General features: G+C 43.1%; 2 protein-coding genes across 5 annotated transcripts; one reads left to right on the top strand and one right to left on the bottom strand.

Moving 5' to 3' along the window:
- Window positions 1-16,767: 16,767 nt before the first annotated feature.
- LOC133368039 (uncharacterized) lies at window positions 16,768-19,049 on the top strand. The gene is made up of 2 exons (XM_061592121.1): window positions 16,768-17,907; window positions 18,876-19,049. The coding sequence occupies exons 1-2, from the start codon at window positions 16,768-16,770 to the stop codon at window positions 19,047-19,049; spliced, it is 1,314 nt and encodes a 437-aa protein (XP_061448105.1).
- A 17,631-nt stretch (window positions 19,050-36,680) lies between these two features.
- Window positions 36,681-71,645, bottom strand: KIF18B (kinesin family member 18B). 4 transcript variants are annotated; one of them, XM_061589917.1, is made up of 16 exons: window positions 71,305-71,645; window positions 68,148-68,484; window positions 66,860-67,017; window positions 64,735-64,839; window positions 48,275-48,385; window positions 46,707-46,904; window positions 46,256-46,432; window positions 45,178-45,252; window positions 44,314-44,429; window positions 43,018-43,129; window positions 42,505-42,614; window positions 41,998-42,224; window positions 41,310-41,871; window positions 39,433-39,531; window positions 38,362-38,453; window positions 36,681-36,962 (listed from the first exon to the last, which is right to left on the bottom strand). In XM_061589917.1, exons 2-16 carry the CDS (start codon window positions 68,470-68,472, stop codon window positions 36,925-36,927), a joined length of 2,505 nt encoding a protein of 834 aa, XP_061445901.1. In that variant the 5' UTR covers window positions 68,473-68,484; window positions 71,305-71,645; the 3' UTR covers window positions 36,681-36,924. The 4 variants fall into 4 exon arrangements, with proteins under 4 accessions (XP_061445901.1, XP_061445902.1, XP_061445900.1 ...); XM_061589918.1 differs by lacking the exon at window positions 71,305-71,645 and adding an exon at window positions 70,760-71,210; XM_061589916.1 differs by lacking the exon at window positions 71,305-71,645 and adding an exon at window positions 69,096-69,369.
- Between the last annotated feature and the right edge of the window lie 444 nt (window positions 71,646-72,089).

Below are 72,089 nucleotides of genomic sequence, written 5' to 3'. Positions count from 1 at the left end.
CTGAGAATTTTACAACCCTACAACTCTGGGGATGAGTGGGATCCCACTTATCCCTGGCTCACCTCCAGCCTTAATCCCGTCACAGTCGCTCCCTGCACATGGAGGCCAAAGCACTTGCGTGCCAGCTCTGAGTCTTTTAAGCCGTGTCGTCGATTGGAATAGAATGAAAAGGTTGTTGTTTGGCTGCTGGGCAAGAGTTCGGGGCAGTGAATAGGATGGCAGGAGGGGAATGAGCCTCCAGTGCATAGCAATGAAGGCTTCTTTATCCCACATGTCTGGGGAGCTGGCACACCACAGGGAAAGCACTTACAACAACTCAGTCTGGTGCTTCGAACCAGCTCTGTTTGGTTCTGGGAAACAATGGGACTTGAGCCATAGATAGAAAGAGGCCAACTTAGGAGCACTGGCAACTCCCTTGCAGTTGCTCAGGTACAATGCAGCCAACAAAATAGGTCCATCAGGTAAGGATCAGCAATGGCAGGGGAATAACTGAAATGCCAAAGGAGCCAAAATCACCACCATTTGGATGTAGTTGGAACTATAATACTTTTGTACTATATATGCGGGGTGCGGGGTCAGAATTCTCTACCCCGTAACTCAAATGCTGCATCCAAAACAGCAGGTTTCTGTGGCCTGAATCAATTGTGCAAATTTGTACATATTGGCATAGTCTGCATAATTTATTCTCCTTCCACAAGCCACAAGCAATCTTCTCCTTGGAAGTGCATGCATTTGTGAAAAGCCATGGTTTGGCTTAGCATGCTGTGCAAATTCAGCCATGATTTCTAGCTGAGCATCTGGGTTAGTGTTTCCAACATTGTAGAAATCCTAGCTTCTTTCAATAATCTCTCACCTCCTGACCACTACGGGTCCTGCTCAGACCACCCTATAGCTTCTGAGATTTCACCAGGCACTGCCCTCCTACTTTTTCAAGCTAATCTTCATAGCCACAAGGTCAAGAAACTGGTGGGATTCCCTGCATGCTCTAAAAAGCTGGACCAGACACTGAAATATACATTAACCAGATGTGTAAAGCACATAAAATTTGGTGTTGTGCACCAAAGATAGCATTGGAACATCCACACTAATGGCCACAGTAATAATTCACTCTCTTCCTGTTCCCCAGCACCCAATACTGTGTGGCTATTATATTGATACAGCGCAGTTTTATAGAAAACACTTAAAAGTTGCTGTTCAAATTTCTGTTGTCTCTGCAGTGACATCATACTACTCCACATTATGCATATTCAGAAATTACCTTTTTGTGCCTCTTGTTTCCTGCACTCTTCAGGTGCTCTCTAGCATTCATCTCTCTTCAGAGGGGCATAGGTTGGTTTCACAGTAATGTCCTGTAGTGCTTCTGGGGCATTACTTTTCTGCAATTCACATAATGTAAATGTTTGTTCTAAAGGACACATAGTATTATCTAGCAATGCCTTCCTCTTGGCCAAGATCATTCTATAATGTTTGTGTACAATTAAATGCAGTTCAGCAAAACTCCTTTCCAATGTTAGTTAAAAGCTTCCTGTTTGCAGATTCAACCTGTTTATTGATTTCTACTGGGAGTAGCTGGGAGATTTTGATGAAAAAGTAGCCTTATAGTTTTCACTTGAATAGCTTTTCTTTGGCCACATTCACACCATACATTTATTTCACTATTATTCCACTTTAAACAGTCATAGTTTCTGCCAAAGAATCCTAGGAAGTAAAGTTTGTGAAGGGTGCTGAGAGTTGTTAGGAGACCCCTATTCCCTCCACAGAACTACAATTCCCAGTGTTCTCTGGGAAGAGGGACTGACTGTTAAACCACTCTGGCAATTGTAGCTCTGTGAGGGGAATATGGCTCTCCTAACAGCTCTTAGCACCCTTCACAAACTACACTCCCCAGGATTCTTTGGGGGAAGCCATGGCTGTTTAAAGTGGAGTAATAGTGGAATAAATGATTCATGTGAATGTGGCCTTCATTGCCATCAGTTCCTGTTCCATGAGGTGTTGGGCTATAACTACTTATTTCTTCTCATTTTTTCTTTTATGTAGTGAAATTGTGCAATGCTGCTTTTTAAAGACAAGAAGAAAAATGGGAGGAAATCACTAATAAAAACCCACCTTCTACAGGACACAAACTATGAATGGGTTATTCAAGATTCATATAGGAGGTTGTGATCACTAATCCCTCAGCTAAATTCAACAGGAATCAATAAAACAGGCTGACTCTGCAAACAGAAAACTTTGAATTAAAGGCAGAGGAGTCGTGTGCGATTTTATTGTAGCCGCCCTGAGTGCCCTGTTGTAGGGTAGAAGGGCGGGATAGAAGTATTTTAAATAAATAAATAAATAATCATTTCCCCAATCTGAAGTTTGGTTCTCTACATTTCCACATCAGTTTTCCATTTTTTAAAATGAAAATTGTGAAAATTCCTCAGCATTTTAGTGCAGATTTACATTTTTGTATGCATTTTTCCTTATACATTTTTGCAAAGGAATTTCCCCTAATATAATGCATTCTTGTCTGTTATTACACACATTTATATGCACACTTCACTGTAATATATGCATTACTTGGCTGAAGAACTGCATTGCAAAATTTGGAGAAGTTGAACGGATCACTCTGTTTCGGCTCATGTGTTGTGTTGATAAGTGTGAATTCAGTAAGTTTGCCTTTAAATGCAAACTGAATTGAATTTCTTCCCCATCCCTATTTATTTATTTATTATTTGATTTATATCCCGCCCTTCCTCCAAGCAGGAGCCCAAGGTGGCAAACAAAAGCACTAAAAACTTTAAAACATCATAAAAAACAAACTTTAAAACACATTAAAACAAAACATCTTTGAAACATTTTCTTTAAAACTTTCAAAATATCTTCTAAGATTAAAAACATTTAAAAAAAGAAGGTTTAAGAACATATTAAAAAACAATTCCAGCACAGATGCAGACTGGGATAGGTCTCAACTTAAAAGGCTTGTTGTTGAAAGAGGAAGGCCTTCAATAGGCGCCAAAAAGATAACACAGATGGCGCCTGTCTAATATTTAAGGGGAGGGAATTCCACAGGGTAGGTGCTGCCACACTAAAGGCCCGTTTCCTATGTTGTGCAGAACGGGCCTCCTGATAAGATGGTATCTGCAGGAGGCACTCACCGGCAGAGCATAGTGATTGACTGGTTATATAAGGGATAAGACAGTCTTTCAGATATCCTGGTCCCAAGCTGTATAGGGCTTTGTACACCAAAACTAGAACCTTGAACTTGGCCCGGTAGCAAATAGGTAGCCAGTGCAATTCTTTCAGCAGCGGGGTGACATGTTGAAAATACCCTGCCCTGGTGAGCAATCTCGCCACCGCATTTTGCACCAGTTGCAATTTCCGAACCAACCTCAAGGGCAGCCCCACATAGAGTGCATTACAGTAATCCAGCCTGGAGGTTACGTGGACAACAGTGGTCAGACTATCCCGGTCCAGAAACGGCTGCAGCTATCTTACCAGCTGAAGCTGGTAAAAGGCACTCCTAGCCACTAAGGTCACCTGGGCCTCTAGTGAGAAAGATGGATCCAGGAGCACCCCCAGACTATGAACCTGCTCTTTCAGAGGGAGTACGACCCAATCCAAAGCAGGCAACTGACCAAATATCCAAACTCAGGAACCACTAACCCACAGCTCCTCCATCTTGCTAGGATTCATACTCACTTTATTGGCCCTCATCCAGCCCACCACTGAGTCCAGGCAGCAGTCTAGGGCTTGTACAGCCTCTCCCAATTCAGATGTTACGGAGAAACAGAGTTGGGTATTGTCAGCATACTGCTGACATCTCAGCCCAAATCTCCTGATGACCGCTCCCAACGGCTTCATATAGATGTTAAACAGCATGGGGAACAAGATGGTACCCTGCAGCACCCCACAGCCCAACTGCCAGGGGACCGAAAGACTGTCATCCAATTCTATTCTATGAGAATAGCTTTGAAGATAGGATTGGAACTACTGTAAAACAGTGCCTCCAATACCCATCTCACCAAGTCGGCCGAGAAGGATACCATGGTCAATGTTATCAAAAGCCGCAGAGAGATCAAGTAGGAATAACAGGGGCGCACTTCCTCTGTCCTTCTCCCAATAAAGGTCATCCATCAGGGCGACCAAGGCCAATTCAGTCCCATAACCAGGCCTGAACCCAGACTGGGATGGGTCAAGATAATCTGTTTCATCCAAGAGCACTTGCAATTGTTGCGCCACAACCCTCTCAATCACCTTCCCTTAGAAGTGGGTATTTGCGACCAGTCGGTAGTTGTCACAAACCAATGGGTCCAGGGTGGGCTTTTTCAGGAGCAGTTGGATCACCACCTCTTTCAAAGCAGCTGGAACCACTCCCTCCCACAATGATGCTTTGACCACACCCTGGATTCACTCAGTCAAGCCCCCTCTGCAAGCTTTAATAAGCCAAGAAGGGCAAGGGTCGAGAGGAAACATTGATGGCTGCATCAATGCAAGCACCTTGTGTACATCTTCAGGCTGCATCAACTGAAACCGTTTCCAAGAAGTTGCAGCAGATGTTTCACTGGACACCTCATTGGGGGCTACAGTAGATGTGGATGGGGCATCAAGACTGCTACGGAGGCGAGCAACTTTACCCTCAAAGTGCATTGCAAACAATTCACAGTGGGCCTCCAAAGGGTCTAAAACTCAATTTCCTGGAGTTGATGTCAACAGACCCCTGACAATATGGAAAAGCTCCACCTGACGGTTACTTGAGGATGCGATGGAGGCAGAGAAGTGGGCCTTCTTAGCCACCCTCACCGCCACACAGTAGGCACGGTTATGATGTTTTACTCATGCCTGATCAGCCTCACAGCATGCCTTTTGCTTCTTGTGCTCTTGCTGTCATTCAGTCTGTTTCATTGCCCTTAGCTCACTGGTGTACCAAGGTGCAAACCGGGCTCCACAATGCCAGAGAGGGTGCTCAGGGGCAACTGTGTCAAGACCCCGATGTGCCTCGCTGTTCCACAGCATGACAAGGGCATCACCTGCTCTATCTACTGGGAACTCCCCCAGGGCATTCAGGAAACCTGTGGATTCCATTAGGCTCTGGGGGCAGATCATCTTAATCTGTCCACCACCCCTGCAGGGAAGGATCGGAGCCATAAGTCTAAACTTCACCAGGAAGTGGTCTGACCATGACAATATATCATTGGCCCAACACATGTAGCAGGGCATACTCTAGATTTGGTTTTTGCAACTGGACATGGAGATGGTGATCTGAATGGGGGGAGCCTTACATCAGTTCCTTTGTCATGGACAGATCACCGCTTGTTGAAGGTTAGACTTACAGCGGCTTCTTCCCTCTGCAAGGGTGGAGGACCTATTAAGATGGTCCACCCCCAGAGACTAATGAATCCGGATGGTTTTCAAAGGGCTCTGGGGAGTTTTCCGGCTGATAAGGTTGGCACTCCTGTCGAAACCCTGGCGGAACTGTGGAATACAGAAATGACCCGGGCAGTTGACATGATCACCCCTATGCGCCCTCTCCTGTGTAGAGCTCATACAGCTCCATGGTATACTATGGAGTTGAGAGCAATGAAGCAACATAGGAGACGGCTTGAGTGCAGATGGAGGCGAACTCCTGATGGATGCAATTATGCACTGGTAAGTGCCTATACTAAGCTGTATTTAGGGGCAGTGAGAGCGGCAAAAAAACAATACTTCGCTGCCACTATTAAATCATCTATCTGCCGTCCAGCGGAGCTTTTCAAAATTGTCCGAGGACTATTACATTCTGGCCCTAGGGACATGGTAGAACCACTGGAGGCCCGCTGTAATGCATTTGCTAGACACTTCCAGGATAAAATCTTTTGCATCTGCCGGGACTTAGACTCCAATGTTATAACAGTTGAATCAAATGAGGTATCCGGAACACAGCCTTGTCCTGATTTATTGGATGAATTTCAGTTGGTACAGCTCAAGGACGTTGACAAGGTGCTTGGACAGGTGCGTGCAACCACTTCTGTATTGGATCCTTGCCCCTCTTGGCTAATAAAAGCTAGCAAGGATGGAACAGCCGGCTGGGCCAGGGAAGTGACTCCCTCATTACGAGAGGGAGTGGTCCCTGACTGCCTAAAAGAGGCGGTAGTGAGACCGCTCCTGAAGAAATCTTCCCTGGACCCAGAAAACTTTAATAATTGTAGGCCGGTAGCAAATGTCCCATTCTTGGGCAAGGTCCTGGAACGAGTGGTTGCGGGCCAGCTCCAGACACTCTTGGATGAGACCGATTATCTGGATCCATTTCAATCGGGTTTCAGGCCTGGTTTTGGCACAGAGACAGCCTTGGTCGCCCTGTACCTTTGCCGGGAGAAAGACAGGGGGAGTGTAACTCTGTTGATTCTCCTTGATTTATCAGCGGCCTTTGATACCATCGACCATGGTATCCTTCTGGGGAGACTCGCTGATTTGGGAGTTGGAGGTACTGCTTGGCAGTGGTTCTGCTCCTACTTGGCGGGTCGGCTCCAGAAGGTAGTGCATGGGGAGTATTGCTCGACACCCTGGGCTCTCCAGTATGGAGTTCCGCAGGGGTCAGTTCTATCCCCCATGCTTTTTAACATCTACATGAAGCCACTGGGTGCAGTCATCAGGAGCTTTGGAGTGCGCTGTCATCAGTATGCTGATGACACGCAACTCTATTTCTCCTTTTCATCTCTCTCAGGTGAGGCTGTCAATGTGCTGAACCGGTGCCTGATCGCGACAATGGACTGGATGAGAGCTAATAAACTGAGGCTCAATCCAGACAAGACTGAAATGCTGTTAGTGGGTGGTTCTTCTGACCAAACGGTGGATGTTCAACCTGTCCTGGATGGGGTTGCACTCCCCCTGAAGGAGCAGGTTCGTAGTTTGGGAGTTCTTTTAGAACCATCCTTGTCACTTGAGGCTCAGGTAGCCTCGGTGGCACGGAATGCTTTCTACCAACTTCGGTTGGTAGCCCAGCTACGTCCCTATCTGGACAGAGACAATGTCGCTTCAGTTGTTCATGCTCTGCTAACCTCTAAATTAGATTACTGTAATGCGCTCTATGTGGGGCTGCCTTTGAAGACGGTTCGGAAACTGCAGCTCGTGCAAAATGCAGCGGCCAGATTGTTAACAGGGACCAGGCGGTCCGAACATATAACACCGATTCTGGCCCGCTTGCACTGGCTGCCTGTATGTTTCCAGGCTCGATTTAAGGTGCTGGTTTTAACCTATAAAGCCTTACACGGCCTAGGACCACAATACCTGATGGAATGCCTCTCCCGATACGAACCTACCCATACACTTCGTTCAACATCGAAGGCCCTCCTCCGGGTATCTACACAGAGGGAAGCTCGGAGGATGGTAACAAGAAAAAGGGCTTTCTCAGTGGTGGCCCCCGAATTATGGAATGATCTCCCTGTTGAGGCACGCCTGGCGCCAACATTATTATCTTTTCGGCGCCAGGTTAAAACATTCCTCTTCTCCCAGGCATTTTAAGCATTTCAACATTTTTAACATTTAACATCCTATTACATTTTACCATTTAGTATGCTAGTATATTGGTATTTTTAGTGTGTTTAAATTGTTTAATATTTGGTTTTAATTGTATTTTGATGTCTTGCTTGTTGTGAACCGCCCAGAGAGCTTCGGCTATGGGGCGGTATAGAAATTTAATAAATAAATAAATAAATAAAGTTAATAAATAAATAAATGGGGTGACATCCAACCCCCCATCTTCAGAAAACCCCTTCCTCCATCTGGAGCAAAAACCAAGTCACAGGTGTGCCCTGCCCTATGTGTTGGGCCAGTGACAACTTGAGACAGCCCCATGGTCGTCATGAAGTTCCGAGCCGGAATGGTAGAGGCAGCCTCAGCATGGACATTGCAATCACCCCACACTATTGTTCTGGGCTCCTCCAACACCACAGCCAAGATGGCCTCTGCCAGCTCAGTCAGAGAAGCTGCCAGGCAGCAGGGTGGACGGTATACCAGCAGCAACCCTAGTTCACTGTCTCCTCAGCCTGACACCAGGTGCAGGTCCTCACAGCCAGCTCCAAGACAGAGTGGTTTCCTGGTGACAGAGATGGAATTTCTGTAGACCACAGCAACTCCTCCCCCTCCCTCTCATCCCTGCAGCCTGTGCTGGTGTTGCACTGAGTATCCAGGTGGGCAAAGCTGGGTCAGATCAACTCCTCTCAGCTCACCCACCCAGGTCTCAGTAATGCACACCAAACTGGCACCTTCATCCACAATCAAATCATGGATGAGAGTGGTCTTATTGTATACAGATCTGGCATTAAACAACAACACACATAGGCCAGTGGGCACAGCAGATGAGCAATGAGGAACCCATCCATGAGAGGAGTGGCAGCAAGGAATAAGGTGCAGATAGCCTTGCCCTCGTCTTCTACGGTAATTCACCACCTCCCCATGGCTATATTTCCCTCTACCCGTGATCACTGAAATTGGGGTGGCATCACCCATGTTCCTCTGTACTAAGTCTCCTTCTAAACACCTGATATGGACCCGACACGAACCCACCAACAAAACCTGCCCGACCCAATTATCCCAGTAGGCCTCTGCGAGACTTGGGAACAGTCATACCCATTCCAACTTTTCCACACTGGGTCCATCTACTCCCCCTCCTGTCTCACACTCAGGGAGGGCCAGCCTTCTACCAGTTACAGACTCTCACTCTGAAGGCATCTAGCAACTTTCTCCTATCATTCACTTCACTGCACAGGCTCGCACCCTGTGCAGGAGCTACACATGCACCACAAGCCCTCCCCACCACCAATCTCCTCTAGATTGGTTTAACAGAAAAATAATAAAACAATTTTTTAAAAAAAAGTAATAGAAGGGGATAGCACCCTCACCCTCGGGACTCCCTAAGGGGATCCCCAAGGGGCAACCCCCTTCAGTGTCACCCTGCCGGTGGCAGACCCATTGCCCAAGGGCAGCTGGGCTTTTATGCCTCCTGACCCAGCCAGCAGCTGATGCAAGAGACTGCACAATTAACTGCAGTCTCTCTCTGGAGCCAGGGTCAGGCAGGGGGTCCCAGTCCTTGCAGCACTTACCAGGGACTTCAGCTGTCTCGAGGGACAGCAACCCAAAGGAGCGAGCATCAAGCACCCAGATGTTCAGATATTCACTTCCAGGGCAAGTATTCTTCAGTCCCCTAGTGTTGCAGCTGTTCCCCCTTATGTGGTAGTCTTATTTTTTCCCCTTTTAAATGTTTAAGATCGGAACATCCATCTGTCTACAGCTCGGAGTGACTAGAGCACAGGGCTCCTTGCCGCTGCACACTTTGAATGTACATACACCAAGTCCTCTAGGGAACAATGGGACTCGATGATGATCTTTCATTCTCTGGGGGAGTTGTACAGGAAAAATATGCCTGCCCCAACCAGGACTCTTGGTGTGGGAAACGTTTGGCCCTCAGATGTTGCTGAGATACAACTCTCATCATCTCAGGCCGTTGGCCATGCTTGCTGGGATTGATGGGAGTTGTAGTTCAGCAACATCTGGATGGCCAAAGGTTCCCTTCATCTATCCTACACAAAGAACACAGAAAGTTGATCTATGCTGAGTCAGACCCTTGGTTCATCTCATTCAGTATTGTGTCTACTACACTGATTGTCAGTGGTGCTCCAAGGTCTCAAAAGAGGAGAGTTTCCTAGCCTTACCCAGATATGCCAGGGATTGAACTTGGGGCCTTCTGTATGAAAAGTCTGTGCTGTACTACAGAGCTACAGACCTTCCTCACCTTTGGAGGTGACTGGTGGCTATCAGAGCAAGGTTCATCTTAATGTTATATCTTGATTGTGGAACTCCATCCCAAAGGAGATCTGCCTGGTACCTACTTTACCAACTTTTAAGCATTACAAGATGAATGTTGCTGTTCTGATTCCTCCCAAGCATTCTGTTGATGGTTTCTATTGTAAGTATAATATTTCCTCTTGTGCTGCACCAGTAGGTGCCAGGCAAAACCTTATGTCTTCTAAATGCCAGAGATAGCCAACATGGTGCCCTCCAGATGTTGCTGGACTACAACTCTCATCATCCCTGGCCATTCGTTTGGCTGGGTAGGCCTGATAGGAGTTGTAGTCCAAGAACATATTGGAGGGCACCACATTGGTTATCTCTGCAATATGCAAAAGTGCACTCAATTCTCTGAGTGTGGAGCTTTTAGTGTGGTGGCAGAGATGGTATCATCAGTGCACAAGCCAGAGGTATCAGCAGGTTTGGGGGCAAATCCAAAGTTTTCAGAAGTGCACAGGTTTTTTTTGGGGGGGGGGAATCCTGAAACGAGAGGGTGTGATCCAAGGCAACAACCTAATGAGGACAGACTATATTCAGTGGCTACAGAATAATGGCTGTCTGTGTGAGCGGGAAAGGGAGAATGGAACTGAGTATCCTGGAAAAGGGGACGGCAGGCTGGCATACTGTAAAATTTTGTTGCAGATCCCATTTGTCATATATTTACCAACCACATAGTTCCCCTGCATTGCTAGGACAGAGTGGGTTGCAAGCACCCCCAGGCTTGACCTGCCCATGATCGGATGGTAACCCAGGGAGATTATATGGCCAGAGCAGGCGGGGGATGGAGTGATTTATAATCTGCCTGTGCTACAGGATTCATTAAAGCTTTGACCACCTCGTTCACCCCCAGCAGGAGTTCTCCTGGGCAAGGCAGTGTCTTTATGACCCCTTCAACTTCTGCTAAACAAAGACTATTCATAGATCCTGGAACATTACATAGCCTGGCTTAAGGTGAGGGGATGACAGAGAAGGAGTTATTGTGTGGGAATGATTTGTATGCAATGGCACTGGCTGAAAGCAAAAGGGGTGAGGGGAGATGCTGGTGACTAAGTCCCAGAGAAGGCAAGCAGGGTCGTGGAGCTTGTCATCACAAGGGTTGGGTGAAGCGTTGCGAAAAGTCCAGCAAAAGGGTTTGGTTTATTCTGCAGTGATCCTGAATAGAGAGTAGGGATGGAGAAGAAATCTAATTTAGTTCCCATTTAAAGTCAAATTTATCAAATTTGAATTTTCTGAAACAACCAAAATGCAACCATCCTTTGAAATGTGCACTTATCCAGATTTTGCGATGCAGTCCTCCAACTAAACAATGTTTACAAAATGCATATATTAAGGGGAAATGTGCTTAAAATGAATGGGAAATGGACTGCCTTCAAATCGATCCCAACTTATGGCGATCCTGTGAATAGGGTTTTCATGGCAAGTGGTGTTCAGAGGGGGTTTACCATTGCCTTCCTCTGAGGCTGAGAGGCAGTGACTGGCCCAAGGTCACCCAGTGAGCTTCATGGCTGTGTGGGGATTCGAACCCTGGTCTCCCAGGTCTTAGTCCAACACCTTAACCACTACACCACACTGGCTCTCTAAAGCAGTATTACACCACATTTAACAGTCGTGGCTTCACGCAAAGAACGGCAGTTTGTGACGGGTGCTGAGAGTTGGCAGGGGACCCCTATTCCCCTCACAGGGCTACAATCCCTAGAATGGTTTAACAATCAATCCCTCTTCCCAGAGAAGTCTATGAGAGGAATGGGGGTCTCATACTCTCAGCATCCTTAACAAACCACAGTTCCCAGGATTCCCATGACTGTTTAAAGTGGTATGATACTGCTTGAAATGTATGGTGCAGTTGGGGCCTCTGTGTCTGAATTGCTGCTGGGTTCAGGAGTCAAGACAGTGTGGCTGGCATGTACCTACCATGCAAAGGTAAGATTCACACTGCCCACTTTTGCCTCTGGCCCACTCACTTTTAGATTCTCGCCCCACCCACCACTCTCATGTGGCCTATGAGGGAATGTGACCCTGGGGCTGAAAAAGGTTGTCCACTCCTGGGTCAGACTCTAGGTGGTGCTGGACTTAGTTGTATCCAGGTGGAGGCAGTGGTTTCCTACAGCTGTTCTCGTTTGAGGAAGACAATAAAGTTCTTGTGTACCAACTGGTGTGTCTTCTAAGGCTCCAGTGATATTGGGTGAGCTGAATATCATTTGTTAAATTCAAAGTAACCAGTCACATCTTGGACTGTAGGTCTCCAGTAACGTCTGTCTGTCTGCCACATAATTTCTATGCACTTAACGGTACTACAACTGTGCCTTATTTTCAGCATTTTTATTCTGACAGTCTCACTGTTGCCATGGCCGCTCTGGGACCAATTAGCTTAACCAGTACACAAAAGCAACCACAGAGAACAGCCCTTGCTTGCAACTACCTGGGGCTGGATTTGAACTCTTGACTTGAAAGGCCTCTTAACCCAGCAATGGATGAAAAAGACTAGTGCCAAGCTGATAAGGATAAATAACCCCCTTAGTATGTTGTACCTTCCAAATGTTACTTTCATTGCAGTCACGTAAATATTACCGCCATCTTGACACGTATGCACTTGTTGTTTTGCTGTATTCTTGGCCTTATAAGGCAATGTTCTTTTGTAACAGTTTGTGACTGAAATTATGGGATGCAGAGACAGAGCCCAGGCAAAGTGTATAAGTATTCTCTGTTTTTGCATTTTGGCGCGCTGTTGGCTGAGCTTGACTCCCTAGCGCCTTGCTGCAGCAATAAAACTTTGTTATACCTACCTTGATCTAGTAATGCTTATTCTCAAGGACATCCCTTATCATTTGGCGACCCAGGTGGGACGCGAGAATAGTGCATTATTGTAGATTGTGGTATTCCACCTCTCTTTGCAAGTGGACTGGCGGGGCAAGGGCCCGGCCGAACGTCACCAACGGGAGCGCGCCGAACGAAGATTTACTGTTCGCCTTGCGGCACGAACGGCCGGCTCCTTCTCCAGCACCTCCGCTAGAGACTAAGGGGGTAAAACAAACTTTCCAGTAAAAGACCAGCCGGCACGGGAAGGGACTGATCCACCAACACACAGGAACAGGCGAGTATAGTGGGTCCCTTAGACAGTTCTGGCCAGTCCTTAAGGACTGAAGGGGGGACAAGGCCAGTCCCTCACCTGGAGTCATAGGAAATGGGTTGGTGGGTTTCCTGTTGGCATGAATGGTGAATGAGTGGAGTGAAACGTTCGAAAGTGTGTTGCCCAGTGACAAAAGTCCGGAGTAAAGGTACCTCTGGACCTGGCTAAGCACTAGTGTTTCCCGCTCCTAGTGCCTCTGGCTCCAGGCCAAGTATCACCGAGGACTAGTAAGCGCTGGTGGCGACCACAAATAGAGCGGAATTCACTGAGAAAAGAAAACCCTCTTGTTGACCTCCCTGTAGAGACCCCTTACTCTACGGCGCCTTACACCCGCTTTTGTGTTTACTATCCTAATAGATATTAGGAATAGGCAGGATGGGAAAAGGGCAGAGTACTCCCTTAGATGTGGCCACTGCCCAGTTTAAAAATTACTTTGATCAGACAAAATGTAACCTGAATACAGTGAAGACCAAATGTGAGGAAACATGGCCCAACATGGCCCCTAGTTTCATTTGGTGGCCACCGAAAGGAACCTTTTATGTACCGGCCGTCGCAAGACTGTTTAACTATGTGATAGTTGATACGAATCCGGGAATACTGCCTGATGATGCCGGTTACGCTCTAGGCTGGTTGGAACTGAGTAAACACCCGCCCAAAACAGTTAAGGCCATCCAGAAGAAAGAAGGTGATGGACCTGCCAGATTGATGATAGCGCAGTGTAAAAACCAACCAGAAAAAAGAAAGTCAAGACCACCAGTGTTGGAAGATTCCCGGCCCCCTGAATTACTACCACCATATGTGGCAAATACTGCGAGGCCCCAGCCCCCCGAGAATTCTGACAGAGATCAAGAACCGGATTCAACCCAGCCGAATGATAATTCCAGTGATTCTCCACTCCGTCTATATCCAGAACTCTCGCAGCTGTCTGTTGACATACGGCCTATCGTGCCATCTGCCCCGCCTGAAGTTCAAAGACTTACCCCCGAACAGACTAGAAACCAAAGCCGTATCAAGAAAGAAGGAATATTGACAGCGCCAGTTCGAGTTACGGCGGGAATAGTACCCCAGACTGATGATGATGGACAAGTACAAGGAATAGTAGTGGAAACTCGGTCTTATGTGCCCTTTTCAACTGCAGATTTATTAAACTGGAAAAATCATGGTCCCTCTTATGAAGCAGATACAAAGAAATTCATTGACATGCTGGAAGGCATAATTCAGGCTCAAAACCCGACATGGGCAGATATTCAGCAATTAGAGGCATATTTGTTTACAAGTGAGCAGCATCGCACTATCCAGGACAACATGGAGAGTGCCGTACGACAGGCAGCTACAGCCGCAAATCAAGCTGATCCGTCAATCTGGGTAAGGGAAAGAGCCCCACTCACCAATCTGAATTGGGGTCTAAATACAGCCGCAGGACAAGCTGCCCAGGCAGACTATCAAGCGCTCTTCCTAGAGGCAGTGAAGAAAGGGAAGAAGAAGTTGATGAATATGCAGAAAATTCATGATGTGGTCCAGAAGAGGGAAGAAACACCCGGCGATTTCTTGGAAAGATTGCAGGAAACATACCGAAAATACAGTCCCCTAGACCCTGAAGAGGAAGGGAATAGGTCTATCATAGTAATGAGTTTTGTGGCACAGTCAGCTCCTGATATCCGGAAGAAATTGCAGAAGACCGAGGGGTTTGAGGGAATGACCCTATCACAATTAAAGGCTATAGCGGACAGGGTATATACCAACCGGGACGCCGAGGAAGCTAAGGAAAAAGATAGGAGAATGAAGGACAAAGCATGTTTACTGGCCGCAGCATTGCAAGGGACAGCTGGGCCAATTAGAGGAAGAGGCAGGGGCATGGATAGAGGAAGAGGAAAGAGAAACGTGGACCGTCCAGTTTTGGATCGGAACCAGTGTGCATACTGTAAGGGATTTAATCATTGGAAAAATGAATGCCCAGAAAGAAATCAGAATAGTCAACGGCGAATGGAAGCTGAAGGAACCATGACGGAGATCAGAGGGATGCTCTGGGAACGAGGAAGGCAACAGGGAATAGGATACAGAGGGAGAGGCAGAGGCGAAGGAATTCAGAGAGGAGATGAGGACGGATTATACCCTGTCCAACCTTAGGGAGGCCTACGGGCAACCCCCCCTGAGCCCGTATTGGAAATGGAGATTGGGGGAGTAACAGTCGCAGGACTAGTAGATTCAGGGGCCCAACGGTCAGTTTTAAATCAACCCCTTGGGAGTTGTAGCAAACATACAACTCCCATCATCGGAGCATCAGGGAAGTCTGTCTTGGCAATTAATTTAAAGGGGCAACCAGTGGCAATTGGATCTCAAGTACTTTTCCATGAATTTTTGTATATGCCCGAGTGTCCTGTCCCTCTTATTGGAAGGGATCTTCTGTGTAAAATGCAAGCTACCCTGGAATTCAGCCCTTCGGGCCAGGTGAAGATGAGTACCCCCACCACAGAATTACCCGTACTGTTATGTCCAATATAGGAGGCCTGGAGATGTTATACTTCAGTGTGTGTCGTGAGGGATAGGACATCTGAAGAGTGGGAACTGATACGATCTGTACCTGGGGTGTGGGCGGAGAACAACCCGTCAAGTTTAGCAGTACGTGCAGAACCAGTCCGAATTACCCTGAAACCTCAAGCCAGCCCTATACGACTTAAGCAGTACCCAATTCCAAGTGAGGCCAGAGAACCAATTCAACATCACCTTAACAGGCTGATGGAGTTAGGGGTGCTGACAAGTATTACTTCTGCATGGAACACACCTTTGTTGCCTGTTAAGAAGCCAGGGACAGAAGGCGATTATCGTCCAGTACAGGACTTGAGGGCAGTAAATGAATCCGTCATATCCATGACCTCTATAGTACCTAACCCCTACACTTTGTTGGGAAGAATACCTGGAGGGAGTACTATCTACACAGTAATTGATCTGAAAGACGCGTTCTTCAGCATACCGTTGGCTGCAGAAGCAATACCTTTGTTTGCCTTTACTTGGGAAGATGTCCAAACAGGAGTTACTAGCCAGTACTCTTGGACCCGGCTGCCCCAAGGGTTCTGCCACTCCCCATCTATTTTTAGCCAGCAGTTGAATAAAGACTTGATCAGCTGGCAGGAGGAAAATGGGCCCTTGTTAATTTATGTGGATGATATTTTGCTCCCCAGTCCAGACTTTGATACTTGTTGGAAATATTCCAATTCTTTGTTGCAAACCTTGGAGGCCCTGGGTTACCGGGCAAGTCAGAAGAAGGCCCAGATCTGTCAGCTGGAAGTAGAATATTTAGGATTTATAATCCAGAAGGACCAAAGGTACCTTAGTCCGGCCCGTACTGCTGCAATACATTCACTACCGAGACCTGAAACTAAGAAAGAGCTCTGTACATTGTTAGGAATGGCCGGGTATTGCAGGATATGGATTCTGGACTATGCCACCATTACAAAACCATTATATTCCATGTTACAAGAATGGAGGCCAGAAACTGCCCCTTTAGATTGGGAGCCCTCCCACGTTGCGAGCTTGGAAAAACTGAACAATGCCCTGCTAAACCCACCAGCATTAGGGATACCCGATACGACAAGACCATTCAAACTATTTGTGGATGATAGAAGAGGAGTTGTGGTGGGAATGCTGACCCAAGCCTTGGGCTCCTGGGAACGCCCCGTGGCGTATCTAAGTAAGAAATTGGACCCCGTAAGCCAAGGCTGGCCAAGCTGCTTGAGGAGCATTGCGGCTACATCCTTGTTAACTGAAGCACTGAAACTCACCTTCGGGCAAACCATTCAAGTGACTGCATCACACTCCATTCAAAATCTGCTGGAAAAATGTTACAAGAATGGAGGCCAGAAACTGCCCCTTTAGATTGGGAGCCCTCCCACGTTGCGAGCTTGGAAAAACTGAACAATGCCCTGCTAAACCCACCAGCATTAGGGATACCCGATACGACAAGACCATTCAAACTATTTGTGGATGATAGAAGAGGAGTTGCGGTGGGAATGCTGACCCAAGCCTTGGGCTCCTGGGAACGCCCCGTGGCGTATCTAAGTAAGAAATTGGACCCCGTAAGCCAAGGCTGGCCAGGCTGCTTGAGGAGCATTGCGGCTACATCCTTGTTGTTAACTGAAGCACTGAAACTCACCTTCGGGCAAACCATTCAAGTGACTGCATCACACTCCATTCAAAATCTGCTGGAAAAACAAGGGCCAAAATGGATGACGAGTTCCCGTTTAATTAAATATACTGCCCAGTTGTGTGAAAATCCAAACGTGATTGTACAGGATAGGGCAACATTGAATCCAGCTACATTAATGCCAGTGCCAGAGCAAGAGCCAGTACATGATTGTGAAGAAATAATGACTAAAGTGTTCTCCAGTAGACCGGACCTAAAAGATCAGCCATTAAGGAAGGGACAATCCCTATTCTGCGACGGAAGTAGTTACTTACAGCAAGGGACTAAAGTAGCAGGATACGCAGTAGTGGAACAAGGAGGACATATAGTCCGGCATGGCAAGCTGCCCCCAGGAACTTCGGCTCATAAAGCTGAAATTATAGCACTTACTGAAGCCCTACGGGAAGGAGCAGGACAGGAAGTGACAATCTATACAGATAGTAAAAACGCTTTCCTCACCTTGCAAGTGCATGGAGCCCTGTATAAGGAAAGAGGATTCCTCACCTCTGAAGGAAGGCCTATAGCGTACTCACATGAAATCAGGGCACTCTTAGACGCAGTGTGGAAACCTAGGAAAGTGGCTGTGGTACATTGTAGGGCTCATAAAAGACAGGATGGTCCGGTCCATCAAGGAAATGCTCAGGCCGATAAAGTAGCTAAGTCTGCAGCTCTTAAAGCCCCCCCTGTTGTCAGGAGTTTTGCTCACCTGTATTATGTAGAAGTCCCCACGGATGTGGGAAGTCCTGTCTACACTCCAGAGGAAAAAAGAGAAGCTCAAGATTATAGTTACCGGGATGTGAGTGGATGGAAAGTCTTGCCTGACGGTTGTGTCTGGATACCTCAAAATTTGGCTCATCCTATAGTTTCCAAGGTTCACCAACAATGCCACTTGGGAAAGATAGCTCTGGAAACATTGTTAAAGAAATGGTATTATATTGACCATATATCTAAATGGTGTGATATGATCACCAAAGAATGCCTTACCTGTGCACAAGTGAATCCTCGTCACGGACCAAATCTGACCCGAGGAGCCATACTGAAGGGCACTGGCCCTTTCAAGTGATTCAGGTTGACTACAGCCATATGCCAGCCGCTTGTGGACTAAAGGTATTGCTCCTTGCTGTTTGTACCTACACTGGATGGATAGAGGCTAAACCAGCAACAGGAGAGACAGCAGCTGTAGTGTCAAAATTTATTTTGGAAGAAATTATTCCTCGATATGGTCTACCAATACAAATCAATTCTGATAACGGACCAGCGTTTGTAAATACTCTAGTGAATAGTCTATCGACGGCATTAGGGTTAACTTGGAAGTTACACTGTGCATGGCGACCACAGAGTAGTGGAATGGTTGAGAGGGCAAATCAGACCATTAAGGCTCATCTCACTAAGTTATGCATAGAGACTAAAGAAAAATGGCCTCGGCTGTTACCATTAGCCTTATTACACGCCAGATGCACCCCACGAAGCTCAGGCTACACTCCGTATGAATTAATGTATGGCAGACCACCACCTCTGCCAACTGGAGTTGAGGTATTAGAAGACCATGGACAAGTACGCCTTCAGAAACATCTGCAGGCTCTGAATAGGATTGTTGGACAATTACAACAGTATACTGATCCCAGTCCATTACAAGTTACAACCAACATGCACGCCTTTGAGCCAGGGGATTTAGTATGGGTCAAGGTATGGGATGATAAACCATTGCAGCCTAAGTGGAAAGGTCCATTTGCAGTAATAATGGTTACTCCCACGTCCTTGAAGGTTGAAGGGCAGACTCCATGGATTCACTGGACCAGAGTGAAACCAGCAGCGAATCCAGAATGGGAAGTAGTAACCAACACACCAGGGGCGTTGCGGATGAGGATCCGGAAGCGTGCCACTACTGGAAGCAGGGACGCGACGGGAGAAGCCTCCTCGGGACCGGCAACCGAGTGAGCGAAACCACAGAGGGTGCTGCATCCCCTACCGTCCTGGATAGAGTAGTGGGACACCGCCCGAAGATCCAGATCTGTCCAGAAATAGCAATTATGTCTTGTTGTAAATTGTCTTATGTGATCATTTTGTTTCAGTTCTTAGTTCTTTTGATTCTGATATTGTTTCCCCCTTATTGTCAAGCATCTGAACCCCCAGGCATGTGTCAAAATTGCCAAGAAAATACCTTTCTAACATTGGTAAATCAAGTGGCAAAAGAATTTAAATTGTCAAATTGCTGGATTTGTGGAAATCCTCAAGGGTTTCCTCAATGGCCGTGGATGGCAATCCCCTTAAACCCTAAATGGTTGTTAAGCAACAAGAGTGATGTTCATAATGGAAGTGACCTTTGGACTACTAATCACAATTGGGAAGTCCGCTGGAATCCTGGAGGTCATTATTGCATACAACAGAATTTGTCGAAGGGGGTCTTGGTCGGAAAATCATATTGCAATTGGACTATGCAATGGGAACAATTTTGTGTTATTGCCTACTGTCCCATTACGGATTGTAGCAAAGAAATGCATAGGTGGAATCAAACCCATATTCAATTGAAAAATGGTACTTGGTGTGTCTGTACTCCTGGTAGTGATATTCACTTATAAACTGTGATGTGGTATGTGATGCAGCAAATTCCACCACTTTGTTATGTCAGTTGCATAACTGTACCTCAGATCAAATACTTGAAGATTGGGCCTGGCAATGGCGCCATCCAAATGGAACCGTAGTAATGGGGTTCAGTCAATACTGGAGTATAGCAAATGATACCAAGACTGGTAGAAGTTGTAAATTTAATAACTCCACAGGAATATGGAAATGTACACTTCAGGGGACAAAGGCGGCATTGCTGACAGGGCCATTGGGGAATAAGGATACAAAATATTTCTCATATGAACATCGAGCTCCACAATTACCTGACTCAATCCGATATGCCCTAAAAGGACATTACTGGATATGCGGTCATAAAGCATATGCCATCTTGCCAGTAAATTGGACAGGTACCTGTTATGTAGGAATCATTCAACCCATGTACACCTTAAAAGGGGAAAATCTAAACCCCTTAGTTCCAGTGTTTGCTGATGACAAAGATGCTCGGAGAAAGCGGACCATAGATACAAGTATAGCCAAAGGTCAGGGAAATGATTGGGAAGACGAATGGCCACCCGAAAGAATCATTGCCACTTATGACCCTGCGTCCTGGGCACAGGATGGTATGTGGGGCTATAGGACTCCTATTTATATATTGAACCGTCTCATCCGATTGCAGGCGGTAGTGGAAATAATCACAAATCAGACTGCTGGAGTGCTGGATCTCCTAGCAGACCAATCCACTCAAATGAGGGAAGGTATTTTGCAGAATCGTTTAGCCCTGGATTATTTATTGGCTAAAGAGGGTGGAGTTTGCAAATTGTTAAATCTGACAGAATGTTGCTTAAAGATTGACAACAATGGGCAGGCTGTAAAAGATTTTACAAATAAGATGAAGAAACTCGCCCATGTACCCATACAAACCTGGAAGGGAATAGATTTAGGTGATTGGAGTTCATGGTTCAATTGGTTTGGAGGATTGAAAGGGTTAATAGGTATTGTCACTGTATTATTATCGTTATGTTTGTTGTTGCCATGTGTTTTGTCAGTAATCGTAAATCGCTTTAAAAGTATAATTTTAGGTACAGTGGAAAACCAGGTAGCCCGACAGATGGTGTTACAAGCCAACCGATATCAGCCAGTACCTCAAGAAGAAGAAGAAAAAAATCATTTGTAGTACAGTATTGTGTAATACTTTAATTATTAAAAATAAGAAGTTAAAGTATTAAAGGGGGGAATGATAAGGATAAATAACCCCCTTAGTATGTTGTACCTTCCAAATGTTACTTTCATTGCAGTCACGTAAATATTACCGCCATCTTGACACGTATGCACTTGTTGTTTTGCTGTATTCTTGGCCTTATAAGGCAATGTTCTTTTGTAACAGTTTGTGACTGAAATTATGGGATGCAGAGACAGAGCCCAGGCAAAGTGTATAAGTATTCTCTGTTTTTGCATTTTGGCACGCTGTTGGCTGAGCTTGACTCCCTAGCGCCTTGCTGCAGCAATAAAACTTTGTTATACCTACCTTGATCTAGTAATGCTTATTCTCAAGGACATCCCTTATCAAAGCTAGGCCAGGAAGCTGGGACTTGCTCAGGATGGAGTTCAGATGGATTTTGAACCATCCGGGGGACTCTCTTTGGGGTTGGTGGGCTGCTCCCTGCCAGGTCTCATGAAGGCCTTGTCCTACCCTACCCCTATGGTGTGTAGTGCTGGCCCAGCCAAAGAGCTGGGGGGGTGGTCACCATGACATCAGAATCAGCTGAAGGGAATCCGAGGCACTAATGAGAGAGTAGGAATAAACGGACAGTTCTCCCAATGGAGGGCTGTAGAAAGTGGAGTCCCTCAAGGATCGGTATTGGGACCTGTACTTTTCAACTTGTTCATTAATGACCTAGAATTAGGAGTGAGCAGTGAAGTGGCCAAGTTTGCTGACGACACTAAATTGTTCAGGGTTGTTAAAACAAAAAGGGATTGCGAAGAGCTCCAAAAAGACCTCTCCAAACTGAGTGAATGGGCGGAAAAATGGCAAATGCAATTCAATATAAACAAGTGTAAAATTATGCATATTGGAGCAAAAAATCTGAATTTCACTCATGGGGTCTGAACTGGCGGTGACTGACCAGGAGAGAGACCTCGGGTTGTAGTGGACAGCACGATGAAAATGTCGACCCAGTGTGTGGCAGCTGTGAAAAAGGCAAATTCCATGCTAGCGATAATTATATCATAATGCCATTGTATAAATCTATGGTGCGGCTGCATTTGGAATACTGTGTACAGTTCTGGTCACCTAATCTCAAAAAGGATATTATAGAGTTGGAAAAGGTTCAGAAGAGGGCAACCAGAATGATCAAGGGGATGGAGCGACTCCCTTACGAGGAAAGGTTGCAGCGTTTGGGGCTTTTTAGTTTAGAGAAAAGGCGGGTCAGAGGAGACATGATAGAAGTGTATAAAATTATGCATGGCATTGAGAAAGTGGATAGAGAAAAGTTCTTCTCCCTCTCTCATAATACTAGAACTCGTGGACATTCAAAGAAGCTGAATGTTGGAAGATTCAGGACAGACAAAAGGAAGTACTTCTTTACTCAGCGCATAGTTAAACTATGGAATTTGCTCCCACAAGATGCAGTAATGGCCACCAGCTTGGATGGCTTTAAAAGAAGATTAGACAAATTCATGGAGGACAGGGCTATCAATGGCTACTAGCCATGATGGCTGTGCTGTGCCACCCTAGTCAGAGGCAGCATGCTTCTGAAAACCAGTTGCCGGAAGCCTCAGGAGGGGAGAGTGTTCTTGCACTCGGGTCCTGCTTGCGGGCTTCCCCCAGGCACCTGGTTGGCCACTGTGAGAACAGGATGCTGGACTAGATGGGCCACTGGCCTGATCCAGCAGGCTCTTCTTATGTTCATATGTTCTTATGTTCTTATGTAGCCTAATTTTTGTATTATTTTTTAAATCCTTGTTCCCTGGGAAGAGGGATTGATTGTGAAACTATTCTGTGAATTTGTAGCCCTGTGGAAGGAATAAGGGTGTCCTCACAACTCTCAGTATCCTTAACAAACTACAGTTCCCAAGATTCTTTGGGGGAAGCCATGAATACTTAAAGTGGTGTAACAATGCTTCAAATGCATGGTGCAGATGCGGCCCAAGCATATGTGTGGCTTGGTGTTTTTTTCATCACGCAACATGTGTCAGTTAGTGTTCCAATGGCAGGATGTTTGTGTTACCATCAACACTGCTTTGTTAATTGGTCACACTTGTCTACAACTAGTTTGCCTTCAGGAAATTGTCGCTGTTTGTTGTTCTTGCATGTTTTTGCCTACGTTTTCCCCCATGTGTATATGCTAAACTAGGTTTATGTTCCATGCATCTGATGAACTGGACAATGGTCTACAAAAGGTTTTAAGAGCTCCCCTTTTGCACCTGGCCACCCTATTTGAATGTACAGTTGTTAACTCTTGGAATAATAATAATAAAAATCTGGTGCCTGGGCAGGATGCAGGTTTTGCCCCTTGGTTTTCTAGTAATTGGTCCAAAGAAGCAAAATATCAGCTAGGTTATTCCCCCCTCCCCCAAACGGGTGGGAGCCAGTGTGGTGTAGTGGTTAAGGTGCTGGACTATGACCTGGGAGACCAGGGTTTGAATCCCCACACAGCCACGAAGCTCACTGGGTGACCTTGGGCCAGTCACTGCCTCTCAGCCCCAGAGGAAGGCAGTGGTAAACCCCCTCTGAATACTGCTTACCATGAAAACCCTATTCATAGGGTCGCCATAAGTCGGAATCAACTTGAAGGCAGTCCATTTCATGTTTCCCCCCAAATGGTTGGCAACACTATAACTGGATGGAAAGGATGTGGAAATATGAGCAGTGTCTTCAGATTACCACTTGGTGGCAGCCACCAGCCACCAGTATTTAATATTTCACCTGTTCTGCTCTGGATCCAAGTGCCTTTTGGGGGAGGCCTGACTGCAAGCAGGGGTGTCTTGACCCTTCTTCCAACAAGAGAGTTTTCCAAGGGCTGCTAACTAACCTCTGAAACAGTGAAGATACAAAAAACACACACCCAACAACAACAATTTGAAATGATTACAGGAAGGGGAAATGGGTTTTCTGTGCAGCTGAAAAATAATACTAATTAGCAGTTTTATTTCTGTATATTTTATATACATATCTTATATACATATTTTATATGTTTTATTTCTGTATATTTTATGGATGTGAAAGCTGGACAGTGAAAAAAGCAGAAAAGAGAAAAATCAACTCATTTGAAATGTGGTGTTGGAGGAGAGCTTTACGCACACCATGGACTGTGAAAAAGACAAATAATTGGGTGTTAGAACAAATTAAACCAGAACTATCACTAGAAGCTAAAATGATGAAACTAAGGTTATCATACTTTGGACACATCATGAGAAGACATGATTCATTAGAAAAGATAATAATGCTTGGAAAAACAGAAGGAAGTAGGAAAAGAGGAAGGCCAAAGAAGAGATGGATTGATTCCATAAAGGAAGCCACAGACCTGAACTTACAAGATCTGAACAGGGTGGGTCATGACAGATGCTCTTGGAGGTCACTGATTCATAGGGTCGCCATCAATCGTAGTCTACTTGGAGGCACATAACAACAAAGTATATGCTGCCTTTCTGCCTAAAAAGAAGCAACCAGAGCAGCTAACAATAACACACACATTTACATAGCACATTACATAGCACATTTCAGATGTCAATATCTGCTACAATCCTTACGACAGCCCTGTCATGTAGGCTGTTATAATTATCCCCATGTTGCAAAAGGAAGGAGAAATAATGACTGGCTTCAGACAGGCCACCTTGTGCATTCACAGGTGAGGTGAGAAGATCTGAGCCAGGGACTGGTAGGCTTGTGGCTTACACGCTGTACTACAGCAGCATTTTAGCTGAGGAGCTAAAGATGGGGGGGGGGAGAAATTTGTTTGGTTCACATTTTTAAGTGCACCAGCCTACTTTGTGCTTCCTGAACCAATATGCAAACCAAAGCACAATTATAAATTGAAATTTACAGTTCTCCAAATTTTGCATTGCAATTCTCCAGCAAAAAAAAAAGGATATAAAATGTGTATGTTGCGGAAAAGTACATGCAGAGTTGTATATATCCATGAAAATAACATACAAAACCCCAAATTGCATTAGGAAAAATGGCTTGCAAAAAATGTTATGTGAGACAAAATTGCATGCCAAAATGTGTATATAGGGAAAAAGTGCCCAAAAATAAATTTGTGCCAGTTTTTAAAAATGGCAAACTGATGCACAAATGCGGCAAACAGAATTTAAGATTAGAAAAATGAGAAACTGGAAAAACCCAAAATGGAAAGACCTGTCCATCCCTACCAGAAGCAAGTATGAATCTGTTCTAGCCCAGGAGGGGCTGAGCCACCATGAATTAGTTAGTCTGTAATGTAATATGAGTCTCTCTGTTCCCCCACCCAGGAGCTTTCACGGTTACGCTTCAGGAACGTACAGGAAAATTTAGCAGCAAGAGGTTGGCCTGCTTGGCTTAGCCCAGCAGTGTTCAAACTGTGTCTCAGGATTACCAGACATTCCTCAGTGAAAAGATCAGCAGATGAGCTTCCATGAAAGGGAGCTTGTGCAGCACTCCTGATCTTCCACTACAATGTGCAGCCACAAGGGAGCATTGGGTTTGTCCTTGGACAGAGACACACTCTCACTTCATACGGAACAACTGCTAGGCTCAGCAGATCTGGCCTCTGTACTTTGCTTTACTGGGAGTGTGTCTTGGAACATGCCCCAGGATTAATTTTCTTACAGATACATCTCTTCCATCACAAAACCTAAAGTGGTGTACATGTGGTACCCAGGGCAGTCACCCATCAGACAGTGACCAGACCCAGACCTGCTTTGCTTCAGCAAGATTGCAGCTCATGTGCCTTCAGACCATGACCTGAGATCAGAATCCTTTGCAACACACAGGGATTCTGTCGCAGCCAGGTTGATTTGGTAAGTGTTCCTTGAAGATAGACGGTTTAAAAAACCACAGGCTTAGGCCAAATTAGATGTTATGTTTGTCACATAGTTTGCCCATGTGTAATTTGCACTGTAGGTTCCCTACCCTAGCCTTATAGGAAGTGCAACTTTTTGGAGTTATCTAGTGTTTGCAGTATATGCAACCTAAGCTTTAATGATGTTACCATACTACTGAGTCATACCAATGGTCAATCTAGCCAGAGCTGTCTGTTCTGACTGGCAGTGGCTTTCCAAGTTCTGCTTTGTGAGAAGTGGTGCTTAGCATGAATGTGATGCTGGGCCAGGATGAAGATCCATGTAGCACAGCACCAGAGCTTGGAAAAGTTACTTTTTTGAACTACAACGCCCATCAGCCCAATCCAGTGGCCATGCTGGCTGGGGCTGATGGGAGTTGTAGTTCAAAAAAGTAACTTTTCCAAGCTCTGCACAGCACTCTGTCTCCATCAGTAGTGCCAGAAAGCTCAAAAGAAGGAGAAAGGGGGGAGCTCCCCCTCCCCCATTATCACCCCCGATATCAGATAAGACTTTATCTGCCTCTCAGAGTGCTTTGATTGCTCATTGGCTAATTAGCAAGGAAAAGACAGGTTCACATCAATCATTTTACTGAGTCCTGCTGTCATCAGGGCATTTAATTGCCTCTGTTGCAAGAAATTACTTCCACTCCAGAACCATGTCTGGTGGGGACTGCCACGCTTCACAATTCACTTCACCCACAGACACCAGCCAGCCTCTCCTTCTCATATAACCTAGGTCTCATCGCAAGGAAATTTTATCAACTAGCTGACTATCATATACCACGTGAAAGCCCCCCATTTTTAATTTTTGGTTTGGCCAGTGTCAAACAATGCTATCAGCAGCTAAAGTCAATTTTGTAACACCTGAGTTTGCTGGACCAAAGGAAACTATTTCGTAAAGTTGAAGCACTAAGTTCCACATTCTGAGCTGCTAGACCATACCAGAGCATGCTGGCAATATCTCCCCTCCTTTGCAAATTAAGGTAAACTCTGCTAAACCTGAGCTGCTAGGCAGAGTGATGCTGAATAACTAGTTATACAAGAGACACCACTCAACATTTACTAACAAAGCAGATTAGAAAAAGGCTGAAAGCTACTGCTCAGCCTTAACATTGCGGCAGCTGAAGCATCACTGTGTATACTTGAAAATAAACTCTAATGCAGTGAGACCTAAACAGTGGTCCAGGGCTACCAGTAGTCCCCAATACCCTGAAAAGCCAAACATTCCTTAAAGTTCTACCACATGCAATCCCCCCCCATCAAAAAGAGGGTAATCATGTTTTGTTTAAATTGAAAAGCAGCTGTCCCAAATGGTTGCAGGAGAAACTTCAAAGAAAGCTCTGATGCACATTCCTGTACACATGGTTTTGTCATACTACAGCCACAAATGGACAAATACAGTCGTTGATTACAGCAGCACTCTCTGTTGGGATGGCCTATTAAGAACAAGCAAACCAGAACAGTCATAGAACAGTCATAGAACAGGCCATCGAGTGCAACCCCCTGCTCAATGCAGGAATCCAGCTTAAAGCATATCTGACAGTTGGCAGTCCAGCTGCCTCTTGAATGCCTCCTGTGTTGGAGAGCCCACCACCTCGCTAGGTCATTGGTTCCATGGTTGTACTGATCTAACAGTTAGGAAGCTTTTTCTGATGTTCAGCTGAAATCTAGCTTCCTATAACTTGAGCCCATTATTCCATGTCCTGCACTCTGGGATGATTGAGAAGAGATCCTGGCCCTCCTCTGCGTGACAACCTTTCAAGTACTTGAAGAGTGCTATCATATTTCCCCTCATTCTTCTCAAGGTTAAACATGCCCAGTTCTCTCAGTTTCTCCTTATAGGACTTTGTTTCCAGTCCCCTGATTATCCTTGATGCCCTCATCTGAACCTGTGATATAACCCCAGTTAAGAACCACTGACAAAAAGAAATACATTTTCTAACAACATGAGGCACAACTGGTTGGAAAAACCAATTCATTGTCACAGCAAGAACTACTAGTCTAGGGCTGAAAAGCAGCTGTGCTTGACGGTGTTGGAAGTGGGGAAATAGCAACTTCTGTTTGAGTTCTTTTGTTTGTATTCCAGAAGGAAGATAGAGTTAGGGTCCTCCAACCAGCTAGGCTTGCCTACCTTTACCTGCACTCTTCTCTACCCAGCTTCCTTCTGTTGTAAACTGATATGCTCAGGGAAGCTGACCTGCCCCTCCTTCCTTTGTCTTCTTCAATTGTCCGAGGAGAGAGGAGACATCTCTGTCTTTGTTCTCTGTCCGGAACCATGAGGGCAATACCTCATGGTGCACATCCTGAAACAAAAGAGGTCCAAATTTAACAACACTGCCAAGGAAGGAATATTATTCGGATATTCTTCAGTGCAGAAGGGATACCGAGTCATAAACCCTAAAACTGGCAAAGCTGGAGTGTACAGAGCTGTCCACTTTGATGAAGGAAAGTGCGCACACCAACCAGAAGGGGCACCACACCAAACAGATGACAGCAAAATGGAAGAAGAAACTGAGCTATTCTTCCACCACAGAAGGGATCACAGTAATACACCAGCAGAGGAAGATGAGGAGTCTGAGCCAGAAGAGGGATCAGAGACAGGAGGGGCAGCTGAAACCCCAGCAACCAGACACTCTGAATGCACCAACAAAGGTGTACCACCAGAAAGACTTGCTTACCTTGTGAGAGATGAACTTCCAGAGCCAGAGACCTGGAAAGATATTGAAGCCTTACCCAAAGCTGAAACTGAAAGGTGGAGGCAGCCAGCCAAGCAAGAGCTGGAAGCTCTACACAAGAATAACACTTGGACGCTGACCAAGCTTCCTCAAGGAATAAGAGCAGTAGGTGTCATGGCCCCGTCAGAGGACTCCTCAGATGAGGACGACTCGGGAGTAACAGCAGCAGACCCAGGAGCAGCAGACTCAGAAGGAGACATGGAGGAGCCTCCTGAGAATCCAGCTCCTTCTCCCCCTCAGCTGCAGAGCACCCCAGATACAGCAGAGTCCCTGCAGCCAGACACAGACAGTGAACAGGATACTCCCCCCTCACCTGCAGAACGTAGACAGCAGAAGGTCAGGCAGAAGAGAGGCAGGCCTGTCTCCTTAAGGCCCAAACGCTGAGGACTCACACCTGCTGTCAACCCTGCTCTTTATAAGGCACACCTTGGCTGCAGCTTGTTGCTGACTGCAACGTCAGACGTGGCTTGTGTGTTTCTAGTTTCCTGGCACCCTCTTTCGGACTGACCCCTTGGCACTTGATCCCGGACCTCTACTGACCTCACTTCCAGACTCCGGACTCGGCAAGTACGCTTCGGACAAGCCTGGCCCTTATCAGCTCCCCTCCTCCTAGACCTGGCAGATTTATGACCAGACTGCCGGCTAAGGACTTTGCTTCCCTGCCAACCACCCAGGAATTTCCAGCCCCCCCACCGGCACTGCTGACGCAGTGTAGAGCTGACAGTAGGCTACAAATGGATATTCAAGAAACAGCTAGATGCTGAAGGAAACATTGAGAGATACAAGGCAATACCAGTAGCCAAAGGATACTCTCAAAAGTATGGACAAGACTACCATGAAACATTTGCTCCTGTAGTCAAACACATGACCACCAGACCTCTTCTGAGTGTTGCTGCTGACAAGACAATGCAGGTGGAACACATGGATATAAATTCTTGCATGGAGAAATAGAAGAGGAAATCTACATGCAACAACAACCAGGTTTTGCAGTTGAAGGAAAGGAAACCTAGTGTGTAAACTTCAAAAATCCATCTATGAACTTAAATAGGCTGCCAGAGCCTGCAATGAGAAACTCAGCTAAATGCTTTTGAAAGAAGGCTTTGTACGAGGCATAGCAGAGCCGTGCCTGTACAGCAGAATCAGGAACAACAGATGGACTTACCTACTGATTTACGTGGATAATCTACTGTTGGTTTGTCAAGACCCACCAAACAACAACTAGTGAATCATCTCAACAAGGAGATTGAAGTGAAGTGCCTAGGTGATGTCACTCACTACCTCGGAATACAAATTGAAAGAGAAGATGATGGATCCTTCTTAGTGAGTCAAAGACAAAAGATCCAAGACCTTCTCAATAGTCTAGGACTGAAGGATGCACATCCAGCACCTACACCAATAGAAGTAGGATACCTGAAACTGGACCACAACAAACAACCATGAGAAGACCATGAGAGCTACAGACAAGCCATCAGGAAACCTGTATATCAGCACTGTTACCAGGCCAGATGTGGTGGCAGAGTGGGATACTTGTGCAGAAAAACCAGCTCACCAACCAAGAAGGACTGGGAAGGAATCAAGAGAGTGGCGAGATATCTGAAGGGCACTGAAACCATGAAACTGAAGTTAGCGGCTACCCGAGATCCCAAACTAGTGGGATATGCAGATACTGATTGGGCTGAAGACACTGCAGATCAAAAATCCATCAGTGGAAACATCTTCTACTGTGGAGATGCTGTGATCAGCTGGGCAAGTAAGAAACAAGTGACTATAGCACTCTCTTCCACAGAAGCAGAGTATGTGTCAGCTTCAGAAGCAAACAGACAGTTGACATGGCTTACTTGAACTGTTCAAAGAATTAGGCATCTCTGTACCTGGGCCTGTTGTGATGCACGAAGACAACCAAGGATGCATCAGACTCGTGGATTCAGAAGAGATGGGTTCATGAACCAAGCACATAGATGTGAAGCACCATTTCATTAGAGATACCTACCACAGAGGACTACTCAAGATGGAGTATTGTCCAACGGAAGACATGATTGCAGACACTCTGACAAAGGCGTTGGGCAGTCAGATACTGCAAGCTGTGAGACTAGATGAACCTTGTGAGCTGAATCAAACATTTGTTGAGAAGGGGTATTGGAAGTGGGGCAAGAGCAACTCCTGTTTGGGTTCTTTTGTTTGTATTCCAGAAGAAAGAAAGAGTTAGGGTCTTCCAGCTGGCTAGGCTTGCCTACCTTTACCTGTGCTCTTCTCTACCTAACTTCCTTCTGTTGTAAACTGTTATGCTCAGGGAAACTGACCTGCCCCTCCTTCCTTTATCTTCTTCTTCAACTGTCAGGGGAGAGAGGAGACATCTCTGTCTTTGTTCTCTCTCTTGAACCATGAGGGCAATATCCAAGTCTGGGCATTGTGCCTCCAACTTAGTTAGTTAGAGCTAGGTATGGCTTTCCTGTCTACTATGTATTTCTATAAATAAAGTAGCTTTTCTTATTTTACTAAGTCTCAGTGATCTAAATACAAGGTAAAAGCCAGCTTCTTAGGTAAATACACACACTGGTACACACAGCTTAGACCGCTGAGTTACTCTGCTCATATCCATAAAAGAAGAGGAGTTATGTGTAACTCAGAAGCTCACTTCCATAATTTGGAACATTAGTAGGCAATGTAGCCTTCATCCTTGGGATGCCAGAGGAAGCCTTTTGCCCTCACAACTATTGTGAGAGGGAACAGATGTCTTGGCATGGCTGAAATTAGTACTGGATCCCCATCCAGCTGTTCCAGGGGACCAATAGAGCCATAGGCCAGAAGCCATAAGGTATAATGCAACCAAGCTAGCAACTGTCATCTATTCCTCCTGCCCTTTCTCCAAGGAATTCAGAGCTAAGTCCTCTGGAATGTTAGACAGGTGCCATCTCTGTTTCTTTTCAGCACCAACTGAAGACCTTCCTCTTTCAACAAGCCTTTTAATTAGAGACCTTATCCCAGTCTGCATCTGTTTTGGAATTGCTTTTTAACATGTTTTTTAAAGATTTTTTTTTAATTGTTTTATTTCAAAAATTTTAAAGATATTTTGTTTTTGAGGTGCTTTAAGATTTCTTAGTGTTTTGTCCTTTGTTTATCACCCTGGACTCCTTCTGGGAGGAAGGGCGGGGTAGAAGTTAAATAAATAAATATGTGTGTGTGTGTGTGTGTGTGTGTGTGTGTGTGTGTGTGTGTTCAACCCCTTCTTTACCCTCACAGCCACCACATGAAGTGGATTAGGCCAAGAGATAATGACTGGTCCAAATGTGAGTGATTATCTCTGCCAGAAATTCCTGACGGTGAGGTGGCTGCAGCCAAACAGCGACTGGTCCAAGGTCTTCTGGCAAGGGTCATGGCTCAGTGAAGATTCGAACCCTGGTCTCCCCAGTTTACACCACATTGGCTATAGATAGATTTCAAGGAGAGAGTCAAGCACTAAAATCAACTGGACCTAAAAGTGCTTAGTGTTGGCTGGATCATGCCTATGTGTTATTAATAAATCAGATTTATTCCAGAGCACCAACAGGTCTCTCTCGCTCTGCTCCGTCACACACAGCTGTGTAGTGTTTAATTGCATTGCTGAAGCACTTCCAAAGATTGTGAGCCGGTAGGTGGAGGCCTGAACTGAGACAGGCATCCTTCTGTTCTACTTCAGCAGGCTTGTTATCTCCGAGGTGACGGCTTTGCGCTTCTGCAAGGAAAGGCCTGAAATGTGAAGAACAGCGATAGCCCATTCAGAATGGGGAGGAGGGGGAAAGGTCTTTCGGGTAACCAGCAAAAATCTCAGCTAAATCTTCCCCAATATTTTTTCCTCTACTGCACCTATGCAAGACGGGATCAAAGGGGAACGGACGTTTCGTGGAAAATAATAAATAATAATAAAATAAAAATGCCAGTTCCTTCAGTGAGCAGAGACTAAATTGCACTGTCCGCTCCCAACCATCTCCTAATGAGAGGCACAAACTCAAAGGGAGTTGGGAAGTTTTAATTATAATCTTTCTGCCTCAAACAATGCAAAGCCAGGCACCATCTGTGGCCAGTATTCTCTACAAGACAAGCCCTATTTGAAACTAGGTCAGGAAGCACTGCAGGAGTGTGTGTTGGGAGAATGATGGCGGTGGTGGGGGCAGTGGTGGGGATGTACATTTGCTCAGAGGGAGAATGTTCAGATACAGATCCTGGGCCTAGCCAAAGTTGGGCGATGGGCTATCAGAAGAGGTTGCATCAGGATACACAAGGAAATTCAACTGCACAGTACTTAGGACAACGTGCAGATTTAAACATAGGGCTCTTTGGGACCTTCCCTCCCCTTGCCTTGGACGGCTTGGATTTTTAAAACACTATCTGCCAGTAAAATCTTTCACAAGCCCAAAAGCCTGATTTAAGACATTCCTTTCCCACAAGTATAGTACAAACAGAGGTCAGCTGCAATCATTAAGAACATAAGAGTTGTGCTGAGGCCAACAGCCCAACTAGTCCAGCACTGTGTTCTCACAGTGGCCAACCAGATACTTAATATTACTACTACTACTTGCCCTTCACCAGAAGGTCCCAGAGTGGGTCACAACAATATAAACTATGATATTGAAAACAGTTTAAAACATATTGTAATCACGAGGTATCCTGCCTCTGACAGTGGAGGTAGAATATAGCTGTTGTGGCTAGAAGCCACTGACAGCCTTCTACGTCTGGCTGACTGGAAATGCCTGGGGCAATATCTATCTCACCATGCCTCCACCATCCCTTGCCACCTCACTCCCCTCTCACCAGAAAGTCCCAGCAAGATGCTTCTCCAGTACCCAGCTGAAAAGGTCAGAGCTCACAGCCCTTCTCCTTCCCACTATTGAATTTGGCAAGGCCTCAACGTCCCATCTTGCTGAGCTTCCCAGCAAGTCTTTCACAGTACCTTGAGCTATTCCGTTTCCAAGTGTGCCACAGCAACCCATAAATAGGCTGTAATCCTAAACATGCTTACTAAGGCGTAAGCAGGTCTTGCTTCTGAGGAAGCAGGTACAGGATTGTGTTGCTAAGCATTCCTCTATGTCGCCATAACCACACATATAGTATTATTATTTATTTATTTATACACTGCTTAATTGCCAAGATGGTTTCTAAGCTGTTTACAAGTATAAAACCAATTACAAAAAATATAAAGACACATAATTAAAATACATAACAAAACATTTTCATCAAAACATTAAAATAAACAACAATTAAAATGTACAATAAAGAAAGCCCTTTAAAACAGAACAACAGTTAAAAGGGTTAAATAGCAATTAATGAAGGAGATTCAAGCCAGGAGATTGGGGGAGTGCTTGTCTAAACAGGTGTGTCTTTAAGAGCCAGCAGAGTGCCAATACTGATGGGGCCTCTTGTATTTCACCAAGGGAGGGCATTCCATAGTACTGCTACTACCAGTGACAAAGCCCATTTGAGGTTGTCCTTGTTTTCAATTTGTGAAGTTGTCCTTGTTTTCAATTTGTGACTGAAAGGAAGTGTGTGTGTGTGTGTGTCCACATGCATGCATGCGTAAAAACCATTATAAATATGCCAATTTAAGTTTTCAGCTGATATATTTTACCTATACTACATATCCCATATCTGTACTTTCCTCCTTGATCTCCTCCACCTCCCTGCACTTTTATACTGCTAACACAATCTAGTTTATCTTCCCCATAACAAAGCCAGGAAACTGTAGCTTGGCAGCAAACTGATAATACTGCTTGAGATCTCTAGAGCAGGAGGAGAGATGTGTATGAAAAATCAGTGCAAGTCTACCATGCAGACATGCCTTCAGCATACAGCTTCTCTAGTATGCACAAAGAATCGGTGTTTTTATGACATAGCAATCTAGGGTTTCAGGGTGCATAAGTGGCCTGGCCTTTAGCAGACACCTGCATGGTTTCCCTATTTTGGCAACAATGAGGGATAGCACCTTGCACATCCATCATTTTCTTTGTTTTAAATAAGCTATTTCTAACTTCTTACAGGAAAAAAAAAACAGATGGTGGCATCATGCCTTCGAGGGACAAAATAGACATGACAAGGTGTTACCACGTCTCTTTTTTCCAGCAATTTTTTTTAAATGAAAAGAAGGCCTCATAAAGCTATGATCAAGAGCAAAGAGTGGGCAGGGCTGCTTCTCTTACCCCTTCTGCCATTTGTCTGCTAAAAATCACCCCACCACAAGCTGCTTTTCTTCTTATACTACTGGGGGAAAGATATATGGTCTCTGTATTTCCATTATCACCACCAGTTAGGAAAGCAGTGGGGAGGGGGGATTTTAATGAACAACAGTAGGAGAATGAGTTCAGAAGGCCCATCTCCTTTACTCTTCTGTTCACGACTGTGGCCTTCCAAGGCTGCTTTTCAGTTAGACAAACAAGCCAGACAAGATTCTGTGTCAAGTCTACTATGGCCCAGGTTTACAAGTTTTGAAACTCCAGTGCCACACTTCCCCCCCCCCCACTTTCATTCAGACCTAGCAGAGCCACAGACAAGATCTAGGACAAAGCTTCACACCCAGAGATCTTGCTCCCAGTTTATTTTGAAATGCATGTTGTTTTGCCTCCATTTGTTAATTCTGGGGACACATGCCATGTTTATACAGGACCCAAGGTCAGAAAGCACAAGTCATCTGCTAGTCAAAAGAATGTGCGCGCACGTTTGTGTGTATATATCACACACACGTAATTGTGATTAACAAAACAGAGGTTTTTATGGTTCTACCAAAACGTTTCAGCTTCTGCCTTCATCAGCTGCTAACATGCAAATGCTGTTACCAAGGTGGCAGTTATAGAGCTTTGAGGATGGAATAAACAGAGGGACTTCATTTGCAGAAGCAATGCTTGTACTGTCCTCCAGGTTAAGGCCATGTGATGCCAATGTGTCCAGGGAGTATATCCAAAAGTTCTCCCTCTCAGTCAGTGCTGTTGGCATCTCTATAGCCGTTATAGAATAGTCCAACAGGCTGTGGCCCTCATTGCTGAAATTTATTGCAACTAGTTGTTCCACTTTTTTTGTCAAGATTGCCTGTGCGTGTGTGTAGGTCAGTTGTAGTTTTTCCTATGCATTGGATATGACATCCTGGTCTTTTGCATTTGATGACATAAATTATATTTCAGGACCTGCAGGTGATGTTCTGTCTGATGTAATATGTTCTGCCTGTCCTAGTGCTTTTGAAAGTAGCTATCTCCCTGAGGTACACATAGGTGATACAAGTGTTTGGAGTGACAAGGATGAGACCCAGGATTGCTGATGGGTGGCTTAAGCACAGCTCTCACTAACAGTCTGCATAAATTAGGAGGCTGGCGAAACGCTACAACAGGAGGCTTGTTGATGGTTCTAACAAGATGTTCAGAGTTTGCTAGCAATGGGTAGCTCTCCATGATTGCTCAGTGATAGTTAGGAGATGCTGGATGGAAATCTACCACAAATGGAATCTGTTGTTCTTTGACACATTATGATGGAGAGGTTTTCTCTGGACAGAATGGAGGCTCAGTGGATGTTGCAATCAATATGTGGAGGATATCCTCTCAGAAGAAGATGTTATTTAAGTTCACTGATCTTTCTCTGGTATTTATCCTCATTGTTGCAAATAAGTTTGATTCTCAGAGTATAGAGATTCTCTATACACAATGTTTTTCTTTATATGCTTAGGATGGCAGGATTTCCAGTTAAAATAGGTGTGCATCAGTGAGTTTGCTGTAGAGATCAGTGGCAATTTTGTTGTTTTCATTGGTGAGAAGGACATCAAGAAAAGGTATGTGTGTGTGTGAGAGAGAGAGGGCGGGGAGAGAGAGAGAGAGAGAGAGAGGTATGGCTTGATATAAGCTAACATTTGACTTCGTAATTATTTTATTTGGTTTTATTTGGTAAGGAGAAATCACAGGTTTCATAGGAAGATGAAGAGATGATTATTCATTTACTAACAGCCACCAGAACAGCTATTAGTAACAAATGGAGACAAAAAGAACCCCTTCCTTAAGGGATTGGATGATGACAGCAGGGAATTCATTTTATATGTTACAAATATTATTAGGGTGAGGGAAAAGCAGACAGGAAAATAAATGTTTTGTTGAAAAATTGTCAAATTTTAGAATAATAAGATGTAGGATAATGTGCGATTATATAATTTATTGGGAATTTGTGGAATTGCAATCATTTTCAGGAAGAAAATAGTATAAAGTGAGAACTGATGAACCAGCATATGACATAAGTAATATCTGATATTAATAAAGTAATTGATATTTCATTTTTACAGTAACATACTTTGATTACTCTAAATTAGCATAAGTTTAACATGGAAAAAAATCCTTATATACAGAGAGAGAGGAGGCTTGAGGGCCCAAAGAGCTGGCAGTGAGGATTTTTAGTCAGGTATATTTCAATCAGCTTTATGGAATAAGAGACAGCTGAAGATGGCACCAGTCCTCCAGCAGCTACAGAATCTCTCTAGCGCCACTTCCATGCCAGACTGCTAGAGGGTTGTCCTGTAGGGAGAACACAGTTTAGAATTGGATGTAGCTTGGTAAATCTACAAGTGGAGGCATCTACAAGGTACTATGGAAACCATTCAACCTGTCTCTATCTCTACCCTAGCCAACAACACAAGATGCTTCCTATTTTAAAGTGCCTGCCCATACGTAAAAAGGCATAGCTGCCTCTACATATTAAGCCAGAGGGGTCAAATGGAGGTCGACCAATATCAGCCCTGAATGTCCTACTTTCTAAAAATCAAAAGAATTAAGACAGTTTGTCCAAATTGGTATGAAATAACTATGTCGGGGTGGCTAACCTGTGGCCCTCCAGGTATTGTTGGAGTCCAATTCCCATCAGCCCCAGAAAGTGTAGCCAACAGTTAGTGATTACAGGAGATGTAGTCCAACAATAACTGAATCTAGGTGTTGCCCATACTCTGACCAAATTTTAGATAGGTCCGTACAAAATAGCCAAGATATAGCCATTGAAAACTTTAAAAAGCAAACAGAATATGTGGCTGGCATATTGTGGGCCTGGCAACACCATCAGCAAGGGAAGACTTGCTTCCATCACGAGCTGAGAGAGACCCAGCAGCTCAGCCCCACTTCTCTTGCCTCAGAGGACCTCGGTGGGAGCTGATGCCTGGCAACATCTATTACCAACAAGAAAAGACTTATTGCATCATGGGATGAGCGGGTTCCAACTTCTCAGCCCCTCACCCTTGCCTCAGAGGACAACATGATACCAGACATGGATATCATTTTTATTGTGAGAGTTTTGGGTAAGCTGCTTTGAGAGCCTTTCAGAGCTATCAGGCAGGACATAAGTTTTCCAAATAAAGAAACAGATGTGAGACAGAAGAACAAGTTTACTGCTTAGATAGCATAGAGGTTAAGCCCAGGTGTCTTAACTGGCTATTTCCATGCTTCTGGGCACATGAGTGCATTTGTAAGAGCCTTAGCTCTAAAAGTGAAGATTTTTAAAAATTATTATTTCAGAATTGTCTACAGTAGACAGAAGCAGTGAGTGAGGGTGAGCAACACTTCTAGAGCAGATCAAACCATTCATGAATAATGAAAAAGGCAATCCTGAAAAAAGGCTCAGTCTTCCTGACTGTTTTCCCCCTTAAGCTTTTCCCTTCCCCAGCCTCCTGAAGGTTGTAGTTAACCCAAGTTTAGGCATTGGTGGCCGGTGGCTCCATGTCAGTGGAGCAGTGGAATCTGCTTCAGCACCTTAGACCGCTCCTTGAAAGTTCGGATTAAAACCCAGAGCAGATTCCACTGCCCCGCCAACATGGAGTTACCAGCCACCAATGAATTTAGGTTGTGGTTCTACTGGGCTTAATTCTTTGGGAGAATATGGTCAGAGACAACACAGATCTTAACATTTCCCTAGCTCGATCCAGTTTACCTGGTGCGTTCGTGATCTGTGAACGCTTGACAGAAGTGCCCTGTAGCCTGGCAATGCGACTGCGTGGTGCACCCAGAGAGTGGGAGGCAGGGCTGGAAAGAGAAGCAAGAAGAGACATAGGAATACCTCAAACCATCATCTGGGTTCTATGCATTCTCTTCCCCACCTCATCTCACACACCCCACCCTGCCATCCACAACTAAGAAATGTAATGCAGATACAGAGTATTCACATATATTTGGACAATTTAGGCTGCTTTCCGACCCTCTTTGTCAAAGGGCCATTGTGAAAGCTTTCCAGATTGACTGATGTTATCTCTCCTGCCAAATGAACAAACTGGGCCCAGGTTTTGCACACATGCTGCGGAATGAGGTAGCAGAGTGGGACAACAGGACCTCTCCATCACTCTGGTGTATGACTAGCTCCCATCAAGCTCCCACCTCAACAGTCATCTACAGCAGCCATTCCATCAGGCTGTGAGAAAGGAAGAGAGAGGACTGCAGGGCCTCTTTGGTGGCTCTAATGAAAGACCAGCAATTTTTGGCTCCTCTCCAGATTTTTCCATTCCTGCCTCTTGCTACAAGATCTCTAACTAAAAATTAGTCCCCGAGCTTGCACTCTCAGGCAGTTTTCCTTTTGTGTTGTGCCTTTGGCTGTGAGATTGAGAGCAGGGACTGTCTTTTTGCTGATATTTGTAAGTTGATCTGAGAGCCCTTTTTGAATGAAGAGTGGGACAAAAATCCTAACAACAACAACGATACCACTTCAGACTGCAGATATGTGTAGGAAACCATTTTTAATGTTCCCCTGTGTAATCCCCCCCTCAAAACTCTGCAAGTGGATGGAGGGGGAATCTAGCACATCAGGGAGAAAGGCTTCTTGTTGTATTCATTTTCTACTTGCAGGGCATTTTGTTCTTCATCACTGTTGAGCATTCAAGTGTGGCATCCCCCTCCAGTGATCTGAATTACTACAGTTCATTCTGCTCCTCAAAGACTCTGCCAGGCCATTCTGCTGCACATGCCCAAGCCCCGTTAACTAAGCCCATAGTGAAGCTGAACGTGACCTTACTTTGTAGCGCGCCTTCTCTTTGGTGCTGAGGCTCTGGAGGCTGAGGATGATGACCGCGGGATGGAGGAGCCCTTCATAGTAAAGACTGCCATAGAGGCCCTGAAATCGACCAATTGCAGAAGGTAAACACAAGACTGCACAGGAGGGTTTGACTGCCCCCCCAATCAGAGAAAACTGGTTAGCTGTGATTTGCCAAGAGGCACAAGACAGGCAGGAATTGGTCACAAACGAAAAATCAAGACATCTTAAAGTAGCCTCATATTTAAATACTTGCCTGGTAGCCACAAATGACGGAGTGGAGGTGAGTGAGCAGATTGACAGAGGAGGTCTGCCCCTCCTCCGTACTTAGCATACAAAGCAAGTGGGCTGCTGCACCCAGCAGGCTAGCAAAAATATTTGCAGGTTAGTAATTTTCTGGGCTTATTTGCAAGGCTGTCTTAATGACCAGGATCTTTCACAACAGGGTCTCAACCTTCTTAACATTTTCAAGCCATTTTGAAAGCTTTGTTGGGCTACCAACATGCTCCTTTCCCAAATGTACCGATAAAGAATTATGGAGGGCAGCCTATCCTCCCAAGGAGTGGTAGCTGCCATCTCTGTTTGCTGCCACTTTGAACAGCTGGGCAGGGCCTTTCCTCCCCCGCCCTAAAAAAAGGATTTTAGAAACAACTGTCTGTAAGGACTGTCTAGTTCTGGAGGAGATGGTATCAACTAGGCAACCATGAGCCTTACTTGGCACAGCAAGAGTGAGAAGAAGCTGATAGAGTCCTGACAGGCTCTAAAAATCTGAGGCCTCACCCTATAAGGACAATTTTTGACTGCCTTACAGCCACCTCCAGGAAAACCTGGTTGTCAGGATATTTCTCAGGGGCCACCAAGACCTGTTTTTTCCTTTCTTTTTTTAATGGAGAACAGCCCATTTCCATCTATCCTGGCCCTTCTAAGAACCTTGTAATATCAGAGATTTGGTGCCTGAGTTTGCATCTTTTCTTCTTCCTTCCCTATCCCTTTTTCCTTTTGTGTCATGTCTTTTTAATTTAGATTGTAAGACTGGAGGTAAGGACTGTGTTCTTTTTTCTGATTCGTAGGCAAGCCATTAGGGAGCTTTGCTGGCTGAAGGGCACGGTGTAAATACTTTGAATGGACACATAAATAAAAGTAGTTTCATACATGTGATTACATTTAGTAATTATAATGCAGAGGTGAGGAACCAGTGGCCCTCCAGAGGCTGCTGGACTACATCTCCCATTATCCCTGACCATGCTGGCCAGGGCTGATGTGAGCTGGAGTGCAATGACACCTGGAGGGCTACAAGTTCCACAGTCCTGATATAGTGGATTGATCAAAAGCCACAAGGGTAGTTGACTTTGTTAACCAAGACCAGTTAACTGGAGGGACCAAGAAATCACATCTAGGGCCACATACAGGCCAAAGCATATGCTCGACTCTTTAGCATTCAGCCTGCTAACAGGGCCATACTTCCCCAGCCTTCCCCAACCTGGTGCTCTCCAGATGTTTTGGACCACAACTCCCATCAGTCTCAACCAGCAAGGCTGATGAGAACTCTAGTCCTACAACATCTGGAGGGCACCAAGTTGGGGAAGGCTGCTATTGCGAAGGATCAAGACAACCGTGACTTATAAATCTCAGTAATGTTCACATTTTAATACTATCGTATGCAGGACAGGAGTGTCATGCAGCACAGGCAAGTCCATCCATTCCTATGGGATCCTGTCCTATTGCTTTGCATTGGTTGCCCCTACATATTCAGTTGGAACCGAAAGTATTACTATACTTTAAGTGGGTCTGAAACCCTCTGGGTCAAATCTCTACTAAGAGAAGGATATCTTTGGGACCTGCAGCTCAGATGCACCTACCTTGGTATGAAAGGTGCCCCTTGGTGGTTAGAGAGGTGCTGGACACTCTCCCATGCCGGAAATTCAGGAGCGCTGAGTTTCAAGTTAGGAGGACAGGGATCCTCGCAGAGGTCAAAGGTGGTGTTCAGGCCTCTTGGAGGAGCTGGAGTAGAGCCATTCTTGGCTGCTGAGGTGGCCAGGGGCACCCGGCTCTTTGTAACTGTTAGAGGGCAGTACTGCAGAGTATGGCGATGAGAGGGGCTGGGAGATTTGGCTTTATCTGCAACAGGAGTGCTGGTGCAGTCCGCTCGTGGAAAAGCTGCCCATTCCTCCAGGGGTCCCACTTGCTGTGGAGAGAGGCAAGCCTTCCGCCGGCGCTTGGCCCTTCCCTTTTGGCTTGATGGGGCATTCTTTTCAGACAGAGATGCGCTCCCTGACAACTTCCTCCGCTTCTTTGTTGGGAGGTGGGGGGTCTTGAAGACCGTGCTTGGAATTGGCTCCCTCTCTGGCGTAGCTGGGGGCACTCTAGGGCTGCCCGCTGGATCGGCACACTCAGTTGCAGGGAGGGAAGCTGGGGGGAAAGCTACAAGAGAGATGCAGTCAGCAATAAAAGATGGTATCCTGAGACACGTCCTACACCCCACCCTCTCAGCCCTGCAATCAGCCAACCCCATCTCCTGCGATTTCAATGGCTTCATAAAAGAATCACCGTTATCCGTGAGCTGTTGCTCTTCTACATCTAGGCTGCCTTGAGTCGCAGCATCCAATTCCCTGGTTTGCTCCTTTCCAGTAGAACTCTCTGGGGGGCCCCAGGGCTCTCCCTGCACTAAGCCGTCCAGCTCTTCAAACTCGACTCTCGTGTCAGGGGTGAGGAGGCTGGCAGATTTCAGCAGGGCGTACTGCCTTCGGGCCACATGTAAGATTGCCATGATCAGCCTGAAGTAAATACATAACAGAGAACCATGGGGGTCACAGTTGGAGAGATACGATTCAAATGTTTCAAAGAGCAAAAAAGAATTGGGCTGGGAGTGGTGAGAGGGTTGGCTCCTTCCCCCCCCCCCGAGAAAAGCAGCATTTTGGAACGGTTGAAACGTCTGTGACATAATTTCACCACCAACCAACAGGTGCTTAAACATGCAGAATGGGATACGAGATGGCAGGCTAAACAAACCCTTTGTTCACTCTCCCTGTATTGAGCGGAAAGGCACCAACTCACCTCACCAGCTGCTTTTTATCCATTCCCTGCAACCGAGCATTCAGCTTCTCGTGTTGTTTAGCTGGAATTGAGGACTCTGCGCTAGAGCATCCAAAGTTTCCCCTCAGTTCCTGAATTTATCAAACACAGCAAAAGGCGGAAGGTATGCAGCTGTAAGATCTCTATTATACAGCAAATGCTAAAATCTACCAATCACTTACAAGCTGCCACACAGCAATTGGATGAGCTGCTGTGATGTCATGCAACATTCCCAATGGCCCTAAATGCAGATGAGAAAGGAGCACCTGTATGATGTTGATCATGCATCCACAAATCCACTTGTCACCTCATGAATCAATCACTGCTAAGTGTCCCCGCATTAGCTGAGAAATGCTTTCAACGTTCAGTTACAAAAAAATCCTACACGTGGATAGATACTGAGTGGATCTCTAAATGGAAGCCTCGAGGAAAAAACTGCCTGTGTGTCAAGATTTCCTGACCAAGACACCAATCCACATCCTTCCTGTCCCTTACCTGCTCTGTGCTGCTTTTTCCTGAACAAGAGGCATCATTGTTTAGTTTCAACAGCTCTGTCTCACCATTACCCTTATTCAGGGCTTCACAGTCCAAACCAGCCTCCTTTGACCTGCACCAAGCACAAGAGTGAGATGTTGCCAACAATTCACTACCAAGTTGGGAGGAACCCCTAAGGCCATCTAGTTCAACCTACCCATGCCCCAGTTCTGGACATAGCTTTGCTCAGCTTGAGGTTTTGCTTCCAATCTCTACTTTGCTGTACTGGAGCCCTTGCTATACTGTCTTTGGTGCCTGCTAAACCTTTTTTGTTTAAGCAAGCTTAGCAAGACATGTAAGCTTGACAAGCATTTTTATATATAATTTTCTAATGTATATTATTAAAACATTTACACATTATTTAAAGCATTCTTTCAGACTAACTTGTTTTTAACATCTGATCTTAATCTTTAATATCTATTTTTGCATTTTATGTAAATCGCTTAGAGGTTTTTATGATTAAGCTGCATATAAATCCCATTCAATAAAATTTAAAAAATATTTAAGAGGGAAGAATGATTAATGCAGGACCAGGCCTATAGTACAGCATCAGAAGATACAAACTAGCCTGTTTCCTTTTGTCCCTCTGCCTATTTGGTGGAGCTCACATTAACTCGTGGCCCGTCACAGCATCACAATATTTTGCATTTATGCATCACTTTGAGAACTCTAAAGTACTGTCTTGATGAAATCCTGCAACTCAGTCAGTTGCAGATGAGAGGGGGCAAAGTTAAGAGACAGTGGCTTGCCAAAGGCCACTGAGAGAGTTGGTAGCAGAGCTGAAATTCAACCTAGGAGTTTCCAGCTCCTAGACACAACAGCTCTCAGCCAACTTTATTCTCTGCTTCCCCATTCTGAGGCAGGCATGAGGTGATCTGTACCTCTCTCCTTAACTCAGAGACACGACTGGACTATGGAGATAATGTCCCTTCAACAGTGGATCTCACAACATTTGAGAATCACAGACAGCATTCTTTTCTAAATACTGTAACAACTTTCTAGGCCTCATGGTTGCGGTGATTTAAAAATAAGGAAAATGTTAAGGACCACAGGCCCGTGAATAGAAACAATAGGAGACTTGATTTTTAGTTAAAAAAAGGAGGGGTGGGAAGAGACCTTCAGTACCTAAACAGCTCCTTTAAAGCCTGGGGTCCATTACCAGCCCCACTTTGCACAGAGGTGATTTCTTGTAGTTCATCCCATATCAAAAGGCATCTACCCAAGTCCTTCACATGGAATGAGACGCAGCAGGCCTACCTGAGCAGTTCGTCCTGGCCAGGACCAGAAGGAGCCAGAACAGCCGGTATGAGGCGGGAGCTAACCTCTGGGACATTTTCCTCATAAACTCGGAGCCTGCCTCGTAAGTCGGCCACCTGAAAGAGATTAAAAAAAAATTCTTTCACGGTTAATGTTCGCATGATCATAGTGCATTGTCTGTATCACAAACATACAATGTTTTCACTGTCATGGCAATTTCTGAAGGAACCCTGGAAGGTTATCTTTGACAGCCTAATTCTAAGGACCCTCACAAGTTTGGTCAGTGGGTGTAGCCATGTCTGAGGTCTCTAACATGGCACCCTCAGACATCCCCCTTGGGCCCACCAAGGCCCCCTGCCCATCCCTTTAAAAAAAACCAAGTTTTTTAATGTCTTTTGTTGGCTGGCCAGAACTGACAATTGCATAGAAGTCCAACATTGCCTTGAAGGTGTGCAGCTGGGAGGCCAAGCCAAGAAGACAGGGCGGGGAAAATGTTTACACAGGAAATCAGGATGATTAATTACATAAGAAGAGCCCTGCTGGACCAGATGAAAGGCCCATCTAAGCCAGCATCCTGTTCTTACAGTGGCCAACCAGATGTCTATGGGAAGCCCACAAGCAGGACCAGAAGGTAACAGTATTTTCCTTGCTTGTGACAGCAAACAACTGGTATTCAGAGGTATACTGGTTCTGTTACTGGAGGTAATACAGTCATTATGACTAGTAGCCATGGATAACCTCCTCCTCCATGGATAAGATTTCATGATATGACAACCCCAACTCTTTTACCCAGGCTCCCACCCAAAGAAAGAATGATCTGTCTTGACCTTAGCACTCAAGAAATATGAGGTCAGGACTTTTTACCTCTGCTTTCAGCTGCTCGCAAACTGCTGCATATTGGTTGATATGGCAGTCCAAGCTTACAACGTTACTTTTCAGCTGTAGACCAGGACAAAGCACAGAAAGAAAGTCATTTAAAATGGGGAACAAGGAAGATAGTTACATTCTTGCACAAGCTGGAATTCTAGTCTGGAATTTCATAAAGGTACAAAAAAGGGTGAGATGGGTGGGAATCCCTAAAAGTGGACCTGAGGTGCAGAGACCCAAAACACCAGTTGCCCCTTCCTGCCTAAGACCAAAAGCCGCTTATCTAGCAAACTTCAGTGAACCGTGTGGAACCCAAAACCCAACTAGTCAAATGCTCTTCATGAGAAATAGGACCATCCATCCATTAGGCTCCCACAGAATTTGCAGGAAAACTTGCAGGAAAACTGAATATTAAAAGCCACAAAGCACCAGAAGCTTGATATTGGGGTGTGTGTGGGGTGTGTGTGTATGAAAAATTCTCAGGACACTAAATTCTGTATCTTCCAGAAATTTCTGTGAACACAGAACACACAATTTGTACATCTAGCTGGACAGTATTGGAAATAGAAAGTGGAACAGATGTTTCAATTTCAACTTTTCTTAAGAGACAAAAAAAAAAGGAAACGATGAGGCAGGGCAGCTTGTATTATGATTGTACAAATTGCTATGGGACACAAAATCCAGCATCCTGAGAATCCTGCTTCATCTTTATAAAAATACATTTCTACCCTCATGACTGTGAGGAAAAAATGCTTAAAGGTGTGGCCAGTGCTTGATGGAATCTCTGAACCCAGGGGGTCAAAGAGATAAGGAGTTCAGCAGGATTTTTAGCAGCCAGCTTTAGTACCATGCACAGATCTTTGCCTGTAGAAGCAGAATTATGGAATCTGTTATGTAAGTTGCAAAATCCAGCTTTTCTTAATTTAGAATGTTGGTTGTTTGGGGCTTTTTAAAAACGTATACATAGCTTTAGTGAAGGGCAAGGTAACATGGGCAGTAGATCCACCTATAGGGTAAAAACAGATACAATTGCCCTGCGAATCAGGCCAGTGGTTCATCAGTGTTTGGTACCCACTAAGAGTTTGATCTCTTTAGCCCGGCTGGCATATTTGAGGGTGTTGTATGTGTCCTCATAGGAAAGCACAGAGGGACTGATGGCGGCAATCATGATGGTCCGGCAGTTTCCACCAATAGAATCCTTTAGAAGGCGTGTAAGCTTGCTGTCCCGGTATGGAATATGAGGCTTTTTGATCTGGAGAGAGAGAGAAAGAGAGAGAGACTTCTTCTGTGGTAAGATACTGCTTTAAATTATAGTGCAGATGGGGACCATATTTATTCCTGTATTTTATACTCTGTTTGGTAAAGCACTTGACATTTTTATAAATATAACAGGGCATCTAATAACAAAAGATTAAAGTAATAATGCAATTAAGTGTCACAATGTTCTTTTCAAGCACAGTTATTTGAATGGCCCTGAACGTTAAATCCTGAGATAGGCCACACTGATATAGTAGCAAAAGCGTTACCTTGGCATCAGCCAGGCCATTAATGACATTGATGAGGGCCAGCAAAGAGCGGTTGATGTTGGCACCCTCACGGAGCCGCTCCCCTTTGGCCTTCGTGGCAGAGGCTCGTTCCGAACCCGCCAAATCGATCAGACTCATCTTGGCCACCCGCAGGTCCCGAGTGACACCAACCATGCGATCCTGCTGCATCACATGAATCTGAAAAAGTTAAAGAGCTGTGTCTTTTGGGGTGGACAGTAAAGCACTGGACTTTCTGAAAAGCAGGATAGGAGACAGGCTATCCGTGCATAAGTCACTGATCTGGACTTGCCTCCTTCCAAAGCAGGGGTATCTCCCGTATCAGTTATTTTTGCTGAAACACGCTCCTGGGAGGGCAGGAGGACACTTCCATGCTCTAAAGCCAGCCTTTCCTGATCCACGTATACCTCAAACTTTAATTAGGAAAAGAGTAAATCTCCACTTTGAATCATTTGGAAAATATTGCATCAAGTACTGACTGAAGATTATTATTTTAGCATCTGAAGTATGCAAGGCCCCTCCCTCCCTGGGACAGCCCAGGATTTCAATCCCTGCAACATCACAAGCTGGGCTTTGTGACTCTTAGAGTTGAGGATCAGAGAAAAATCGCAACCAGAGACATGAACCACCCTCAGATTGGGACAGATCTCTAAAAGCAGAGCCTCCACAGGGCAAAGTGACTCTATAAAAAGTTAGGAGTTGCTCCACGATCTCAAAATGCCATCAACCAACAAAGCCCTCGTTGTTATTAGCCAATGGGGATGGTAGATATATTCACTACTTATATGAGCAGAGATTCAGGATAGCTAAACAGTGAGCCCAATGAAATAAATGAATGCTGTAGCCAAACAAAGAATTGAGGTTCCTCCCATAAGAACACAGAGAATAGTCACACTGGATCAGATTAAGGATCTATCTATTCTACTGTCCTGTTTCCCAGAGTGGCCATCCCAAGTGTCTCCAGGAAGCCACACACAGGGCAACAGACCTCATGATTATGAGCCCCTCCAGACTGATATATTTTTGTGGATATTTCATGCAACATGCCATTGATGCAATTCTAGTGCTTCTGTGGTAGGTTTACACTGGACCATCCACACATTATTCCACTTTATTAGTTGTTCTGCGACGCTTCCTCAATGTTGCTGTCCGGAGAGGCACTCTTGCACAGTAGTGCAACAATTAAGGGATGACAAAAAAATAATAATCCTGAAACATTTGTGGTATGAGAAGTTACAGGATTTCAGCAGGAAGCTACAAAACATGCACCGATTGGAAACTAAACAGTATGACCGCCCCAAAACTTTTGCAGGCACAGACAGCATGAAGTACCAATTAGCATACGACCAGCTTGATATCATCATGAGCACAAATAATCACAAATACACAATACAAAAGCACGCCTGGAGGGGCTCTGTCCAGGACAAGGATGCAGCTCACAGAAGGAAGGAAGAATGTATCTCGTGTGCTGAGGAAAGAAGGAACATCTCCCTAATTACAGGGCCTCGCAAAATCTGTGAATGGTTCTTAACCAACTCTGCCATGCTTACCTGGAAGACAGCATGGGAGCGGGAAGAGGTAGCATTGATGTCTGTGGGATGCTGCGTACGGTTCAGATTTCCTCGTCTCAGCATCTCCAGGAGTTGCCCTGCGGACGTTGGCTAAAAGAAGGCAGAGACCACCAGGGACTAAGACATAATGCAGATGGACCATGCTATATAGCCAATGCCTGCGGTTAGTAACTTTCCATTCGCACCCTCACCGCAGATGGAGAAATTCCTTAAGCAGGTGATGGCCTCTCTTACATATAAATATGTGGTGCAAGTGCTCTAGTTAGCTGTGGGGCCATTTCTATATCCTATACGAAACTGGGAAGGATAAGGAGCATCAAAATCCTGCTCACAGAAAAGGAAAAGAAGTGGGGGCGGGGGGAGAGAATCAAACCTGAATTCTGCTGGGATGCTGAATTTAGATCCTCACACCCAATGCCACATGTAAGCAGCACAATGAGAAACTGTGGCATATGCACAGCTTGGCATACATATACGCCCACAGATGGCGACAGACCACACTCCCTTCTATGTCTTCTTTTTCTTTTGAAGTTTTGAAAAACATGGACTTCCGGGAAGGGTGACTTAGCCTGTGCCTGCTTTTGAGACGGGCTCCTGCCTCAAAAGAAGCTTATTCAGATATATCAGTCAGTTTTTTCTTTTTTTTTTGACTGATTAAACTTCTCCCGGGTAGGGAGAAACGAAGAGATTAACCTCAAAGCCTATTTTTGTTGGGACGACCAGATCTCATTAATTTATGGGACGAGGTCCAGCCGACGAAGGTGGGACGGATTTTCAACAGCAAGCTCTATCTGTTAAAGCGAACGTTCATCTTATCTTCTAAGAGAGAACGCACTAACAGGCAAGCACCCTTCTTTCTATATTTTTCTTTTACTTGACTTAAATTGTTGCTGTTTAAAAGAGATTTGCCAGATTGATCGGTTTTTGACATCTCACTGGGGAGCCGTAACTTCTCTCTGCTACGCACTAATTAATAGCTTATCTCTGTTTTTGTTGCAAAAAGCTGTCCTGGATTTGCATTCTAAAGATACACACAGAAGAGGGATTTCTATTCCAGATTTTTATTTTGAAAAATATTATACTGTTTTGAGACTACTCTCTTTTTGGTCTATTTTATTTTGACGAATCTGTTTCTTGACGATTGCCATTAATTGCTTCGATCCTGGGAACTGCATTTTGTTTACTTAACTATTGGAGAGATAAGGCTGTCTGCTCTGTTTATACTGTGATGTCACCAAGTTTGGAGTATTAACCCAATTGTTGCTGAAATAAGAAGTGGTTTTCCTATATTTTTCTTTTAAAATGGCAATTAAGAAAGTGGCTGAGAATCTGGAAATAACTATGTTTCAGAGAATAATGAATGAGATTGAGATAACGAAAATTGAATTGAGTAAAATGAAGCAGGAGATTAAAGATATAAGGGTCCCTGTGAGAGAGGTGACCCTGGAAGGGGTCCCTGTGAGAGAGGAGACCCCGGAGATTGGAATAGGGGTCCCTGTGAGAGAGGAGACCCTGGAGACTGGAATAGGGGTCCCTGTGAGAGAGGAGATCCCGGAGATTGGAACAAACGTGGAACAGGAACAAGATTTGGAGTCTATGGACTTTAGAAATAAAATCTATTGTTTGGAACTCAATGTTATCTCTGAAGAAATTAATGAAGACTCTAGAGATAAAGTTATCAATGGCATGGATTATCTTCTGGACTGGAATGATGTGATGGAGCCCAATATAGAGAAAATCTATGGAATTAACTGCAGCCATGTGACAATGGAAAAACTTTTAAGAGATGACCCAGTGTATTTTGAAAAAAAGAACAGAGATATGATTTTACAGCAGTATTTCAGCAACTTATTCAGAATGGATGGCAAGAAAATATTTGGGATAGAGGTAATTCCCATCAGACTCTTATTATATGACTATGGCTTTGACAGCAAGATTATTATGGAATACTGATAATGGAAGATTGGATATTGAAATTACTGGACTTAACAAGACTACTGAAGATGGAAGATGGAAAATGGAACTAATAGAGATAATAGAACAATGGCTACTGAAATTACTGAACCTAACAGATTCTGATGTGATGGATTAATTGAAATGTTTATTTTGACTATGGTTATGACAATAAGATTATCATAATTAGTAATGAGATGGATTAATCGATATGCTTATCTGGAAAAAAAAATTGATAGATATATTTCTTAAAGAATTGAAACCTCTCTTTGACTTTTTGTGGAAAGAATAAAGTAATGTTTATGAGATTTGATGATTAAGTAAGATAACTACTGGAGGAAAGTGATTTTATAATATGACTTAAGAGACAGGATTGCTATATATTATAGACTTATAACTGATTTGATCTTTGACAAATGGGAAGTCAATATTTTACTCTTTATTTTTTATTTTTGTTTTTTTTTTTTCTTCTTTTCTTTTTTTCTTTTTGTTTAACTATTTTTGATTTTGTTTTTTGTCTTTGAATGTTTTATGATTTTGTCTTGTATGTTTTATGAAAATTTGAATAAAAATTATTGAAAAAAAAAAAAAAAAGAAGTTTTGAAAAACATGTATATTCCATTAACAATCTAAATGATACTACCTTAACCCCACTCCTCTCTCTTTCCACCCCTCCACACATCTTTTATTTTCCATTGAGATACATAGTTATAGAGTCCAAAGAGTACATTAAGTTAGCCATAGTCTTTTAAAGGGAGTTGGTACTTGACCCGTTCTCTCATCCTTTGCAGAGAAGCGTATGAAGGGCAACCAGTCCTCTTCGAAAGCCTCTTTGTTTTTCCTGTTTCCTTTTGTTAATCTTAATTTGATGGTCAATTTTTCTAATAGGGCAATTTCCCACACCTTTCAATGCCATCTGTCCAATGTGAGACCTTCCAGAGTTTTCCAGACTCGTGCAATCACTATTCTGGCAGCCACCAACAAGAAGCCAATCAATTTTTTATAATGTAAATTCTGATTTTCCTCTGTAAAAAGGTTTAATAAAGCCAGTTCTGCTGTAAAGATTATTTTTTGTCCAGTTATTCTTTGAATTTCTGTATGTATGAGAGACCAAAACTTGGCTACTTTATTACATTCCCGCCACATATGCATAAACGAGCCACGTTCCCCATTCACACCAGCAAGAGGGGTCCCCTGATTCAGTAATTTGTGCTAAACGTGCTGGAGTCATGTACCATTTCTGAACAATTTTTAAAGCTGTTTCCCTGAAAGATGAGGCCACTGATTTAAATGGAAATTTTAACCACATGCCCATCCAGATCTCATTTTCAATCTTGCAACTCAATTTGGTTTCCCATATTTCTTTAAGTGTTTGGTTACTACCCATATCCTTTCCCAATAAAAACTTATATAAAGAGGAGACGACCTTTTTCAGTATTGCCTGCATTCAATATTAATCTTTCTCCTTGGGTTAGTTCTTTTGTTCCCTGAGTTATAATGTAATTTTTCCTTATAAATGTACTGATTTGATACCATGCCAACCAGGAAATGCCCTTATCCCTCAGCCGCCTGTGCCAGATATCTTGAGGTATGGGATTGTTATTCACATAAAAATCCTTTAATCTGAAAACATCATTTTTAACTAACTCTTTGTCATCTGTTAATCTTTCTTTCTTATAGAATTCTGGATGGTTACAAAGAGGAACCAAGGGAGAAAGTCCTGGTACAAACAGCTCCTTTCTGTATTTCCATATCATCAATATTGGTGTCGTTGTATGTTCTAATTTTATGCTTTTTTAAACTTTTTAAATATATGGTAGCCCTTTAGGGTTATTATGACTTAGCAGGTATCTTTCAATTTGGATCCAGTGTCTTTCTATTTTAAGATCTAAAAATGAAATCATATGCCCAGTCTGATAGGCCTCATAATATAAAAGTAATTTAGGGATACTCCCTCCTGGTTCCTTCTGTATCTAAGATTTTTGGCGGTTCTTGGTTTTTTTGAAGCATATATAAATTGTTCCAATTTCTGTTGCCAAAATATTGTCTTACTCTTGGTTACCTGAGTGGGTAAAACATAGAACAACTATGTACATTTCGGAAGTAACATAATCTTTACTAGTGTTATTCTGCTGGAAAGAGACAGCTTCAATTTACTCCATACTGAAATATCTTTTTGTATACGCTTCCATATAGGAACATAGTTTATTATGTATGACTTTTTCAAGGTTTTGGATACCTGTAGCCCTGTCTAAATGAGGTTTGTGCTAGTGGAGCTCCCAACTTCTCAGAGAGATGTAGCTGGTGATTTGGTGGTATATTGATACAAAAGAGGTCTGATTTTTAAAAATTTCTTGTTAATCCTGTTCCCTAACATTTGTAATTTGTTTTGAATATGCAGTAAGGCTTCCATTGGATTTGTTACCACAAGTATGATATCGTCAGCATATAAGCTTATTAAGTGCTCTTCCTTCTCCACCTGAACTCCATGGATCTCCTTATTAGTTCTAATCCTATTGGCTAAAAATTCTATCACTAGGGTAAATAATAAAGGGGATAGCGGGCACCCTTGTTTAGTACCTGCTTTAACCTATAGCTGCCTTGATTTGGTTCCATTAAATTTTATTGTAGTTGTTGATTGGGTATATCTATTTTCCATAACTTTGGTAAATTTAGGGCCAAATTTAAAATAATTAGATTTTAATAAAAAGTTCCAGTTTATGCTATCAAAGGCCTTGTAAATATCTAAAGCCAATGGGGAATCATTTATTTTACTCAATTTCATTATACTAAACAAATGTCTCACTGGATCTGCTATGTATCTACCTGGAATAAATCCATACTGGTCTGGATGAACTAATTTGGAGATGACCAGTTTTAAACTATTTGCCATGACAGATGCAAAGATTTTGTAATCTGTATTTAAATGTGATATTGGCCTACATGAGTCTGGGGAGGTTGGTGTCTTGCCTGGTTTCAATAACAAGGTTATATGTGAAGTGGTCCATGTGGAGGGCATATGAGCGCCTGTCAGAATTGTATTAAATAGCCTTGTAAGATGTGAGGTCAATGTATCTTAATCAGAGCTTGGAAAAGTTACTTTTTTAAACTACAACTCCCATCAGCCCCAGCCAATGTAGCCACTGAATTGGGCTGATGGGAGATGTAGTTCAAAAAAGTAACTTTTCCAAGCTCTGATCTTAATATAGTTTATAGAAATTTCCTGTGAACCCATCAGGGCCAGGTGCTTTATTTACTTTGAGCACCTTAATTGTTGCCTTAAATTCTTCTTCTGAAATCGGTGCACCAAGACTTTCTCTCTCTGAGACAGATAGTGTAGATATGGGAGTCCCCAATTGGTATTCCCTTAGTTGTTGCAAGTCTAAATCTTTGTTCTTGTACAAATTTTCATAAAATGTAGCTAATTCCTCTCCAATTAGTTTATCAGCTGTGATTAATTGGTTCTGAGTTCCCACTTTTAATGCTCTGATTACATTTTTTGACCTTCTTTGTTTGACAGTAATCTGGATCCTTTCCCATCATATTCATAATATTTTTGCTTACAGTACAACATATTGACCATTGTATTATCTATGTCTGCCACATTCATCTCTGTCCTTTTGCACTCCATCTGTCATCTTACTTGTTGTGAGCCTGTCTTTATAAAAAGTTAAATTTTGTAATTCTTTTTCCAGCTGGCCTTTCTGTTGATTCTACATTTCCCCCCGAAAACTCCACTCTTAAGAACATAAGAACATAAGAAGAGCCTGCTGGATCCGGCCAGTGGCCCATCTAGTCCAGCATCCTGTTCTCACAGTGGCCAACCAGGTGCCTGGGGGAAGCCCGCAAGCAGGACCCGAGTGCAAGAACACTCTCCCCTCCTGAGGCTTCCGGCAACTGGTTTTCAGAAGCATGCTGCCTCTGACTAGGGTGGCACAGCACAGCCATCACGGCTAGTAGCCATTGATAGCCCTGTCCTCCATGAATTTGTCTAATCTTCTTTTAAAGCCGTCCAAGCTGGTGGCCATTACTGCATCTTGTGGGAGCAAATTCCATAGTTTAACTATGCGCTGAGTAAAGAAGTACTTCCTTTTGTCTGTCCTGAATCTTCCAACATTCAGCTTCTTTGAATGTCCACGAGTTCTAGTATTATGAGAGAGGGAGAAGAACTTTTCTCTATCCACTTTCTCAATGCCATGCATAATTTTATACACTTCTATCATGTCTCCTCTGACCCGCCTTTTCTCTAAACTAAAAAGCCCCAAATGCTGCAACCTTTCCTCGTAAGGGAGTCGCTCCATCCCCTTGATCATTCTGGTTGCCCTCTTCTGAACCTTTTCCAACTCTATAATATCCTTTTTGAGATGAGGCGACCAGAACTGTACACAGTATTCCAAATGCGGCCGCACCATAGATTTATACAACGGCATTATGATATCGGCTGTTTTATTTTCAATACCTTTCCTAATTATCGCTAGCATGGAATTTGCCTTTTTCACAGCTGCCGCACACTGGGTCGACATTTTCATCGTGCTGTCCACTACAACCCCGAGGTCTCTCTCCTGGTCGGTCACTGCCAGTTCAGACTCCATGAGCGTATATGTGAAATTAAGATTTTTTGCTCCAATATGCATAATTTTACACTTGTTTATATTGAATTGCATTTGCCATTTTTCTGCCCATTCACTCAGTTTGGAGAGATCTTTTTGGAGCTCTTCAAAATCCCTTTTTGTTTTAACAACCCTGAACAATTTAGTGTCGTCAGCAAACTTGGCCACTTCACTGCTCACTCCTAATTCTAGGTCATTAATGAACAAGTTGAAAAGTACAGGTCCCAATACCGATCCTTGAGGGACTCCACTTTCTACAGCCCTCCATTGGGAGAACTGTCCGTTTATTCCTACTCTCTGCTTTCTGCTTCTTAACCAATTCCTTATCCACAAGAGGACCTCTCCTCTTATTCCATGGCTGCTAAGCTTCCTCAGAAGTCTTTGGTGAGGTACCTTGTCAAACGCTTTTTGAAAGTCTAAGTACACTATGTCCGCTGGATCACCTCTATCTATATGCTTGTTGACACTCTCAAAGAATTCTAATAGGTTACTGAGACAGGACTTTCCCTTGCAGAAGCCATGCTGGCTCTGCTTCAGCAAGGCTTGTTCTTCTATGTGCTTAGTTAATCTAGCTTTAATAATACTTTCTACCAGTTTTCCAGGGACAGAAGTTAAGCTAACTGGCCTGTAATTTCCAGGATCCCCTCTGGATCCCTTTTTGAATATTGGCGTTACATTTGCCACTTTCCAGTCCTCAGGCACGGAGGAGGACCCGAGGGACAAGTTACATATTTTAGTTAGCAGATCAGTAATTTCACATTTGAGTTCTTTGAGAACTCTTGGGTGGATGCCATCCGGGCCCGGTGATTTGTCAGTTTTTATATTGTCCATTAAGCCTAGAACTTCCTCTCTCGTTACCACTATTTGTCTCAGTTCCTCAGAATCCCTTCCTGCAAATGTTAGTTCAGGTTCAGGGATCTGCCCTATATCTTCCACTGTGAAGACAGATGCAAAGAATTCATTTAGCTTCTCTGCAATCTCCTTATCGTTCTTTAGTACACCTTTGACTCCCTTATCATCCAAGGGTCCAATTGCCTCTTGTATACATATTCCCCTTATCACTGCCTTCATAGCCTCCCACCTGCTCTCCTCCCCAATTTCTTCTGCTTCATTTTCTTTGAAATAATTGTCCAACCCTTCCTGTATCTTAATCTGACTTCGAAGGCAGGAGAGCAGGTTGGGATTTAATCTCCATTGTGGTGTGTATGATCTGGATATAAAGCTGGCAAGATCTACTTTTATTGGCGCTTAATCTATTACTTTAATTATTCCTATTTCAGCTCTTTGTATCCTTATTGATAAAGCATCAGAAACAATGATGGAGTCTAATCTGGAAAATGTTCCATGAGGCCTCGAGCAGAAAGAATGACTATGGTCTGCAGGATGAATTGTTGCCCACACTTTGCTAAGCCATTTTTGGTGAAGCTGGGTAAAAAACGTGCATATCCATTTTTGTTGTTGTTGTCCCCCCATTTCTCCTATCCCTCTTTCTTTTCTCCGCACACTATCCATTTTTTTGTTGGGGTCAAACCCTTGCATATTCAAATTGGTGTCTCTTCCAGAATGACAGGTGCTTGTGTAAATTTATTCAGTTTCCCCAGCAAATTTTGGAAAAATTCAAGTTGTTTTTTGTTGGGGACGTAAAATGAGACCAATGTAATGGTGATTTGAGAGTCTAATATTCCTTCTACAAAAACATACTTCCCCTTCACATCTATAACTTTTCTACTGGGCACAAAGTCCAGTGATTCATAAATGAGCATGACTAGATCCTTTAGCCAAGAATTTATGCTTCCATTGTTTATTGTTTAGAAACCCATCTGTTAATTTAGCTTTGTGAGTCTCCTGTAACATTAATACTTTTGGTTGTATATCCCTTATCATTTTCTGGAGCCTAGTGCAGGTCCCCAGTTAATCGAGGTTCCCAGTCCTTTTACATTCAATGATGTCACTCTCAACAGATTATTGATGTTTGTTTGTTCCATTCTTTCTCCTGTTCTATTATTCCTTTCAAACTCTATACTCCTTACTGTTCTTTTCTTCCCCCCTCCCACTCCTCCCCTTTTCCCTCCCTGATTTCTTTCCCCAATTCCCCTATTTACAAATCCAACAAAAAGTATACCCATTACCTAAAATTTCACTGGAGGTGTGGCTATACTTGTGGTTAAGTCACTATGTTGAACCGCCTATTTAATTCCTTAACAAGGAAATAAAATATTATTTACTCTAGGACACTACTTATTAACTTAACTAAATTTTCAGAAAGTGAAGAATTACAACTAAAAATGGGCGATCTGATCTATTAAAGCATAGATCAGCCACGCAAAACAGGAGATCCTCCCAGCCTCTGTCTATAAAGTTATTTATGAAACTCAAGGCCTTCCCTTCCTTTTCCTGCCCCCCTTTTTTGTGCTTTCCTATTAATACTCGGAACTTCATAGTTTCAGTTTACTAATTACATGCTTGGCGACGTGAACTTCTGTGTTGCTAATTCTTCCTTAACGCTTCCTGTTAAGGCAGATCTGAGGTTGCATTGTGGAGTGGAGTTATTGTTGCAGAAAGGAGCTTCTCCCCATTGTCAGTCCTGCTGTTCTCTGTATGGTTTCTTCCTCCTTACAACTCCCCATTCGTCTTCTTCACCAGCTCTCTCTACTCTATCATTAAGTACTTCTTCCCCTGTTCCCAGTCCTTCTGGCGGGTCCAGGTATAGGATTTTTAGAAGCTTGGTGACTTCTGTTGCTGTTGTAGCTGTATATATAGTCCCCTTGTATGGGACAATCAGCTTAAATGGGAAACCCCAATAGTACTTTAAACCAGCTTTTTGCAGTACCAGTGTATATGGCCTCAGTTTCCTCCATCTCTGCAGTTTCTTGCGCTAAATCCTATAGTGCTAATATCACTGCATATTTAAACTTTAGTTCACCTAGATCTCTCAGATGATAGAGCAGCTCCTCTTTTTTGGAGTATTTAGAAAAACAAGCTATTGGGCTTCCCGGAAGTGAGTGCTCAGCTGGTGACTGTCTCTGAGAGACCTCTGCCTCAGAGGAAGCTTTTTTCAGTTTAAAAGCCAGCCAAGAGGAAACTTTGACTGGCTTAAATGTTCTCCAAGGTATAGGAGAACCGATCAGATTTTCCACAGGACTTCGTTGAGCTGTCGGCTGCTGGAATTGATCAGGAAATCCCTGAGATAAGAAGGCATGCCGATCGGCTGAAGATGGAGTCAGGACTTCCAGCAAGCTGTACTGGAAAAAAGCGAAGCGTTTTTTTTTCTTCTTAAAAAAACGTCCTTAACCAGCGAGCCTACTTCTGTCTAAATCTTATCATTTGGCTTAAATTACTACAATAAAAGAGATTTGTTTACGAATCAGCAACTGAGAAATCTGGGTGAGTCATACTTTTTCTCTTTTAAATATAATTAAGGAAGAAAGAAAATGTAAACAACTTATATATTTTTTTTACGACAAAAAGCTGGCCTGAATTTGGAGTTTTAAAGTTTAAAAACGGATGAGAGGTAATTATTATTTGATGGAAATATATTTTGGACTATTTTTCTCCTTGGACTATTTCTTTTTGGACGAATCTGCTGTTCGTATATGTTACTAATCGCTTGGTGTTGTGAACCAGAATTGTTTTGCATTCCTGGACGTAGATAAGAACTGTGCTGTGCTGGCCGGACTATAATAACAGGCCTGGAATATTAACTTTTTTGTTGGTGGAGGAAAAAAAAAAGAAATAGACTGCCTCTAGGTTTTGGAACAGTGGTTAATATCAGAAATTAAAGGCTTCTTTCGAGAATGACAACTAAAAAAGCAACTAAGGCCCAGGAGCGAAGAGGTTCAATTGACCCACAGGAAGGGGCTATACCCCCAGATATGTTTCAAAAAATAATGGAAGGGATTAATGATATAAAACAGGAAATGAAAACTGAATTGATAGATATATAAAAGACTATATTAAAACACAAGTGGATGAGATTAAAGGGACAATTGGGCAAATAAAGGAAGATGCAAAAAATACTAAAGAAAAGGTACAAATCTTGGAGAATAGAACAGATATATTAAATCTGGAATTAGAAAAAAACTTGGACTATATGGCTGTGACTGAAATGAGAAATAAAGAACATTGTTTGAGATTCCGTGCAATCCCTGAGGAAACAGGTGAAGACATCAGAGATAAAATTGTTAATGCTTTAGTAAAATTTCTGGATTTGAATGAAGATCGGATGAAATTTGAAATAGACAAAGTTTATAGAATTAATTCCAGATATGCAACAATGAAAAAAATTCCAAGAGATGTGCTTGTTCACTTTATAAAGAAGACGACCAGAGATATGGTATTACAACAACACTTTAAAAATACCTTTAAAATTGATGGTAAGGAAATACTGGTGATGAAAGAAATTCCTATTAGACTTTTACGTAAGAGAAAAGAATATGCTTTCTTTACAGAAAAACTTAAGCAATGCAAAATTCAATTTAGATGGGATGTTCCAGAAGGAGTGATTTTTACATTCAGACAACAGAAATATTGATTGAATACTGTTCAAAAAGCAAGGGACTTCTTGAGAAAAGCTTCAAAAGACATGGAAGAAGATAAACTCAAAGATATGGATATAATTCCTGGGAAACAAAGTCAACAAGAACATGCAGAGGAGGGGAAGGAAGATGATGGATTAAAAGGAGCATCAGGCACATTTTAAAATACACGCTTAAAGATGGATTACAAATATCTAACTTGGAATATAAATGGAGCCAACACGGCGCAGAAGAGAAAGAAAGTGTTTCATTATTTGAAAAAATTAAAATTGGATATAATTTGTTTACAAGAAACTCATATTAAGAAGAAAGATTCCAAATATTTGATTTGTAAAAATTTGGGTGAAGAATTTATTTCGGCTGGACCAAAAAAAAAAATGGAGTTGTTCTTTACATTAACCCACAATTGCTTCCTAAATTGGTATTACTGGATGATAGTGGTAGATTTGTGGGGGTTGAAATTACTTTACAGGGTACAAACATTTTGATAGTGGGTATTTATGCCCCCAATGAAGATAAAACAAGGTTTTACACAGGACTTATGGAAAAATTGTCAGAGTTTTCATATGATTATGTCATGGGTGATTGGAATGGGGTAATCTCACCAAAAATTGATAGACTTTCTGAAAAAAATATTAAAGAGACACAGGATAAATTACCGAAGATTTGCTTTGAACTGATGGAACATTTAGAATTGGTGGATACCTGGAGATATATAAATGATAACGCAAAGGAATTTACTTATTTTTCAGAAAGACATAAAACATTCTCGAGGATTGATATGATTTGGATGTCTAAAATTCTAGCGAAGGATATTTTTAAAATAGATATACTACCAAAAACTTTTTCGGACCACAATCCTGTGATATTAACTTTAAAAAAAAAAATCTTGGATTTAGATGGAGACTAAATGAATCTTTATTACAGAATGACAAAGTAGTACAAGAATGTAAGAAGAAATTGAAAGAGTTTTTTGAACATAATTTACATAAAGGAACAAATGAAAATATCGTTTGGGATACAAGTAAGGCATTTATGAGGGGATATTTTATTAAATGTAACTCTGAATTAAAAAAAAAGAAACAACAGAAAATGCAATTAATTTTGGAAGAAATAAAACAAAAAGAGGAAGAATTGAAAAAGAATCCAACTAAAGTTTCTATTGTAAATCAAATTAAAATGTTACAGAAGCAAGTATCAATGCTGACAGTTAGAGAAATTGAAAGGAAACTAAATTTTGCTAAACAAAGGACTTTTGAATTTGCAAATAAACCAGGGAAATGGTTAGCATATAAATTAAGAAAAGAACGTCAAAAAAATATTATTTTAAAGATACAAGAAGGAGATGAGACGCTGACAGATAATGTAAAAATCAAAAAGATTTTTCATCAATATTATTCAACATTGTACAAGTGTCAGGAAATTCCATCTGAAAAAATAGAAGAGTATATATCTAAACAGAATTTGCCTAAAATTACAGACTTTCAGAGACAAGCTATTAATGGCCCTATTACGTCAAGAGAGATATCTGAAGCTATAAACAAAATTAAATTAGGAAAGGCGCCAGGACCAGATGGGTTATTTGCAATGTATTATAAATGTTTGGAGGAAGAACTCTTGCTACCTTTACAGTCTACAATGAATTTTATTCTGCAAGAGGGAAAGATACCGGATAGTTGGAAAAATGCTAACATAACATTAATACCTAAAGAGGAGCAAGATTTAACTAAAACAAAAAATTATCGGCCAATATCTCTATTGAATAATGACTATAACATTTTTACAATGATCTTGGCAGAAAGATTGAAAATAATATTGCAACAATTTATCCAGGAAGATCAATCAGGGTTTTTACCTAAAAGACAATTACATGACAACGTCAGGAATGTCTTGAATGTGTTGGAATATTTAGAACAACGAAATGATAAACAAGCAGCTTTGATTTTTTTAGATGCTGAAAAAGCATTTGATAATTTGAATTGGAAATTTATGTTTCAGGTTTTGGAGCAAATGGATTTTGGAGACAATTTTATAAAATGGATTAGATTGATTTATACATCTCAGAAGGCTCAGATAATTGTTAATGGAGATTTAACGGATTCATGTGAAATACAAAAGGGTACAAGACAGGGATGTCCATTATCTCCCCTTTTATTTATTCTGGTCTTAGAAGTGCTGCTTAGAGATATAAGGCAAGATAAAAGGATTTCGGGATTAAAGATAAAAAAGAAGAATATAAATTGAGAGCATTTGCTGATGATTTGATAATTGTACTAGAAAACCCTTTGGAAGGAATTAATGTATTGATGGACAAATTAAAAGAATTTGGACCGTTAGCAGGATTTAAGATCAACAATCAAAAAACAAAGATGTTGGTGAAAAATTTAACTTTAAGGGAACAGAAAGAGTTAATGGACAAGACAGATTTTACAATAGAGAAAAAGTTGAAATATTTAGGTATCATTATGACAAATAAAAATTCAAAGTTGTTTCATAATAATTATGAAAAATTATGGACAGAGATTAAGAAAGATTTGCTAAAATGGGATAAACTACAATTGTCATTAATGGGTAGAATATCTGTGATAAAAATGAATGTATTACCGAGAATGATGTTTTTGTTTCAAATACCTGTAATATCCTCTGATTTACCTTTTAAACAATGGCAAAGAGATATCTCTAAATTTGTATGGCAAGGAAAAAAACCAAGAGTTAAATTTAAACTACTACAAGATGCCAAAGAAAGAGGAGGACTGGGATTACCAAATCTGAGACTTTATTTTGCTGCCTGCTGTCTAGTCTGGATAAAGGAATGGATCTTATTGAGGAATAAAAGACTATTGGATTTGGAGGGCCCTAATTTGAAGTGGGGATGGCATGGATATCTATGGTATGACAAAGTAAAAGTAAATGTAGACTTTAACAATCATTTTATAAGACGTCCTCTGTTGAAAATATGGAATAGATATAAATCAAGGTTTTATTCGAAAATACCATTATGTGTCTCAAGTCAAGAAGCGTTTTACAGAAGAGAAATGGCTGGAAAAGAGAAATGGTTAACTTATCAAGAACTATTAGAAAATGTACATGGAGAATATATAATGAAAGAGAGAGAACAACTGACAAAGGAAGGATATAGTTTTCAATGGTTTGCCTATTTACAATTGTTAGAAAGATATAAAATGGACAAGAAAATGTATGGGTTTGAAATAAGTAAATCTGATTTTGAAATAGGATTGTGTACAAATGATGAAAATATAATTGCGAAAATGTATAAACTCTTACTGAAAATGGATATGGAGGAAGAACAAGTAAAAGAGTGTATGGTAAAGTGGGCAAAAAAATTTGGTTATAACATACAAATGGATCAATGGGAAAATATGTGGAAAAAAGGCTTGAGATTTACACTATGCTATAATCTTAAAGAAAATTTCTATAAAATGATGTACCGTTGGTACATGACTCCAGAAAAGTTGTCAAAAATGTATAGTAATGTTTCTAATGTTTGTTGGAAATGTAAACAACAAGAAGGATCATTTTATCATATGTGGTGGCTGTGTAAAAAGGCAAAATTATTTTGGGCACAGATAGGTAGGAAGATGCAAAAAATTCTAAAGAGAAATATTCAGTCAAAACCAGATTTTTTTTTATTGGGTTTTATGGATAAACAAATAGAAAAGAAATATGGAAGAATAATATTATATATGATTACGGCAGCAAGATTATTATATGCACAAAAGTGGAAAATGGAATCAACACCAACAACGGAAGAATGGCTATTGAAATTAATGGACTTAGTAGAAATGGATAAATTGACATGTCTACTTAGAGAAAAATCGACAGATACATTTCTTAAGGAATGGAAGCCTCTCAGACTTTTTGTTGAAAGATCAAAATAAAATGATGATATTGGGATTTGACGATTAACTAAGACAGCCTATGGAGAAAAGTGATCCTGTATGTATACATTAAGGGACAGGTTTGATGTATATTATATACTTATAGCTGATCTGCGACAAATCGGAAGTCAACTATTTTATTTTTATTTTTTGTTGTTGTATTGTTATGTTTTTTGACTTTGTTTTGTTTGTCTTTTGAAAAATTTGAATAAAAATTATTAAAAAAAAAGAAAAGAAAAACAAGCTATTATGTCTCTTGATCCTTCTTTCCTTCTAGGACCCCTCTATGTGCTCTTTCTAAATCTTCCTTCAGTTTGAAGTCTAGGAACAGGGTTACTGTTTACCAAGAACCTCATGATGCCTCCTTTTTCCACCTTCCAGATAACAAAAACTCGGGTTGAGGCATCTGTTTCTGTTCTCCAGGTCTTCAAGCTTGAGTCTTGCTTCTAGTTGTGCTTGTTAAAGTGTCTCAACTTTGTCGTCCTGCTCTGCCATTTTCCCCCCAATTGCTGTCATTTTGTTTTCTACCGTACCTGGTTCACTTCTCTCCCTGCTTGTTTTCGAGTATTTCCATCCAGCTAGTCATTAATTCCTGTTTAAAGAAACAGACCTGACAAGCAATTTCTCCCCTATTTCAGCTACTGCATTTGTGGTCTCTGTCTCTCCCTCTGTTTGCGTGCTTGCAGAGATCTTGTTTGATACAAGCACCATATTTGTTTCCTCCGAGGGCATTCTCTTTGCTGTAGGCCTCAAAGCTACTTTCCATCCTGTTGCTTTGCAATAAAGTTTAAGACCCAATTCTTTATCTTTTTGAGTTCTAGATATCATTCCCTCCTTGGGCTTAGCAGAGGAAGGGTTGAGTTGTTCCTTTTTCTCTCCTTTTTGAGCATAAATTTTTAAAGAGGCCAAGGAGCTCCCACTCTACGCTCCCATTGAGCTCAATGGGACTTACTCCCAGGAAAGGGTGTTTAGGACTGCAGTGTTCTGCTTTACTATATCCACTTGTCTATTTCCATTTCCCAACCGAGGTCATTCCCTAACCCTCCCCTCCTTCCAATTCCAGTCTTGTCCATCTATTGAACACCAACACCCTTTGCGCAAAGACCACATAGCTGCCATTATATAGGACTGGGGCTATATAAGCATGAAGTAATAGGAACTCCGCTCTCCCATGGGCTTGGGATGGCCATTCATTCTGGAAATCTCTCAGGGTCTTTGTATATATTAGCATTTTATGTTGTCCACTGCCACGGAATCTACTGGATGAAGGGTGGTTTGCCAAAAATAAAACAGACTGCAGAAATTGTAAGGCTGCAATCCTACTCCTGCTTCCTTGGATTCAGCAGGACTTGCTTCTGAGTTGGCATGGTTAGGCTTGCTCTATTAGGCAGCCTTGACACCAGCCAGTACTGTATTCCCTGCAAGGCAATCATCATACCCACCTGGTGATAGGAAAGACCTTGCACCACGACCCCTTTCTCTGGGTCCTCCCGGATGGCCAGGGGACCCTTTGGTTCCAACAGGTCATGGATCTGCTCGTTGTATACCTGGAAAAAAGAGTCAAGCTTCAGCACAGGACATTTGAGTCTGCCTCCCGGGTCACCACTCCAGAAGCAGCTTGCTGGGTGGGTCAGAGCCGTTATGCTAGTTTCCCAGCAGGCGGGTTGCTGTTGCTTGCCGGGAGGGGTGACATGGCAGGGAAGTGGGCACACTGCAAACACACCAGCAGAGCCAATCTGATGCTCCTGCTGGAGTGTCTGCACCACGCTGACCTTCCTGCTGCTTTGTCCATCACAGTGAGCAACAGTGACTTACCTGCTGGGAACCTAGCATAGTGGCTCTGCCCCACCCAGTGAGCCCCTTCTGCACTACTCCTCAGGTGTCCCAATGTCTACCACACCTGGAAGCCCAGCTTGCAATGGGGGCCAAAAACACAACCCTCTCCCCTTCTAACAGCAAGAGAGTCACAACCTGTTCTTGCAGGCGGCAAGCAGCTAGCCATGTTTTTTAAATTGAGAAAAACCAAACTCCAGGCAATCAGTTTCAGAGGCATCTAGTGACCCAATGTGGGCAGTGAGGGAGCTAAAATGTTTATGCAGATCTCTGCTGAGAAAATAAGTGTCACTTTCCCAGAACAATCCAATTTGTATGCATTCCTACTTATGATACAAACCCAGGGCAGGGCCTTTACAGTGGTGGTGTCCATGTTATGGAATTCTGTTTATGTTAGTCTGGCAGCTAAATATATTTTTGATTTTAATGTATTTTTCTATTTGGTGTTTTCATGGTTATTTCATTGGTGTTTGTTGTTTTGTATAGATTGCCTTGAATATTTTGAAGCAGAAAGGTTGCACATAAGCAAAAACAAACAATCCAATGTTTAAGTGGGCTGTTTCCCAGATTTTATTTTTATTTTAAGGAAGGACAATCACAGCAGATTGCAGACACGCAGAACATCTACCCATGGAACGGAGCTGTATAAAATCACCACGGCAAACCCTGGTCATGACTTTCATGGTTATAGGCATAGCATGCTACTCTTAAAGAGCAGGGTCTCACTTTGAACTGGAGGGCACAGTAGATGCAACCAGTGCCAAAATAAGCTACATATTTTAAGTCTGAGCTGCAGTTAGTATGCTATACAGAAGAGCCCTAGAACTGAAGCAAGTAGGGCTGCAATGATTAATTAATTGAGTTAGATCAATCAGAGGCTTTTAATCAACTAAAAAAGTGTCTCCAATTAACCAGGCAGCAATTTTTAAATATAGATACATAATTTTTAATACAAGCCCTGATAGAAACTACAGACGGCAGGCACCATCTTCAAAAAGGTATTTCCTCTTCTCTCACACATAAGAGGAAATGCCCCTTCTAAGACGAAAAAACACACAACATTTTAATTGTAGCTGAGGTGATATGAAACTTGCTTTTCAGTGCCCTGATAACATCTATACATTTTTTCTGTATTGGAGTGAGCTCTGAAAACAAGCAAACTGGTTTTGCAAGCTTCTAGTAAGCATCTATTGGCTAGTGCCTATGATAATACTGCTAACTTTTCTTTCCCTGCCCGCAATCCATGCAGCAGTTGTACACCAATTTTAAAGTGTTTATTAAAGGGGGGCAGGGTAAGGGAAGGAACACAGTGGCAGAGCATCTGCTTTGTACGAAGGCAGCCACAGGTTCAGTCCCCAACATCTTCAGATAGGGCTGAGAAAAGACTCTTGTTTGAAATCCTACAGAGCCACCGCCATTCAGTTTCGATAATAGTGAGCTGGATGGTCTGAGTCAGCATAAGGCAGCTTCCTACATTCCCAAGGATAAACATATGTACATATATAAACATGCATAAGCCACTTAAAAACATTAGAAGACATGTAGTCCATCTGAAACAAAAAGGAAAGAAGACTGAGAGCAAATCCAGTCTTGAATATCTGTATGCAAGGAAGGCAAACTGAAAAACTGGGTTCCTGCTGCAGGTGAAGAACCTGCTATGCCCACTTTATGAACATTACATCACTCTTCACCCCAGGACAGAAAGAAGTTATACAAAATGAGCCGAGATGGTACCTCCTGATACGAGATGAGCACCTCACAGTGCTTCTCCTCCCTCCTGGCCTCTATTTGTCTGTAAAGCTCTTCCATGGTGAAGTACATGATGCCCGGTTCCTTCTCCGATCCCAGCATGGTGTATGTTTTCCCAGCACCTGTTGCCCCATAGGCAAACACTGGAAGAAAAGGAAGGCACGGCTACTGAGACAGTCCCCAAATGCTAGCAATCAAAGGAGCCTTGAACCACCCAAAGATGCCCCAGTATTAAGAGATGCTTAAAACCCATTCACAACCTGGGGCTGATGTACCTAAGGAGCAGAGCTTGGAAAAGTTACTTTTTTTGAACTACAACTCCCATCAGCCCCAGCCAGCATGGCCACTGGATTGGGCTGATGGGAGTTGTAGTTCACAAAAGTAACTTTTCCAAGCTCTGCTAAGGAGCACCTCTCCCCCTAAGAGCCTACTCTTCAAGTAAGGTATGGGGAACCTTTGGCCTTCCAGCTGTGGTTGGACTCCAGCTCCTATCAGCCCCTGCAAGCATGGCCAATAGCCAGGGATGATAGGAACTGTAGTTCAGCAACAGCCAAAACTTTCCCACACCTGCTTCAAGTCATCTTTCAGGGTCCTACTAAGCCAGGGTTCCCTTGGTTTGCATTTGTATGTAAATGCAATTAATGTGAATGCATGGTGTTTGCTATGTAAATAACCACAGGGAAGCCTGATAACCAGGGGAGGGAAGTTTAATATTTTCTCTCCCTGCTATGGTGCAAACAATAGCCTCTCTGAAGCTGTTTTTATTTCAAAGGAAGCCTCTGTTGAAATAAAAAGTGTCACCTACTTCTGAGTAAGCATGCATAGAATTGTATAGCAAGTACACATAACCTTAGGATCCTCCAGGAAAGTAGCTATAATAAAGCACCAGTGTGTCTGTGGCCAGCCTCTCCTGCAGGAAACCAGAGGCAGCTTGCATATACATATGCCTTCCATACATACGTCTGCTACTAAATATCAGATGGGAGGTCCTGGTCCAACACAATCCTGATATTGCCACCTAACCGAAGGCAGGTGCCATGCTATATACTGAGGTCAGTCTTGGCATGAACCATACATAGGTGGAGGTAGAGCAGTGCTCCTACCTGGTCCACAGAGAATCATAGCCAATGGTTGGTTTTAATTTAGCCTCAGAGTGCCAAGTAGTGTCTCTCTCTAGACTTTTTCTTAACTCTAAGATGTCAGGCAACAGCATTGCTTGGTGATTGCTTGTCCATATTGCAAAGCCAGGTGACCTACCATCTAGTCTGCTTACCAGAACAGTTGTAGCCATTCAGCACGCCATCCAGAATCTCTTTGGTTGTATTCTCAAAAACCTCTGCTTGAGTAGCATTCTCCCTGAACACCCGGTCAAAAGCAAATGGCAGGTTCTTGCCCTTCCTTCTTGAGGTAAGGTCATTGGATTGAACACCCCCAAGGACCCCTGGCAGGCTGGGCTCCTCAGGATCAAACACCAGCATACAGTTGCCAACCACCTGCACCACGCTTTGGCGGTTCCCTTCCTGCTCACGCGGGGTCTGTGGCCGCAGCCGCACCACTACTGTCACACTGCCCTCTTCTGTAGGTGGGCCGGGCACCATCGTGTCAGAGCACTGTGTCAAAGAGAGGATGGGAGCATGTCAATATGCACAATACTAGATTCTTGCCATCCCCATTGATCCTAAGCAGATGCTGAAGAGCTGTCCAAATTCAGGACCTCTCCAAATTCAGCCACACCTGCACAGTACATTTCAAGCACAATGATACCACTTTAAGTCATACTTCCCCCAAAGAATCCTGGGAACTGTAGTTTATAAAGGATGCTGAGAGTTGTTTGGAGACTCCTATTCCTGTCATAGAGCTACAATTCCCAGAGTTCTCTGGGAAGAGGGATTGGTTATTAAACCACTCTGGAAAGTGTAGCTCTGTGAGGGGAATAGGGGTCTCTGTTAATAACTCTCAGAACCCTTCACAAATGAGAGTTCCCAGGATTCTTTGGGGAAGCCATGATTGTTTAAAGCAGTATCATCATGTTTTAAATGTATCGTGCGGATGTGGGCCTGGATACTGGGCAACTGACAAGCATGTGTAAGTCAGCATAAGTCAACATAAATCAGCATAAAGTGATGGCCGTGAGACAACCAAATCGTAATTTCATATGCCATCTATTCATTCGGACACAAGCACAAATTCACTGGAAGCAGGGAAATAGGAAATAACTAACCATGTATCAACCAGCCATGTAAGTCTCCTTGGAGTCCTTTCCAATGTGTCAACAACCTTCCTGAAGTTCAGAGCCCAGGACTGAACACAGGACAATAAATTTGTCTTAGTTTAATGCTGCTAAGGCAACAAATTTACAGCTCTGTTCAGCCACAAGGGATTAAGGGCCAAAGGCATTCATTGATGGATTGTACTGGCTAATCAATGCATTCATTTGTTGCAAGATTATAAATGTGGGTGTTAATAACAGCTGTCCTCTCTGAAAAGAGCAATCACTTCTGATGGCTTTGTAGTAAGGCAGCCTCTTCACTTTCACTTCAAAATTCAGACCATGTACACAGAATTGTTTCCAAAGGGCCCAACTTTTGTCTTAAGGGCAGATCAGGAGTAGTTCAGAAACATCCTAAAATTGAGGGAAATTGTAAATGTTCAGTTAGCAAATAAGTGGCGGAAAGAAAATTCTGTGCAAAGTCAGAATTTAGCAATTCTGAGAATGGGGAGTTCAACATTTTGGAATTCCTTTCCAAGAGATAGCTAAAAACAAAAACTATAAAGTCTCATGGATTAATACTTTGCATCACTACTTTGAAAATCTATCCACCAAACATTCTTTACACTCTGCTTTTCTACCACTAAATGTTACTCACATAGCCTGTAATATTTAACAGAGGGATAAAGATCGTGTTTTTAAACTGTATTTGATTCTTGTTCTTATTGGTTATTATATTTTAAGCTGTTGTGACCAGTGCCAACATCGCTGTGTGACAAAGGGCAGGATACATATTCTATAAGGCTGCAGTCCTAATCCTGCTTACCTTGAGTATGCACCATTGAATTCAATAGGATTTACTTCTAAGCAGACATTGTCTGGATTTGTGCTGTTAGTAAATAAACAACCCAAACTATTTCTAACTTTTCAGATGTGCTTTCAGGAGGTGAACTTGTCCCAACAGACATATGTATCAGGAGCTATGTCTGCATAAATCACCCAGTAGAAAAGTTACTTTTTTTTCAGGTATCTCAGTGACAGGAAGTCCATCAGGCATCTCAGTGACAGAGAGCTCATCTACAGTACAAATTCAAAGCACCCTGGAACTGTGATAGCTTCCTCTAAAACAGCAACAGGGAGCCTGTGGCTCTCCAGATCTTACTGGACTATTCCAGTGGTTCTTAACCTGGGGTGCACACCCCCTCAGGAGTGTGAGACACTTTTTCTAGGGGTGCAAGGCCCAACCAAAGATTTGGGAAAACTCATTTATCTTAGCTAAGTTAGGCTAAAAAACACATTAAAATAAAATAAAAAATGAACTGTATTTTTTCAGGGGGTGCGAGAGCATATTTTGGAAATCCAAGGGGTGCTGGCAGTGGAAAAGGTTAAGAACCACTGGACTATTCACATCCACAGCATAAAGCACATTTAAACCACAGACTTCCCCTAAAGAATCCTGGGAACTGTAGCTTACCCTCACACAGAACTAACATTCCCGGCACCCACAACAAACTACAGTTCCCAGGATTCTTTGGGGGAAGCCATGTGCTTTAAATGTATGGTGTAGCCATGCTGGCTGATGCTGATGGAAGCTGGAGTCCAGCAACAAAGGATCACAGGTTTCCCATTCCTGCCCTAAAAGATCTCAAACTTGTGTGAGGATGAAGAGATGTTACCCTAACAAAGCCACTCTTATGGAAGCGGATCTCCCCACTCTCCCAGTCCTCCTTCCAAGATGCAGGAACCAGCTCGTTTTTTCCAATCAAGTCATGGCGCTCCCTTGCGGATAGCCTTAAAGAAGCTGCTGCCTCTCAGTCTCACCGATAACATCTGATCTGGAGGTCTCCATGCAGTGCCCTAATCCCTCCCATTACAGAAGATAAGTCTTTAAGTAGCCCATGCTCCTGTACATCTAAACAGCAGCTTTAAGTACCAAAGTTACCCAATGAAGTTTTTCACAGCATCAAGGTCCATTGACAGCAGAATGATCTGCAGATATTAACAGATCTCCATGCTGTGAAAAACATAACTAGCTGATTTCTGCACATAGGTACTATTGAAGAGGCCGGAGTAGGAAAGGTCTTTTTCCGGTCAGCTGCAAACCTCCTCTCAACACCTTCTTACAAGATTATATCACTCCGTCTGGTCAGTTGCTACCCTTATAAAGGAAGAGATTTCTAGATTATCTTTTATAATCTTTCTCCCCCTACCCCCCCCTTACCGTACTCCTGCACGCAATTCTGTCGTCTTCCACTCTTCAGTTCAAATCTCCTGGCAACGCCCACACACCCGCTTCCTATTGGTCGCCTGGTTTACCACGTGCCCCTTCAGGTTTCTAATTGCTCATTCTGTTCCTCAGGCAGAAGAGTCTTGCCATGCATGCTGGGAGCAGTAGTTCTTAGGAAAAGGGAGTTTTCTGTGAGAAAGGTCGGCAGTTTGTGCAGATTAGGTTTACCAAATATCGCTCGGCTTCGAGTTCTAGTGGAATGTTAAGTTCTCGGTAGGCTTTCCGAAGAGCAAAGTACAACGGGACTGCCTGCAATGGAGCACAAGACTTCTGAGTGCAGTTGAGTGCTGGATTTGAAATGGGAGGGAATAATTAAAACATCTTTGCTGCAACCTGAGGGGTGTGTGTGTTTCAATAGGGTGCATATACGCAAGTCAGCCACTGTTAAAACTGACGGAGAATGGCTGCAATCACTTTGATTGAAAACGTTTAAAAGCACGGTTTAACCATCCTGGAACAAGAGAACAACTAGAAAAAAGGTCCTCAAATCCAAAGATGTATCACTTAACACTAAAGTCAGGATCATTCAGACCATGGTATTCCCGATCTCTTTATGGATGTGAAAATTGGACAGTGAAAAAAGCGGATAAGAGAAAAATCAACTCATTTGAAATGTGGTGCAGCTGGAGGAGAGCTCTGTGCATACCATGGACTGCGAAAAAGACAAATAATTGGGTATTAGAACAAATTAAACCAGAATTATCACTAGAAGCTACAGT

The sequence above is a fragment of the Rhineura floridana genome, chromosome 11 (assembly GCF_030035675.1).
Source record: "Rhineura floridana isolate rRhiFlo1 chromosome 11, rRhiFlo1.hap2, whole genome shotgun sequence".
In the NCBI taxonomy this organism is placed as follows: Eukaryota; Metazoa; Chordata; class Lepidosauria; order Squamata; family Rhineuridae; genus Rhineura; species Rhineura floridana.
The sequence above is the reverse complement of the archived record's forward strand: the minus strand, read 5'-3'. Positions and strand labels throughout refer to the sequence as shown.

Bases quoted from the DNA above. Each gene is read 5' to 3' on its own strand.
- LOC133368039 (XM_061592121.1), top strand. From the start codon at position 16,768: ATGTTACAAGAATGGAGGCCAGAAACTGCCCCTTTAGATTGGGAGCCC. The intron at 17,908-18,875 runs GTGAGTGGATGG...ACGTCCTTGAAG, and splicing joins AAGATTATAGTTACCGGGAT to GTTGAAGGGCAGACTCCATG.
- KIF18B (XM_061589916.1), bottom strand. The intron at 67,018-68,147 runs GTAAGCAGACTA...CTTTTCTTCCAG, and splicing joins GAATGGCTACAACTGTTCTG to TGTTTGCCTATGGGGCAACA. The intron at 43,130-44,313 runs GTAGGCCTGCTG...TGCTTGGTGCAG, and splicing joins GGCCAGGACGAACTGCTCAG to GTCAAAGGAGGCTGGTTTGG.